Source organism: Onychostruthus taczanowskii, unplaced genomic scaffold (genome assembly GCF_017590055.1).
Source record: "Onychostruthus taczanowskii isolate IOZ18803 unplaced genomic scaffold, ASM1759005v1 scaffold77, whole genome shotgun sequence".
NCBI lineage: Eukaryota > Metazoa > Chordata > Aves > Passeriformes > Passeridae > Onychostruthus > Onychostruthus taczanowskii.
The window spans coordinates 4,991,790-5,063,878 of record NW_024505561.1 but is presented as its reverse complement, the minus strand read 5'-3'; the positions used below and the strand labels follow the sequence as shown (position 1 = coordinate 5,063,878).

General features: G+C 38.9%; 1 protein-coding gene across 1 annotated transcript; it reads left to right on the top strand.

Moving 5' to 3' along the window:
* Window positions 1-16,062: 16,062 nt before the first annotated feature.
* Window positions 16,063-70,096, top strand: TMTC4 (transmembrane O-mannosyltransferase targeting cadherins 4). Its single transcript, XM_041423371.1, has 18 exons — window positions 16,063-16,143; window positions 18,413-18,628; window positions 23,151-23,266; window positions 25,234-25,450; window positions 29,435-29,522; window positions 40,422-40,519; window positions 42,596-42,688; window positions 45,995-46,156; window positions 46,930-47,132; window positions 50,310-50,481; window positions 50,569-50,700; window positions 58,048-58,127; window positions 58,300-58,407; window positions 58,529-58,670; window positions 59,353-59,467; window positions 59,941-60,053; window positions 66,302-66,371; window positions 66,890-70,096. Exons 2-18 carry the CDS (start codon window positions 18,467-18,469, stop codon window positions 67,039-67,041), a joined length of 2,223 nt encoding a protein of 740 aa, XP_041279305.1. The 5' UTR covers window positions 16,063-16,143; window positions 18,413-18,466; the 3' UTR covers window positions 67,042-70,096.
* Window positions 70,097-72,089: the final 1,993 nt, after the last annotated feature.

The window sequence follows — 72,089 nt, the reverse complement described above, 5'->3', positions numbered from 1 at the left end:
CTGCAGATTATCTCAAGCAGTTCTTCATCTTTAAACTTGGGTAAATTAGATTCATCCAAAATAGGTTAACTACCTAATAACACTATTTTGGGTAAAATGTAAATTTTGACTTCAAACACCTAATCTCTCCTTTCCACTTGTTTTCATCTCTTGGTTATTATTGTAATAATAATTTTAATATATTTAATATTACTGAAGAAATTAATTCTTAATGTGCTATCTGTATTTCCTTCTTCTACATTATTGTATTGTATCATTTATTTAAGATTTTTAGTAAAAAATAAAAATATTTCTTACACTGAGAGACTTTCATCTCTCCTGGAATGCTCTTTGGAAGGATCACAAGGCCAAAAAATGGCTCACAGTTGCTACTGTCAAAGGAGACAGGCTTTGTTATATTATATTTTAGCTTCTGCCAATGCAAAATAAGATTGGAGATCTATGGGTGCTTTTTTTCTTCTTGTTGACTATAAAGAAGCCCAGAATGAGTAGCTCAGATGTAGGTAAAGAGCTACATGTGATCAGTTACACCAACCTCACTTCAAGTGATGTAAATTTACCTCAGTCTGTTGTCTAAAGGTCTTCTTAGAAGGGGAAATATAGATCATATCCAAAACTTTACTCCGCATCTTCAGGAGCAGTTCCAGCAGAGAGGAAGAGGAATGAACATTTTGTGTTCTGCAAGGGTTTGCAATTCTACCAGCCTGACAAGGTACTAACATTTTCAGAGTGACATTATTTCCCTTGAGAAATTGTGAATTCTGAGACAATTAGGGTAACATTTTTAAGCAGAAAATTCTTTAAGGGATGCAATCTTTGCCAAAGATAGGGCACATTAAAACAGACATTTCTCTACATAGCCTGTTGATAACCAGAAACCTCCCTGGAGCTTGAGAACAGGTACAAAAGGAATATCCAGCAGCTAACTGTGAAACAAAGAGTTTTCTTGGTAGTTAACCAAGAAAATAAATATTTGTCTCTAATGATGTGTAAGAACACTTGTGAGCACAATGTGTTCTGCCTTCCATTCAGTTACAGCGTACACAACAGCTTCCTGTGCTCGTGTGTCCCCAGGTGCGCTGATCAAGCACATGTGAGATAAAATGTAGGCTTTTAAATGATCTGCAGGGCATGTTCCACCAAGTTCACACCGACAGACTGGTCTGCCTGACTCATAAATTTAGTTTCGATAGTTAGCCCTCAAGTCATTGATTTGCTTCCAGTGCATCACTTGGACACACTTGATCATGATCTGAAAATGAGTGACTGTTCAAAGAGTTCTGCCTTGGCAGTGCTCTGCCTGCTGCAGAGAGAAAATCCCCAGCCTTTTTAGGGGTTGTGTGGAAACAAATGATTGTGACCCAAAGCTTTAGATCTAAATCAGACCCAAACTCAATAGCAAATCTACACCTTAGTCTCTTCTGAAACTTTCAGCATATTTAGTAGTGTGACTTGCTTAAGATGTTATACACTTCAGAGTCAGCAGCATAAATTTATCTGACGGGTCATTCAGAATACACAGTCTGGTTGAAAGTCCAACCCAGTACTTGTTTACTCAATGAAGTGGGCAGCATTGTCAAAAAGCACTTGTTCTTTTCTTTTCTTTTCTTTTCTTTTCTTTTCTTTTCTTTTCTTTTCTTTTCTTTTCTTTTCTTTTCTTTTCGAGAGCTGGGGTGCCTTAATCTTAAATTTAGCACAAGATAAAGGGCCTGAGCAACATTTACTAGATTGTTGTTAATGCAGAATGGAATTGAGGGCTATTTATAGCCTTTGTGACTTTAACCAGCCATTGTGATTGAAGCAGAGACCTTCTTAATTCATTCTTCATCATCCTATAGTTGTTTCTGTTTGATCTAATTATCTGTGACTGCAGGTGTCAGCCTTTCTTAATGTGCTTGAATTGTGTGCTAGGAAAAAACATCACAAGAGCTTTGAACATACGGATTCCCAGACAGACAATCTATAGAGCCTTTTATTTGCTTTCCCTGTGCATCACTGGTGGTTTAAAAACTAAACAAAGTAAAATAGACATTTTTTTCCCTCAAACTAGGTTATTTCTGGATAAGCTTGGTGCTATAAGGCCTGTAGCAGAAGATACTCTGTTAGCATCTATGGTTTAGCAAGGTATTTAAGAGGAAGAAATCACTAAGCAGAAAGACTGCAGCAGACTGAGTTTACAGCAGCTATTGTGCAATGCTGAAAGGATTCCACTAAAAAAAGAAGTGCCATTCTGTAAATCTGGGGTAAATAAAGGATTGCTACTCCAGCAAGAAGGTCAGGATGCACAATGTTACATAGCAATCATCCATAGTAAAGATGCAGCTTGCAACATGGGATCGAAGAAGGGAGGACAGCGCTCTACTCAGCACCCTATAATTGGGTAAGCAGTGAAATCACATCCAGCTCCACCCTTGCCAAAATATGCTGATGGTAGGAAGGTAATACCCAGCTTTTCTATCAGTCACTCACTGGAGAGATGAGGACTCAGGCTGCACTGTAAATACCTAAAGTGGAATCAAAAGAATCCTGCCCTGTTTGCTACAACCTCCCTGTTGCTTTTACCCTGTTCAATGTGCATTCTCTTCTTTCACTGTTAAACTCACTTATTCAATTAATCACTTGGTAGTGAGAAAGTACCATTCTCAGACAGCTTGCTTTTCCACACTTCTTGAAGTGATGATGAAATTTTGCATGTCTTATAAAATTTACTGAGGTCATTTCTACTGAACTAAAATCTGGGAGCCTTGAGCGAATATTTGGTTTAGGGTTAAGTACTTTCATGCACAATAGATTTTCTTATATTCATTTATTATGTATTCTATTCTTCCTGTAGATTATAGCAAAAAAACTTCCACCAGTACATCCTTCCCCTTAAACTGTTTGAGGCTGACTTGGCTTGTACTCAGTCTCTGCCAGTGGCTGCAGCAGCCAATCCTCACCAAATGAAGTAGCACATTCTCTGGCTCTCATGCTGTTTTGTTACACCTACCATGCAGGGCAGGTTTAGGGGAGGGTACCCTACTCAATTCTGGTGTTGAATTCTGCTGATCCCTTAGCAGTTCCACAGCTGTGTTCCCAAACATTCACGTCTGTCAGCGAGGTACAAACTAGCCCTTTGCAGATGATATGGAACATGGGAATCCTCCTGGGGGGGCTATCTCGTTTTTATAACAGGACATGCAATAGAAAAGATGCCTTCTGTGCTCTTCACCTCTCCAGAGTCAGATACTGATTCTTTCCTGCTCACTACTTCCCTTAACTTCACCGCCCCTATGGCAGCAGATGAGGAAGGTGGTGTTCTAGATGTACTGTGGATAATGCTTTCCGGGAAAGAGATGGTTTGGACTGGCTGCTGGTGGTTCTGCCTGTGTGCCTGTGGGGGCTCTTACCTCCCACTGCTGAAGGGAACTAATGAGATGCAGCACAGATCAGAGAGAGGGAAAGCACAGGCCGGCCCTTCAGCTGTCACACAGCCTTTGTTTTGATATTCTAACTCATCAGGATCACTATTCTGTCTTAGGAAAAAAAAACATTTGCTGTCACTTCTCTTTTGTTTTTCTGAACATATCAGTAGACTTTTGGAGCTCTATGAAACAGCTACCACTGGGAAATAATTCTTTTGCTGGAGTTATCTCAACAGTAGAGCTGTTTGTACCATTTAGCACCCCACACCCACACAGACACCAACTATTCTTTTTCTTGCAGCTCTGCAGCCTGGTTAACTGGGAAAATCTATTATCCCAGACCACCATTACAAAGACTTTCCTACTATCCAGCTAGATTTGCTCTAAGATCTACCTATGGGGGAGAATCTGGTGGCAGATCTGATTCTGCTGCTGAGAGGAAACTTCATACACTGCTGAACATACAATTTTACCTAACTATGCTCCTTGCCACCATCTAGTGGGTGGCTAGACATTTTGTTTATCCCAAAAAACATTACTGGGTTATCTTTTGGAGAAGGCGCGGAAATACTTTGGATATGTGCCATGCTTGAATGTGTTTGTCAAAAATAGCTTCTCTGCTAGCTGGTTCAATAATTACTGTATCTGTTGTATCTGCTACATGTTTTTGTCATAAGAATATGGCTAAAAGTCAAATATGGCAAGTCTTTGCTCTGTATTTAGTTCATCAAAGCTGTCTTTGAAAACCTCTGAAAGCCCTTAGGAATGTATGACTGTTCTCAGATGGAGCCACTACTTGCTTCGACTTTGCCTTTTTTAACAGAACATGCTGAATATGGACCAAATGTGTATATACAAAGAGAAACCAAGTCAAGATGACTTACTGAAATTTACTTCTGACCTCAGTCAGTTAAAACTATTATCTGGCTTTTCATACATACACTTGTGTATATGTTCCCCTCCAGCCCTTCAGACTCCTACTAAATTGAAAGCTTAACAAGAGAGAGGAAATATAGGTGGAGTTTTGAGAATGCACTTACTGTTCAAAAATGTGTTTTGCTGCGCTGTCCATCCACAGTCCCAACCTCCTGTTACACTAACAAACACTTTTCAGCTGGACTGAATTTATCAATACAAATTCAATTCTCTGAAATCACTGTCATTTGTTTAATAGACATTGAGTTTTGGGAGTCACAAAACTTCCATTCTGTTGCAATGAAGAAGCTTAAAACCTCTACTGCCAAAGTCACAAAAAACTGCTGTATACAACGGAAAAGAACAGCAGTATGGCAAATGCTCAAAAATAACAATAAAGTTTTTAGGAGATAGTTAAAAAGCTGCTCTTTTTCCCTTACGAGCATGTTTCCAGAGCTATTTTCAGCAGTCATTACAGTTAATTACATAGATAGATAGATAGATAGATAGATGAGTCTGTATATGCCTACATATACCTATGTCTACAAACATACATTTATTTTCCTGCACTTCACCTGTTGTGACTTACTGACGATTCCTTATCCGTTCTTATTCACAGTGGTAAGGATTTCCTCAAGTCTTCCAGTGGACCTTGATAGCCTTTCTCCAGAGACACACCATCACCAGCTTAAATGGCGCTTTGGGACCTGCTATGAGGACTTTTTTCTTGCTTACGTATGACTTAATTATTACTGGTTAAACAATACTGAATGAAGTTACAATCAGTATATTTTCTCATGTTTTAAAACATAATTCATAATTTGCTACAGTTTCAACAGGAAAAAAAAAAAAACCTTGGAAGAAGGGAATCTTGTTTCATCTTGAATCTTGAGAATTGTCAACAACCAAAATGAAGCTGGTGTACACCAGCTAAAGCAGGCAATTTTCATAGAATCACAGAATCATAAAATCATAGTCATAGAATGTTTTGAGTTGGAAGACACCTCAAAGACCATTTAGTTTCAACCCCATGGGCAGGGACACCTTCCACAAGACCAAGTTAAAGCCCCATCCAATCTGGTCTAGAAGACTTCCAGGAATGGGGCAGACAGAAGTCCTCTGTGCAACCTGCTCTGGTGCCTTACCACCCTCATACTGAAGAAATTCTTCCTAATACCAATTTAAACCTACCTTCTTCCAGTTTTAGGCCATTGCCTCTTGTCCTCTCACCACAGGCTCTCGCAAGAAGTCCCTGTCCAGCTCTTGTCAGCCCCATTTAGGTACTGGAAGGCTGTTCTAAGGTCTTCCTGGAGCCTTTTTGCCAGCTGAAGAACCCCAACTCTCTCAGCCTGCCTTCAAAGGAGAGGTGCTCTGGCCCCCTCCTCATCCTCATGGCTCTCCCCCGGGCTCCAGCAGGTCTACATCCTCCTTATCATGGGGGCCTCAGACCTGGACACAGCACTCCAGGTGGGGTTTTATGAGAGTGGAATAGAGGGAATTACCTTCCTTGACCTACTGGTCAAAATCCTTTTCATCAACCACAACTGCAGGATACAGTTTGTGGTTTTGATGCACTAGATGTCCCCTGAACCAAAACTTACATGAAGTGACAGCAGTGTCCCCTTGGGAATAGCCTAGAATGCCTAAAAGGACCACAGACGTGCCTACAAGATCTAGATTTACCTGTAGAAAGCAGGTCCTCAAGTAGCTGCTTTTCTAACAAACTATTAGTGCTGCTTCTGTGTTAAAAGAGCTAGAATAATGCTCATAACAATAACAATCATATGTGTTTGTTTTCTTTGCTGCTCATGAGAGAAAGAAGTATAAGAAACATTCAAGAACACTTTATATGGTAGCTGGTTTATTTAGGTAGTTAAATAACTTAAGCCAAAAGATAAAAAATAGCAGTTAGATGTGACACACAGGCAATATCCTTTCTTACAAGAAACACCTATTGAATTTGACAGATGGCTTAATGTGAGATCTCAGTATACCTTCAACAGCAAAATAAAAGAAATAAAGGTGGTAATAAAGGTGGTAATAAAAGCGGATGGCCTAAAGGTATGTTATTTACATGGGATTCAGAAAATTAGTTTTCAGTTTGTGGCAGGAATTTACAGTAGCCTAATAAGGTTAGTCTTATCAATCTCTACTGGTAACCAGCGGAGCCACACAAAGGAATTTAGAGCAAGGAGAAATTTAGCCATTAAAAAAAACCTTCTCCCTTCCCCACATGTTCCTTTTCATTTTCTCATTGGACAATCAAGATCTTAAGTGGGAAAGGCTAGTCCTGAACTGATAAAAATCAAGCTGAAATTGGCAAGGTTATTGCTCATGTCTCAGCTTTAAGCTGGAAGCAATGAAGTGTGAAGGTAGTGCACAAAAATGGTGCCAGAAGCTTCACTACCCAAGAAGCTGAAAGCCCTTTTTCAAAACTATTGAATATACAACAACATGGGCAGCCACTGAGATAAGTATATCACTATGTTTGGACCCCATCCAATCTCAATAAATAATTTTTTCACATCATTCCAAAGAAGACTGCAGCCTCTAAAAAAATATCTTAGAAAATCTCTCAAAGTTTCCTGGGGTTTTTTTTAATCTATGAACAAGTTCTACCATACTACTTAAAGGATGTGATACAGATCATGGTGCACCATTTCAGAATGAGACTTGGTGAAGCTAAACACAAAATAATGGCTCCTGAGGGAATAATAAAATCAACAACTAGAGCACAAATCAGTTGCAAAAAAATTTTTGCTATTATTGCAGTCAAGAGATATTAATCTTTTGCCACATATTTAAGGGAACACAACTGCATGAAAGCAAATGTTTAAAAATTCATGTTATAGAACTTTCTGGGACAACATAATTGGAATTATTGCCTGCTATAATTATTGCCTTAGGTCTTAATTTTTTCTCCTTCTTCTATTTTTCCCTTCTTTCTCATTCCACTAAATAGAAGAGATAAAATTCCTCTTCATGTATCAGTGCACCATTTCTTGAGTAATGCCCAGTATTTCAGACAATGTGATATGCTAAAAAACCACACAAATAAAGTATTTTATAATACACTTTAAGAATATAGAGTTCCAGTGTCAGTTCTCATGATATCCAGAATTTAAGAGTAGTAATACAGTTAAACCCAGGTCTTATTATTTTACATCTAATGGGGTTAGTGGTCTAGTACTACACTTTGCATTTAGTTCTGCTGTTAGTGAGCACCACAGTAGCCTTGCAGGAACAGAAGATTTCTCCTTTTGGATTAATTTGGTCCTTCATGAATGTTTGTTTGATAAAGCTACACAACTGTATTTCCTGACAGCTCCCTGTAGTGTAGTACCAAGGGATAATTTAGACAAGAGAGTACAGGACAAGACAAAATTTGTGCAGCTCGGAGTGCTGGCATTTGAGGTGAGGGACATGGCATCACCAGGACTTGATCCTGAACACAGCAAAATTCCTCAGAGGCAGCTGATATCTCTGATATCTTCCAAATTTTTTTCAAACTAAATGTGATTGGAAAAGGAACACTTAAAAGCTGATGTGAACGTCTGTAGATACCTGGGCTATGGTTCTGCCTGGCTCCAGCCTTCCCCACCCAAGAGTCGATGCTTTCATACAATTACCACCACTGAAGTCAACACACACACGTTAGGAGCACCTGGCACTTCTCAAACTGGGTCCTCAAGCAGATGCTGATAAAAACTGTAAGTGCTGCAAATGCATGTGGGTTGCCAAGGGTTCTTTAAAGCCATATATCTTTCATAAAAATAACTCATGCCTGGCCTATGTTTGATTGTGTTCCAGAGGCCACTGCATCTGTGGAACAATTTCTTGATACTTCTGACTCACTTGGGAGGGAATAAATACAAGACTAAGGAACATGAGTAGAAAAGCTCTTCCATCAAGATGCGGTCAAGAAATCTCTTATGTCTTTGAATTCTGCCTGAAGGTTTCTACACAAAGTTCAAAGAGACAGACTTGCTGAAAACTCTCCATATATTCGCCTCAAGGAGTGGGACTGGGGTGTATGGTTGATATTTTTACTTCCAGTTTTCAGACTGGAGGCATTTCTTCTTCTTTTTGACTTACTTTTTTATTTTTTTTTTAATTTATTCACTTTTCTTTTTTATGTGTTAAAAAATAGTGAGAAAATAGCCAGTAAGGCTTCTCTTTCTTTTTCTTTCTTAGTAAATCAAAGTAATAATTGCAAGGGATGTTTATAATTAATTGATTTGTCATGCACTGAGCAATCTATCTTTTGCTGTGGTTACAAGAACAACCTGCTATAGGTAAGCCAACCCATATATGTTCTTGTGGGGCATGAACTCTTTTGCAGTCACTGCCTACACACACACATTGCTACTCTGACATACCCCAGGGTAGATGCAAGCAAGTGCACCCTTCAGTGAAGTTATTTTTCCTTTATGATCCTATAGCAGAATCTCTCACAGCCCAACAATTCCACAATTGATTTGCTGGCAGCCGAGCCCTGAGGCTTGGAATGTAAATAAGACTCAGAATGAAAGTGATGTGCACTGCAGCAGCCAACACTGAGTGCAGGTACTTCATCAATTGACCTGATTTCTGGAAAATCTGCTTGAAATCTTGAAACTTGCTTGCAATTACAATTTTTGCAATAAAATATTAGTCTCCATGGTAATGAGAAGTGCTTTGCTAACTCATTTAGGAAAAAAAAAAAAAAAAACAGAAAGAGATGACAGTATCTCTGAGAAAATGAAATTTTCAACATTATTTCACAGTTGGACAGCTTCATGCAGACTTGTCAACAGATTAGTAGCATTCTTCCCATTTTATACACAGAAAATCAGAGTAATTAATAGGCCTCAGGCCTTCCTTGCAAAAAAGAGATTTAATGAGCTCTTCAGCATTATCAGAACAGAAGAGCACAGTTTGCCTCTGTCCATGCAAGGGAACACCACCAACAGAAGAATGGCCCTGCCTTACTCCTTACCAGATCTACTAAATGTTATTAGATAAATGCTGCTCTACCCATTTAAATGTTGCAAAATTCTGGCGCACAAATTATCTTTTTGGGGCAGGAATTCTGTTTTTGCCATGTTTTTTTGTAATATCTATCACTACAGGAGTCTCACCCACAGGCCTTCGTTAACTGGGGGGGGAAATGAGTAATTGCATTTCAGTAAGAACCAGAAGAACAAGAAAAAATGTTACAGGCTCTGTAGAAAGCTAGGTGCTCAACAGACCACGTGTTGTTCAGGCCAACTTATGAAACAGGGTCTCTTTTACAAGCTCCATACACAGGCTTACAAGGCTGGTTGTGAAGTCTTTCTGAATAACTTCCTCACAGGAGACAGTCAAAATAATGGGCAAAAATATTCACAACTGGGAGGCACAAAACTGAAGTCAGGGTGGGGAGAGAGAAAAGAATGATTCTTTTTCTCCCCTCTTAGAGGGTCAGAGACAGAGGCGCATAATTCAGTGCCTGGCAGCCTGGTCAGGGGTGTCCTATCAAATCCACTTTCCATCAACAAGAAGTCTTCTAGAAGACAATTGGGTAATTGAAAAACTCGGTCCCATTTCTCCTGAGATGGAGCTCTCTTGGATGGGTGGAAGAAGCAGAGTGCAGTTTGTGCCCTATGGAACTGTTGGGGTTTTAACATCCTTCTAGCTCAGCTTGTTTTTGTGAAACCTCAGAATTCCTCATTAGAAGGAAAACATTATGTTATGAACAGCTCTGTTGGGTTCTGTTTCTTGTTCTTGCCATTGAATTACTGTCAATCATGGAAAAGCAACTTTATCTCATTATTCTTCAGGTTTTCCATCTCTAAAGCAAGATGCTTTCCTTTGCCAAGCACTCTAGATGAAAACAATGATAGATTGTATAGATATAGATAAAGTATTCCTTCTTAAACTTGTTATATAGCCATAATTACCCCTGAGCAAGAAGGGAAAGAAAGAAAAATGTTATTTACAAATCACAGCTGGAAATTATCTAAAAGCAGCCACTCTAACTACACTCTCCACTAACTCATAGGTCTTAAATATCTCAGTGCTTTCTTGGGTAGACCCTAAAAATGCAAACATTACTGTATGATCTCATGCTTATAGCCACAATTATATGAAACAACATTAATTTAGTAAGAATAACAATTTGATTTCACAAACAAAAGCAACAAGAAAAGTTTAAAATAATTTCTGTGGTTTATGTCAGTGTCAGTCTGATATCCTGGCCCGCTGTCTGATGGTGTCTAATGGTTGCCTGTAGGATCATGCTGCTCTTCAGCTATACCTCAAACACGGATGCAGTTTTAAGATCTTTCGCTAAAGATTTCGACTTAGAAGTTATAAACTGGGTTCATATAAATCATGCACTATTAACTTCTCTTTTTTTCATTGTGTCATAGTATTTCATTGTATGTATTTCCCTAGAGTTCTCACTTTTAGAGATCAAAAATCCCTTTTTCCCTCCTACTTTTCAAATGTAGGCCTCGGTTATGGAGTCCTTCACATGCAGATGAACTTTCAGGATTTCATGGAACCCATTGTTAGGTAAGCTGCTGTGTGGAAATGAAATAAAAGACAAGGTTAGACTCATGGTTGAAAAGATAAAAATAGCAGTAAAAGGTAGAGGCCCCAATTCATTCTTTCTTCTACTTCACATCATCATAATGCCCTACTACTCAGTACAAAATGACATCATCTGACTGATTTACCATATTCAGCACTTTTTTGCTATGTGAGTGTAAAATGAAGGTCCAATGTGCTAACATTAGGTAATACAAGGAAAGGTAAATAATTTTTCTGGTGCCCTGACCAGGGTTTTGAATGCTTTTCAAGAGAAGCTTCTTTAGGTGCTGGAAGGTTTTTGCAGTCGATTGTAATTTTCCTAATCTTTTAATATATGGCCCAATGCAATTTTATAAAGTGTACGTTAAAGTTCTAATCAACTTTAAAATAGATACAGCATTCTTTAAAAGTGCCTATTTTTATTTATATTTGTGTATGTGTGTGTAGTTTAAACACTATTAAACTGGAGGACAAAATAATGAATTATAAATTGATTCTGACAGCAGAGATGCTTGTACAGCCTCTTGATTAGGACAATACAATTTCAAAATGTAAAACTTGGAAACATTATTAAATCATAACGTTAGCACATGCAATCATTCAGACTGCATCTCCAATCTTTTCCTCATACAGCTTGAAATAATTTTAGGAAGGAAATTTGAGAACCTTTGAAAATTATTTAAGAGTTCCACTTTCCATTTAAATTTTCTTTTTTTGTCTTCTGCTTCTTTGTGTCAAGAACAGATAGTTATTTTAATTTCAATGTCTGGCAAAGAGAGGTGTATTTTCTCTAACAAAAAGCTAGGCAGATGCACAGAGTGAAGTAGTTCAGTATTAATGGTGAATTTGTAACAAGCTGGCATAACCACATTGGTGCTTTCCTTGAAAGGTTTAGGTTGATTATTGATAGACAGTTCTCTATTTTTCCCACAAAAGCTGAAGTATAGCTTGTACTAAGTCTAAAGTACTACAATGAGAAGCAACGATGAGTGTTCTCATGGTTCAGAGAACAACAGAATAGTGGAGTCTTTGTTATCCACAAGTCTTTGACCTACTATGTTTCCATTTTCTATTGAAAAGAACACATTCCACAGAGCATAATTCTCATATTCAGAATTAACTGTTCTAAAAATACATTTCTTATCTACTTATTTAGGGGAAGGAGAATGTGTGATTAAGTATATACTTTTAACGCAATTTAATACCGTGAGCCATAATCCTTCAACTCTACCCTAAACATTTTAGTAGCAGCAAAACATAGTAGCAACAAGCCTTCAGTGGACCTGCTCATTCTCAAGCAGTGAGCAGGGATATGTCTACAGCAGCAGGACTAAAGGATTCAGGACTTCACTGGAAGGCTCAATTTAAAAGAAAATTAGAGTTGTAGGGTCTTTCTGTCAATTCTCTTCCAATAACTTCTGTTCCGTTTAATCCAGAGTTATCAAAGTACAGGAGCCTCAAGCATGTTCTGTTCCTGCATGTTCCATAAAAAAAGCTCATAATGGCTGTGTAAATGGTAGCAACCTGACAGGCACTTTCACAGAGAGACCCAGCTGCCACCAATTCTGTGTGGTGACTGCCCGGCCAGGAAGTCTGGGCAGGCTGCTCATCAGCAAACACACCCATAGCTGTGCTCAGTCACAGAATAAAGCCAGCCTGGAACAGCTGGCAAGCCAAAAAGCAAAGTGAGCAATACTGAGGGATCTTAATGAGGATGACTTACATGGGTCACGAGAGGAGCCACAGCTAGTAAAGCAAGGAGGTGTAGGAAGATAAGACACAGAAAAAACAGGAAACAAGACTCCATTCATTGCCACTCCTCTTGCAACAATCTCATTTAACTTCTGTTTCATTTCTATTTTGTTTTTATGACCTACAGTTGATCAACATTGCTACTGCACCAGGCATAGGAGTTTGCCTGTCTCTACACATGTATGTGTACTTACAGAAACACACATGTACAATACATGACATAACAAAACAAGCTGCATAAGACCTGCTACTTCAAATGCCTCGTTCAGTGTAATTAATTGGGACCAGCTGTTTAGAGGAAGAGACCATCGAAATGCTATCAACAACAGTAGAGAAAATATGCCTATTCTTTATGAAAATACTTGCATATAGAATGCCTGTGCATGCCCCAGCCATAGGGAACAGGTAGGGACCAGCTGGTTACCTGCAGGCACAAGCAGTGGCTCTCAATGGCCAAGGCCACATTTATGATGGCAAAATCCAGGCAGTGGAGAAGACACAGCTGATCCAAAAATGACTGTGGTAGCAACTGACAGCCTTTTTAAGCTTCTGAACTGTTTTGGTTGAATCCTGCATTACCACAGTCCCTGACTTTTTATTCCTTTGTTGGCAAAGTCACTGTGACTCTGTCAAGTGTTGATCCCTTGAAATACGACGGGTTTTGCACGCTCCTCTCTTACAAGAGCAAGGCTGGCCTTTGTGCAGATCTGCAATGGCAGGCTGCTAAAAATAAGGATGCAATAGCCACTTAGGCAGATCAATTTAGCATGCTGAGAAAACTACAGAGCGAGGAGATACTCACTTCATACACACAACCCTCCCAGAAACTGCAGATTAAAAAAAAAAAAAAAAAAGCGTGTTGTATTTAGGAACTGCTTCAAATTGAAATGCTATAATAACCCTCCAAAGAAGCAGACTGAAGATAAATTATGCAACTGTAGCTGATTTAAATCAGATTTTGAGGGAACTAGGGAACTCTCCAGAACAGGTATTTGCTCTGCAGTTCTTCATGTTAATTAAAGCAGAACAGAAGGTCATCATTAAAGCTGCCATATTATGAAAAGCAAAATAATAAAGCCCTAAGACAAAAAATGGTTATTTCTAAATGGAAAATAATGGGAAACAGAGCCTTCTGCCTCTGTTAACTAGTTTATACAGAAATGTTAATCACTGTTATTGTATTTACATAAATAGTGATGAGGTGATTTATACCATCTGTGCATCTGGCTGTGTGGAAATATATATATTTGACCAGAACTGATGATACCAGCAGACACACTGAACAAAAGAAATTCCAGTTATAAAGCACAGATCAAGGATGTGCAGACGTCCAAGAAATGTGAGCAAAGGAGCTACTAAGAAGAGTATGTGATTTGAATGGGCCATTAGTAGAAATAAATATATCAGCAAATGTGATATAGCCAAACTAGTTACGGAACAAAACACAGAAATGTAAAAGTGAGTCAAATAGTACAAGTCTGGCAATTGTCACAGTGAGTCTGCTGAAGCAAATCTCAACCTTGATTCACAGAACCTTACATATATTTACATATGCTTAAATTAAATTCTTACATATGGGAAAACTTAAGCATGAACTGAAATTTCATTTACTTCATTAAAAGTTATAGAAGATAAGATTGAATATATGATGCCTTTTCTAACTAAGGAATTTCTTTCTAAATTGGGCCCCTCTTCTGAGTAAGGGCCCTTCCATTAATAAACACTAATTAAAAATTCTACCCATACTGTAATCTCAGGAAGATTGTTGAATTTGAGAATTCTTGTTGACAAGAATTGGACTTAATAATACGTACGTGTGGTAGTTTGGGGGGTGGAAGCTGAAACAGTAAGGAAATGTCAGGAAACATCAACCAGCACTTCCTAATCATGAAATAATATGGCAAATCAGCTATTTTTAGGAAGTGATATAAATCTCAATGCTTTGGATTATAGAAGCAGAAACCTAGAAAACACACTGTTGATTAGCTTATGTTTTACCTTGCATTTATAAGGCAAAATGACCCAAAAGTCATAAAGACATCTTTCACTTTTACCATTTCACCACAGCAAATTATGAAACACAAACCTTCCTCATTGTGCCCCATTTAGATCACTAAGTCAGGGACAAAGCCAGAACAGACAAGCTCACTTTAAAGTAAAGGCCCAATTTAGTGGTTTGCAGGTCTATTTTAGCTCTTGTACCACAGGGACCAGAAGCCTGCAATCAGTTCACAGAGCTCTGCGTGCTTGATGACAGCAGGTCGCCGGCTTTGCACCGCTCCACCATCGAGAAGCACCTCAGACACTTCGTGGTAGCTGTATAACAGGCACAAGTTACAGACTTCCATCTTAAAAGCGGGAGCTCCACATATACAGCTGAATAATATACGAGCCTGGCAATTGTGCTGGCTCAGCTGCTGCCTCACACGCAGCCGAGCTGCCCGTGTTGCAGAGCAGATGTTCCAGGGCAGGTGTCAGCAGGCAGTTATGGGGGGCAACCACCAAAGCCCTCCCAAAGCAGCGTTTCCACTCGAGAGTTAAAGCCTCAAAGGAGACATGAAATAACCTTGTTAATTTGATGCTTGATAATGCAAACATCTTAAAAATCCCACTCCAAATTGTATGTCACTCCCTGGCACGCAGCCAGGAGTTCTCATCCAATTTCAGCATATTAAGGTTTTAATGGGGTTTTTTTAGAGAAGCTTCTGCCGAACATTTGGTGCTACCAGTTCAATGCTTAATTACACTTTCCTAGAAGGAAATCGCGGTGATGTTTAAACGTAGGAATTAACTGCACCTGATACAGCCTTTTTCTCCTTACAGTACCTGTCCTGCGGAGAGCATCCGCAACAACCCCAGCGGGAGGAGAGCCCCTTACAGAAAGGCTGGACGCTCTGCCAGCTCACCCCGCTACCCGTCCCAGGCGCCGAGACCCCGACACCCATCTCCGCCACCGCCCCACCGGCTCTGGATCCCCTTCCCGGGGGCATTCCGGCTCCGCCGCCGCAGGAACCTCGCCAGTGCGAGAGGAGCGGGGGGCGCGTGCTCGCGGTTCTGCCAGCCCCGTGCCTCAGCCGAGCCGCCCCCCACCCCGCGCCCAGCCAGATGCCGGGACTACGACCACCGCCGTGGCGGAGCGGGCGAGCGCGCACCGGGATCGCGGCGCGGGCGCTGCCAGGAGCGAGCCCGGCCCCGCCTGTGCGCGGGGTGCGGAATTCGGGATGAAGGGGAGCGACCCGCACGGCCCCGCGCCCACCGCGGGTGAGCGCCCGGCTCCGCCCACCCGGGCCCGCCCACTGCGCGTCAGCGCTGGCCCAGCCAATGGGCAGGCGGGGCTACCTCGGGGGGCGGTGCCACGGGGGGCGGGGAGGGGCGGCGGCCAATGGGCTGCGGGGATGTTCCCGGAGGCGCAGCCGCCGCGGCCCCTCCCCCGCCGGCCGCTCCGGCTCGGGGCTCGCCGGGCGGGAGAGTTTCGCTCCCGGGTGGGAGATGCCGCGCGGGCTCCGTGTCCTCGCAGGTAACGCCGCGCGGGGGAACGGGGGGCTCGCCAGCGCCCCGTCCGCTGGCGGGACCGGCCCCGGGGGGGGCGAGGGCCGGACGGGACGGGGCACCTCCTACGGCGGAGCCGTCACCGCCAGGACAAAAGGGGAGCGGCGAGCAGGGCAGGGCCACCGCCAAACTCCCGGCGGGGCTCGCCTGCCTCCCAGCCTCGACCCTTACCCCGAAGCCGCCACTGCCTTCCCGGGCGGGCTCCGGCTCCATCCCAGGGACCGCCCGCCGGGTGCCCGGGACGCCCCCAAGTTTGCGGGGCTCCGGGCACGGGCAGCGCCGCCCTGGGTGCGAGCCCCCGCGGCCCGGCGCTCTGGGGCGGGAGGCACCGTGCCCGCCCCGCCGCGGGGTGCCCGCGGTGTGCGCCGGGTGCTCTCCGCTCGGCTCGGGCTCGCCTTGCCCTGCAGAGGGCGGCGGGCAGGCGCCCTCCCGGTCCCCGGGCGGTGGCGTGCGGCGCTCCGGGGAGGTGGCGGTCCCTCGGGGTGCCCGCACCGCCCGTGCGGCCACCGCGCTGCCCGGGGAGGGGAACCCCCAAGGACCGGCCTCCTGGACCGCGGGAAACAGGGCTGGCTGTAGCTGTGCGCCGGATAAATGGAGCGAGCGTAATGGGAGAAACTTTCAGGGTGAAATAAATTTTGAGTAGATTAAGTATTTTAATTGCGTGTTGATGCTGTATCCGTGCCGTTGGGAGCAATGCCGTGCACTTCCCTCAGTTAACAGCCACGCTTTCTCTCTTTGTTTCCGTCAAACTACGAGCACAAGGGTGAACTACTCCGAGAAAAGGTTTTGCTCTTAAAGCAGCTGCTTTGCTCAGCCAGGGAGCTCCAGCCTCTCAGGTTGCACAGCTCCAGGTTACTGGCTTTACCTGAATTTGGGTGCCGCGCCATATGGTCTCCAAAGCGAGGAGGGGCACCGGTGTGGCAGGGAGTACTGCCTGTCCCTGTGCGCGTGTGTGTGCAGGAATTGGGAATATGCGGGGACCGGAATGAGGTACTGCAAAAAGCAAGGCAATTGCTGCAGCAGCTCCGATGGTCAGCTCTGCTCCAGAAGCTTGGAGATGTTTTCCTAGACCGTGCAAAGACGTTAAATGCTATGTTTGCAGAGGTGCACAAGAGCTGTTTTTCTAGATTATCTATTTTTCTGTATGATGGTATTAAGTGTAATATTTTCAGGAGTGCAACAGTTGATTTAATAAGCAAATAAATAATAAGAAACTTAAGACAGTCTACTATATGTGCCTATCATTCTTTGGGCTTACAAAATAAATTTTAAAAAATCCATATTCTGCCTAGCTTTTACTGCAGTTTTCCATTCATAGCTTCCTTTGCTTGCTGTTTATACCAGCACCTGATAATAAGACCACTGACAGCAGTGTCTGAGCACTCGAGAAGGGTGCTTCCTGACAGAAGGCTGGCTCTGGAGCATCCAGAGAGACCCATCCGAGTAAAGGTGGCTCATGGGTGTAAACCTCCAGCCTCAGTACCTCCACACCAACATATCACTCAGTGTGCTTGGATTGCAGGGTCTTTTTCATCTGCCTCAACAACCTCATGAGCCCATACAGCAGTGGAACTTCAACTGCAATTGAGTTGCACACTCAGCACACTGAGTGATCTCATGAACACCAGTCCCATCTCAATTCTATGGGGCTTGCTGTCTCATTGCATGAATTGTTGAGGTTTAGGGCCTAGTTCATTGACTGATACCTCCATATGTCTATCTGATGTTTGTATGAATTCCTTTCATGGGGGAATGTGTACGACTAGGTCCTTCAATCTGATTAGCTGAAGGGAGTTTAGCTCTTTTGGCAATTGACAGTGTTTGCTTTTCAAACAGGTAGGAAATGATAATGTTTATCATCTTCTACAGAGCTTTATAAATGTTTCACAGTTCCTCTGATGCATCTGTTTGTATTGCTTGAAAAGAACAGTAAGAAACAGAAAAACAGTGATTTGCTCTAGGTTTTAAAATTTGTCTGTGCCAAAGTTTTACCTTAACATCTTAGAATTTCTTGTATTTATCTCTGTGCTCCAACCATGATCAATTCTGCCTTTACTTCCTCATTTGAAGTGCAAAATTATGTTTAGGTGTGTTCCAGTAACTATGAGAGGCACTGAGAAAAAAAGTGTAAGGTTATATGAAACTTAATCTCCTCTCCAAAGCCAGCTTTCCTTTAAAATTCTTTTTTTTTTAGTGAATTAGATCTGTAACCATGCACTTGTTTGTGTTTCTTCCAGATTTTCAACCAACATAATGCTGAAGCTCCCAACTTGGAACCAGCATTTTGCACAATGGCACAAATGGAACCTAATCTGGACCATGATGTATCATGGTTCCTCCTTCCATCATACTGGGCTAAAATGGTTGTGGCATTAATTTCCTTCCTCTGTTTTGCTAACAGCTATGATGGAGATTTTGTCTTTGATGATTCTGAAGCCATCATCAATAATAAGGTTAGTCTCTCTTCTTTTCCTCACACCCTTTGGCATAAATGGTCATAGGAAAAGAAATAATGCAACAATTGATCTAAATAGGCCCAAAAAGTTTCAGCCTTGTAAAGAGCTTCCTTTGGGTATTACTTTTTTTTTTTAAACTTCATTTTTCTGTTTTGTTTTGTTGGGTGTTTTTTAAAGTTAAGCCTGTTTAAGGGTACCTGTACATCAAGGCTGCCAGTAGGTCTAACGTTATGCTCATTCCTAAGTAAGTGAGAGTGTACAGTAAAGTTTTCTGATACTCATGGATGTTAATAGCAGATTTTTTTCATTATCTTCACAGATCTTCTCTGGTCACAGAATCAGATCAGTGAATAAACTTTGTCTGGTTGCAGGTACACAAGGCATCATTAAGGCATCATGTAGGGTGCAGGGGGTTTTCAGGTGCAGTTTATACCATAAAAATGTTACAGGAGTAAGCAAAGCTCCCTTTTCCCTCCTTTCCCCCTTGAAGTTCCTGGGACAACAGTACTTTTTTTGAGATAGAGGTGGAGTATTCTTGTGTTCCCTTTTAAAGCTGACCATACATGCAATGAACAGACCTTGAAATGCTTAGAAATGAACATGTGATTCAAACACACCTCTAACTGAGATTCTTTTGGCTTTGAGCAGTGGAGTGTCTTCAGTTGCTGAGACACTTCTCAGGATCACATGTAGCAGTGAGTGAACCCATGCCCATGGATGGGATGAGTAGCTTTTATGCTGCTCTGGAAGGTACCTGTTCAGCATTTAGAAAGAAAAGCACAGGATAAAAATAATCACATTCATCTGTTGGTTCTGTCTTCCTGAAGCCATGGGTTACAAAGAGGATAATCTGGAGACTCATACTGCTAGAAGAACACAATTCACTTTTTTTTTTCCTTGCACAAGATATAGAGGCAACTTATCACAGTGTTCCTTTTAGAATCATGTAGAATTACTGTTTCCTTAGACAAACTTCTATTATGTGTGTGTAAGTCATCATATCTTCAGTTATAAATGTATGGGGGGAAAATACATCTGTCAAGATGGAAATAAATCTCAAAGCTTTCAAGAGAATACTGTAGACAAATTAAGAACCTACAGCATTGTTGTTTTGGGGTTTTTTAAAGTAGTATTGTATTTCAGATTGCACAGCTCCTGGTAATGTTTCATTCTTCAAAGTTTTATTTGGGATCTGTTTATAATATTTGCATTTCCTGAAAAAATGAACAATAGACTGATGTTGAAACAAAGCAGGTTGTTTTGGTAATGTGCAATTTCCACACTTGTAATCTTTCTCCATTTCTTTCAGTCTTTACTCCAAAAATGTTTCAATTTATCTATGCAACCCAACAATTTGCACCAGGATTCTAGCTGTTGGCAATGCTGAGAAATTCAACCAACTGCTTAAATAAATTAATTCATATGTAGTCTGTATGTTTGAAAAACTGGGAGGCTGTTTCTATTTCTCACATCAAAATCCTCTATTATTCTCTAGAAATTAAGTGAGGATTTTGTGGCAATATCATTTTAACACGGGGTGATATAGATATATGAAAATTCAAAATCCACAACAAAAATGCAGAGACAATGAGTTTACCAGTTTAATGGGGAGGGAGATTATCTAGCAATGGCACAGTTTATTGAACAAAGCATAGCATATTTTATTTCTATTTAATAGGAAAGACAGCAGTTGAAGTAATTTTTTAGATTTACTGAGCATTGCTACTGTAGTATTTTCTTGGGTACCCCTTTCTGTTAATTTACTAGCTGCCATCATCCCAATCTTTAATTTCTTTTATTTTTTTTTTTAGCAAAAGATACACATTTAATTGACCCCATCCCTATCCTATCATGGAGCATTCCATTATTAGATTTTATTGGAGTTAAAGGCTGCTTTCCAGATGCTTTCTTATCATTTTAAGCAGCATTTTAACTGGTACACAGCAGTGGCTTTTGTCTTTATTTAAATTATTTACTAGCTTGGCAAGACAAACAGTTGGATTAAGCAAAGCTTCAGACACAGTATGTCATTTCCATAAGCCTTTATACAGAAAAACTGACCTTTCTTCAAATCTTGAACTCTGCTCTCTGTAAGCTGCTGCTAATCAAATATTTAGAGATTATTTGATAGCTACTTTTGGTTTTTAAAGAGAAAATCATGTGTAGCTTTTAAACAGCTGTGTTTCTTGAAGAAAACCATTCCTATTTTAGGGTAAGTTCACTACGTAGGAAAATTGATGAGAGAAACTTTCTCACAGAACTTGGATACAAGGGCAAGATACATGATTGAAGATTTTTAGGTCATATGGAAGTGTAATCTAATCACTAAGTAATTCCATGCATTCAGCTTTTTCTGCCTTCTTCCGATGCAAGACAAAAGAAGGCTGATTATAGCAGAATGGGAAATCAAGCCTTGTGCATTTCCCATCTCAAGTTATTGAAGACCATCTGTGACATGGAAGGCATACTTTTCTTTTCCAGTACTAACATTTATAAAAGTATGTCTTTCATAGACCTTATGTACATAAAGAGCAGTGCTGCTGGTTGAAAAAACAGTCTGAGGGCCACATCACCCTCTGGCAACTGTCCCCTGCAGAGCACAAAGACTTCAGTAGATGCTGGTGTACATCCCTGTCCCAGCTTGCCCCAGAAAAAGCTGGCTTTGTCGATTTAGTAAGCTTCTGGTTGAGTGTGTTCCTGCTCTGAGAGTCAAATTATGACCTTTAGGGTTTGTGCATACCGATGAGGAATGGAACAGGAATTTAGATGCCTAAGGGTAAAATTACAGTTCTGGGAGAAGAAAGAAATTTCTAGCTATTACTTGGCAGTGAAAACATCTGTGAGAGCGTGAAGAAATTTTTCACCTTGGTAATTCTTAAGCCCAAGTAGCATCCCCTGTGAGTCTTGATTTCTTAAGAATTTCCCTGAGAGTGCCTTAATTGACAGCTGCAGTCTAGGTTCTTTCAGACTGCAGTTTTAGCCCTGCTCTCTTTTCTGTGCATTGATTAGTATCCTGTTAGAGAATACTTCCGTTCATTTGACTACTACTGGCCAAATTTGATCAAATTATAGAAAGAAATCTCTTCTTGGATTTCTTTTTTAATTTATATTTTTGGATGGGTGAATGTCAGAATATGTTAAGAATATTCTCTTTGAAGAAGCAACAAAAATTAGTTATTTTAAGTTCAGTTTAGCAGCAGCAGTCATCAGGGCCCAGCAATTTGGCTGTAATTTGGAAGTACATGCAAGCCAAAAATAAGGCATGGACTGAGGTTGAGATGGAAGGTACTGGAGACCACAGGAATGCTCAAGATACTGTAGAAGCAAGTGAGGTGGTAGCAGCATTGGAGAGGAACTGGAATTAATAAAACCAAGGGAATTGCAATATGGGAATATTGTAAGCAGATGGAGTTGTAGGAATAATAAGAGAGGGGCACCTGGGTTTGTAAGACCTTCCATGGGGTTAGCAAGCCTGTTTGTCTGCTTACTTGTGTTTGCAGTGTCTTGTTCACCTCCTTTGGTTCAATGGTCTCAAATAATTTCAAGACAGAAGGTGGGGGTAGAGTAACTTGTTGGTTGCAGGAGTAGTACTGACTAGTATAGTTTTGTACTTAGGCTCTGTCTCAAGTGTCTTTAACCTGCATGTACCTTGCTGTAGCATAAATTGGCATTTAATTGCACTAGGGAAGCAGAATAAGGGCAAGTGTATGTTAGTTTGAACTTCCAAGCTTGTCCTCATAAAAAACTGACGCAGATGCTAGCAAGATCCTTATTTTTCCTCCAAAGTGTATGCTTTCCATTTAATAGCCTACATTATTTGGATTTTTCATTATCAGCATGGTTTTGAAATAAAAAGAGAAGAGCAAGCAAGCAAGACTTTTTCTTTGCAATAGGTGCCCCCTATTGCACCCCAAATTAAAATAATTCATTACCTTTCTGTCTTTTAATCTTTCAGAGCAGTATATAGAGATGTTGATTCTTGATTTCATGTACTGAGTGTTAAAACAGCCTCAACTATTTGAATAGTCCTGTGCAAAGCAAGGCTTCAAAAAAACTTATTGTTGTTCCCTACCTTTAGTCTGCTTGATTTCATGCTTTCGTCAGTAGTTATGCTACTGCACTTGTAAAAAATGGCTATTCTGCGGCAGTTTGTAGTTGGCCTTCCTTGCAAGATAACCTACACCTAAACTCAATGGCTTTTTACAAAATTTTGAGGTAAGGAGGTTTATGTGTTTCATAACTCAGCTATTGATCAGATTATAAATTGATGTGAATATAGCTCTAAATTTCATGTAGTTATGCCTACTTACAGAATCCATGTAATGACATTTACAATGACAGGCATTCAAGATTCGACCTTCATTGCAAACTTAGGTACTGTGGGTCAGATGTCAGTAGTGAGCCAACAAAACTCCTGCTATGTCCATCTTAGTGTGAGTTTGTATTAGAACTTGTTTGTGGTTTAGCTGCTTTGAACAAAGGAAAAATTTTAAGAATCTGATAATTTGTTTTCTTTTAGGACCTCAGGGCAGAAACCCCACTTGGTGACCTGTGGTATCATGACTTTTGGGGTAGCAAACTCAGCAGCAATACCAGTCATAAGTCATATCGACCGCTAACTGTCCTAACTTTCAGGTGAGACTTGTATTTTTCCTTGAGGTCTGAATATTTTTAATCTGTATTGACTCAATTGAATTTAGGGGGGAGGCAACAAAAAAGGCAAGAACAAAGTAGCTGGAGGGTAGCTGGATACCTTTCCAGAATACGATTTTTGAGTTCACTACCTTAATCTCAAATGGTGTTTTAATTTTCCAATGGTTTCTTTCCCAAAGTATTCATTATTTTGACATTCTGTATTTATATCTACTTTTCAGAGATTTTGTCTTAATGGTCTTCTATACCTGGTACTAGGGGCAGTGTGGTTTAGTATGTCACATCATCAAGGTGCATGTTCCCTTCACTTAGCCATGCTGCCACTTGCGTTGCTATTGTAGTTTTTGTTCTCTGCTTTCCTGCTGACCTGTCAAATTTTGTTTATTTTATAAATAGCATCACAGTACTGTGGCCTTTTTCCATCAGCACACTGTATAGTCTTCCCACCTCTTCACTCCAATATTCTAACTCTAGTGTCTGAGAATCTAGTGAAATGTCTGCGTATATATAACTTGCAGGTTTTGTCAAATAACTAAAGGTTTAAAAGGATTACTTTTGTAGATGCTTAGCTCATGTTTTTTGCACAAATATTTGAGTAAACAGTAGACCATGTAAAAATCTGGTACAGCAATGCAGAGAATATTTGAGGACTCAGTCTTAATTTTTTTATTTTCCCCTTCTGACTCAATGGTGTCAATGGGGACTTAGTGCTTGTTCTGCCCATTCCAAGCCATGGACTAAGTGCAGAAGTGTTCCCACTCTTTAGTCCTCATATTGAAGCAAAAGCTTTGGCCCTTTAGGGCAGTGTCAGTGTTTTAAGTACCTATCACTGTACGTTTCACTGTCTATTGGGCTTTCCTCACATTTTCCTCAAGAAAAATAAGCAACTGAGTAGAGCGTGTCAGAGTCCTAAAACTATTAAAGCTTTCAGTGCATTACACAGAACATGCTTTCCTTTTTTTTCCTTTCTTTTCTCTGTGGTATATTCCATCTGGTTTGTTTAAAGAGTGAACTGGGATACAGTTATTACTATATCTGAAAGTATAGATGAGCCTGTGGAGATGGTCCATAAAATGCTATTTTCAAAGAAAGAAATGGATTTCCTTAATTTCCCTAAGGTCCAGCTTTTTATGTGCATCATATTTATAAAAGATTAAGTTTTTAAATAGGTTTCATTTATGCCAGATGCACATTGACCAAAAGAACTGTGTAAAATCCCCTACTCTACCTAAGTTTCTGTGTATCTTACCTACTGATAAAAGTACATTGATAATAGCACACTGTTTCCCCTTTTTCTTCTCAGCCTCCATTTTACTGCAGAGTTCCTGTCTTGAATAGGGATTTAGATTGTATTTTCACTTTTACACTTCCTTCTGATTCGAATACTTGTATAAAATGTCTCTCTAACCAGTCTCACAAATCAGTCACCGAGATGTGCTGACTGCTTCCTGGGTGGATGGTGATTGTACCCACATGCTAGGACCTCTTTCACAGAGAATGTCAGTGGAAATCATAGTCCCGGTGCATATTAGTTTCCGCACTGTGTGGATATAATTAACATAATTTCATGGAGTTGGCTGCTCTTAAGCCCAGGGGTATCCCTCAGTGGGCTGGGTTATTATCCCTGGGATACTCCTGTGTTGCAACACTGAAGTTACATTGTAGACCAGTTCTAAGTAACTATAAGAGTGATTAAAAGAATGGTACAAAGGTATGTGTTTGGAGAGGATAGATACTGTATCCATGTGATATTCCCTAGGAATACGTGGCCTAAAGACTGGGATATTGTTTCTATCTTCTTGTGCCTAAATGGTAACTCCTTCTGTACTGAGACTTCTGCTTTATTTTTGTGTGCACGGGTCTGTTATGGTTTTTTTTTTAGCGTTTCTATTTGTATTTTTCTAACCATTGTTGTAATTCCTAGCCTTAATATTTTTGTTTCTATATAGAATTAATTACCTTTTTGCTGGAGGCTTCTACCCAGTTGGCTTCCATGTCATCAACATAATACTGCATTGTACTATCTCAGTGTTGATGGTTGATGTGTTCTCCATATTATTGGGTGGATTGCAATTCAGCAATAAAGGAAGACGGCTAAACCTGGCTCCGAAGTCCTCTCTTCTTGCTGCTTTGCTCTTTGCTGTACATCCAGTGCACACCGAGTGTGTAAGTATTGAATAATTATCTCCAGAGATTTTTATTTTAGAAGTTCTTGACCATCTTGACTTATTAATTCTGGCACAGCTTTATACTCTACAGATTGCTTTTAGATATTCTTACCACTTCTCTTGGCACATGTCTTCATAGAACAATCAAGTATTATGGTTAGTACATACAAGGCTTGTAATTCCACCGAGATAGACCTTATTAAGGAACACAAATCATTCAAGTACAATAACTAAAGGAAGATAGCAGGATGCTACAGAGTTTCCTGACCTCCTGGATTTTTCTAATTACTTTTCATTTCCATTTGCATTTGTAAAAAAAGCAGAGTTTTAAAATTGGAGATGGGGCACTCTGTGAACTTTGTATGTGACTAGTACAGTACTGCATTCAGTTTTGCATCCATGCTGCAAAGACAGCACTGGAAAAATTGGAGCATGCTCAGAAAAGCCATGAAAGTGATTAAAGGGCTGGAAATCATCCTGTTTTGTGAGAGATCAAACTGGGTTTATATTTTTAATATGAAGGAGAAGATTAAAGAGGTTTTTTTTTTAATCGCAGTCTGTAATTATGTACATGGGGAACACAAATTTGACAGTAATTGCCTGCACTTTAATGGTGCAGGCAGAAGCAAAGATGTAAAGATGCAGAATAGAAGCATGGCACATGTATAGCAATCAGTTAAAATATCTGACCAAAACACAAAGTCCTTGTGTGGGGATTCTGTGAAGAGAAGATGGTGTTCTTAAAAAGCTCTTTTGTGCTTGCAGGTAAGAAAATCTCATAGCCTTATGGTAGTGGGCTTGTTGAATGTCATCACTGATCTCTTCACCTTGTGATAATTAATTAATCCAATATAAAATTATCACAATAAGGGAAATTTTTGGGGGATTTGTTAGAATTTGGAAGGTGTGAGCCACAGAAAAAGTATTAGCTGTAATTTTGATTTTGTCCTAACAATGAACAGTGAATCCTACAGTGCACATTCTACATATGTGAATATGATTTTTCACTTATTCACAATATGCCATGGTTTTGGCTTCTTGCATTTGCTCTGCACACAATTGGTGGGGGAAAAGTTATTGAAAGCTGTGCTCTCTCAGCTGACTGGAGACCTTGCATGTATTGAAGACCTAGAGATGGTGCAAAGTTATGCATTAGTAATCTGCCACCTTTCCTGGCAGTGTGGCTAAAACATCTTGACAGTCATTCTCTGGTGTTCACTCGCCTGCACAATAACTTCTTTGTGAGACTGCACTGTGTCAGAAGGGCCCCTCGTATTTGTTCTCCAAAACCAGTTTTAGATGTCAGAGTAAAGTAAAACAAGTCTTCAGTGCTTTTGATATTCTGACATATAAAGAGAAATCTCACTTGAGTCTTAACTTTAGAGTAGACCTACTATTGACCCTTTTATCAATATCCATAAATTTATTCTGCATTCCATTTGACTCTAAAAATGTATTTAAATCAGCATGAGAATATTAATAAGCCCTTTGTCATGTCAAATAAATTACAAGTGATGTGGTCTCCTTGCATATTTGAAAACTTGCAAATGTTTCAGGCAAACAGTGGAAGAAGAGGGGGAAAAAGTAGCATGCTTATATATCAGGCCTCTTCTAAAATTCAGGAGTGAACAAAAACCTCTAATCATTTACATGGTGAATAACAAATCTTGCTCCAGTGAAGAAGTCATTTATACTGCTACAGTTCTAGGATGAGTGTGTGTCTGGCAGCACCTCTCAGAAAGCATTCCTTATGATTTTAAACCTGTGAGTTCCAAGTATCCGACACCCTTATTTTGAAATGAGATGACATATTGTGACATAAAATTGTGAAGAATCCGTCTGTTTGCTGCTTTGAGTTTTTGGTTTATACAGTGAAACAAACTGTCATGTAAAACTGATATTGAAAGGTGTAATGCTTTCAGTACCTATGTAAGGAAAACACTATAATTTTTCTACCTACAAGTAAATACTCTTGTGCTATAGTTGTCTGCTCTAAAAATGGCCTACTCTTTGTAACACTTCAGTGATGAAATGCTAAATGAATCATGGATGTAAGAATATATCTGATACCAATTTAAAACTGGTTTGGTTTTTTTTCCTTTGTTTGCTTTCTTTCCAGAATCTATATGCCTTATCTTGCATTTTAGGTAACATTTTGCTGTTGGAGTCATCTGAGGCCATGTGCATTATTCGCCCCTTAATGTCTTTGCTGTAACAAGTGGACATTTATTTTCGAAATTGTGTCAGCTCACCTTAACTTTTATCTCATTAGGAAGAGCGGCTCCTGAAGCAGAATGACACTTCATTATTTTCACCTTTCAAAGCACTCCACAGCTATTGAGTTAATTCTCATAATTCCTTTGTATGATAGAAGAAGGAGCAGCAGAGAAGTTAGGTGCACAGCTGTAGAAAAATCAAGAAGTTCTTCTGAACTGAATTTAGGAGTCCAACAGTTTCTGTTTTCACAGTGCTTAAGTAAAGCTGAGGGTAAAAGTGGGAGAGAGTCTCTGCTGTGGAATCAGTCATCCTCTCATGCCTCTACACTTCTCTTTCTCTGATGTTATTTGGAAATAGTTGCTCCATCATGTTTCCCTGACACAAAAAACGCCCATTTCCTTTTTACTTTCCTCTTTCTGTTCCACACACAAAATGCGACAACTGGTATACTATAGGAGAACTGAAGTTTCTGCTTTTATCCCTGAAATATGATCACAAAAAATGAATTTAAAAAGAAAACTGTATCTGTTCTGCCCTGCTTCTGTACATCTCCTGAAAACATGGAACTCAGCACTCCAGGAAGCAGAGCTAGACTGAAAACTAGGGGGTATTTCTAAGATCCTTGCTGTGGGTGTATGTTCTATTGAGGTTCCAGCATCAGGGCTTATACAGTCCCCTACCAGCTCCATGTCATGATTTTCCCAAAAAATTTATGGTGTTATCCTGACACATGTGTAATTGAGAATTGAAGATCCAAAAGTGTCTTGCTCTGTCTCAGCAAGTTATTGTAAATACAGTTTAGGGGCTTGAAGCAAAGCTTACAGAGAGCCCTGAGATTGCACTTGATTTAAATAGCACAGATCTCGAGTACAGAGGTCCCAGGATGTGCTCCTCATTTTCTTTTGCATTAGTACAACCTTCTGTTTCAAGATGCAATTGCAGGTAGCTCTAATGCAGTCAGTTAATACAACACAAAAGACTGCCAGAGGGGGAATCTGGGGAATCTTTTTTTTTTTTCCCCTGAATCTGCAAGCTGGAAGGTATTTGTCCATTCTGAGTGCTCAGATTGAAATTTGAAGGCTGGCTTGTCTTCTGAAAGTGAACAGTTTTTGATTTGTGTTTCAGCAGAGCTGCCAATTAAATTGTGGTTCAGGTTGTTTGGCTTCCAAACCATGTAATAGCTTCAAATGGAAAGAGAGTAGATTTAGATTAGATATTAGGAGGAAATTCTTCAGTGTGAGGGTGGTGAGGCAGTGGCACAGCTTGCCCAGAGAAGCTGTAGATGCTCCATCCCTGAAGCGTTCATGGCCAGGTTGGATGGAACTCTGAGAAACCTGGTCTAGTGAAAGGCAGAGGGGTTGGAAGGAGATGATATTTAAAGTCGTTTCCAACCCAAACTGGTTTATATTTTGATGTTTTCTAAGTCTTCTAAAAAATGCAATTTGATCCAAAAAAACAGATGGAATTGTGTAGAGTCTAAATTTTATGCAGTGAAATCCTCCTTCATTTCTTAAAAAAAATTCCATAAACTAACATTTTCATAAACCAAAGCCAAGCCATTTATGTAGTTGATACTAAGCAATACCAAATAAAAAATAGGATGCATCTAAAAAAACTGGATATAACTAATCCACCACACCCAGTTAAATAAAAAAGTGATGCAGTTATATTCTCTTATATATTTCACTTAGTATGTGTTCCTTTACTTCAGGTTTTCTAAGAATAAAAATCTGATAATTTGAAACTACTTTTCTTTTTTATAAAGGTTGCTGGGATTGTTGGCAGAGCAGACCTCCTGTGTGCCCTGTTCTTTTTGTTGTCATTCCTTGGCTACTGTAAAGCATTTAAAGAAAGTAAGTATTCTGTTTGCCCCTTTAATTTCCTATTGTGTATATTTTCAGCATTTGTACATTTCAGTGAAGTATAGCAAAATTTAAAATGTCAGATTGATTTGTTTACCCTCACAAAATATATTTTTTTTAAAAACCTGCTTTAGCAGCTATTTATTGTTAGAAGTTCTGAAAATTTTGCTTTCCCTAATTCTTGTTAAACACTGAATTTAATTTAAGCAAAGCCCACTTTATGATAGGCTTATTTGCTAAATGTTTTATTGTTTAGAAGTTTAATGAAGTATTTTAATGAGTATTTTAGAAATAAATCAAACCTACAAATGTATATGTTGAAATATTTTACTACTCTTTATGCCATTGTCTTGGGATGTCTTAAATGGGAGTCAGTTTTTCGGAACACTATTTGTATTTTTAATGAATTGCAAAGAATTATTCCTATGACTAAGCCTTCTGGATTCCTGCAATATGCAACTGCTGGCATATAATGCTGAATATAGCATTACTCATAGTTTTTGTAAGACAGCTGTGTTTAACAGGAACAATTCCTTGGTAGATGTTGTTTCAAGTGAGCTTTCAGATCTCTGGTATTGTTTGATCTGCATGCAGGTTGGCAGTTCAAATACAGCTGTGGAGAAATATCTTGGGGGCTCTGTTAAACAAGCACACAAGAAAGCAGAAAGCACAAGTTCGTGACTGTGGAAGGCTTTGCTGCACATGCAGTCTGCTGCCTGAATGGCTCTGCCACGCAAAATACAGGAGTCATTGGTGAAGCCACAAGGAGCTGTGTTGGGAAGGGCTTGTCTGTTGTTCCACAGGCATGGCCTGTAATGATTAACCAGAGCTGGCAGGGTATTTCAGAGGTACCTGAGCTGACTTTGTGATCTGGCTTAACAGCATGGTTATGGCATCACAGAGACCTCAGTGTGGGCTGAGGGGGTGAGTTAGTCCACAGTGAGCTGTGAGACGCCATGAACAGCTCCTGCTGGTTCAGTTTAGGTTCTTTGGAACTACTGTACATATTTCCATTGCTGATATAATAAGTTTATCTTGCCATTTCAAATGTTACTTAGGATGATTCCTGTTTTACTTTGGATATATTTTTCTTCCCTTTGAGTAGGTTTAATTTCTTTCAACTGAGCTAATGATTTCTTGATGAAAATTGGCCTCGGGTTCTTGCTTGTTTGTTTATTCTTTTCTCACCTATTTTATTGGATGTGATTGTGCTTATGACGTTTCTTCTGTTAGTAGTAGAGTAAGATAGACCAATCAAAATATTGCCTTATCTGTTCTCCAGTGTCTCTCCTAGACAGGTAGGGTTATATGGCCGGGGCAATAATCTTTGCTTGAAGGACTCAAGAGCCAAATTCTTAGGATGACCACTGGAGACAATTAAATAGGACCCTCTAACTATTTTGGTATAGAGGACATCTTGAGAATGATTAAGGATGTGTATTCTGGTTAAGGATATTCTTCAACTTGTGAAGGCCAGTTGAACAGCTTTTAGAAATCAGTGTTAATGTGATCGTAATCTTGGACTGAAATTTGTGTCATTGATACAGAAGAAGGAAAATGTTGCAAAGACAAGATACTAAGCAGCCCTTACTGATTTTTATTGGGCTTTACATAACAATAGGAGAGCAGATGTCTTTTAAGCAATTTTGCCAAGGAAAATTACAGTCTGCCAGCATTGTCTTTCAGGTCAGTTTCCAATGTTTACTGTCACCTTCACTGCCTGCTTTTCCCTCAGCAACTTCTTGAAGAAATTTACACTTCCTCTGTACACAAGAATTTGTGTCCAAGATACATACTTGAATCTTTCACCTTGATTGCTGCAAAGGCGCACTACTGACTCATCAGCCAGGAGCTTATCACCCAGGCACTCCAGACCTTTTTCTGCAGAGCTGCTGCCCAGGCCTTAATCGTTGCATGGTGTTGTGTTTAATTTTTGTGAGGCCACTCCTTCCAGCTTATCACAGTCCCTCCAAACAGCAGTCCTCTTCACCATTGTATCCATCTAGCTGAACTCCATCAAAGACCACAAGCAGTTTTTCTTGCTGCCCTCATTATAATTTTTTTTTCCTTTGTGGAGGGGGGAGGTTTGTCCAGCCTGTAGCTGTTTGAACATGAGTGCTTTTGTAGGAAAGGGCCATGTCTGTGTTGGAAAGGGCAGCCACAAAGAGAAGGGAGGCTCTCTCTTCTCAAGGAGCTACATGATGAAGACAAGGGGCGGTGGGTGCAGTTGCACTGGGAAAGGTTTCACCCTGATGTAAGGAATCATTTTTTTACAGCAAGAACAATCAATCACTGCAACAGTCTCCCCAGAGATGTGGCAGAGTCCCCATGACTGGAGGTTTTCAAGATGTATTTGGATAGGGTTTTAGGTGATCTTGTCTAGGCTCCCTTTCCTGCAAAAATTGGACCTGGTGATCTCTGGAGGCCCCTTCCAAACTGAGCTGTTCCTGTGATTCTCTGTATGAAATGTTTTAGGAAAAGGTAACCAAATATTGGGAAGCGGCTGTGGTAGAATATGACTCTTCACTGGGTTTGCAAAGTGAATAAAAAGTTTTACCCTTGGTATGAATTTCCTTCTTTTGTGAACAGTTCTTCTAGGTACTCTCAAATGATAGGTTAAATAAGGAGTAAAGAACTTTTATCTGACTTAAGCTGAGTCTGAGTCTGCATAGATTGAGGGAGTGAATCCCAAATGGAAGCTAGTCTCACTGTGAATATAAGAACGTGCATTTTAAAAATATGCACATATAATTTAAAAAGCAGACTTAGACAATGTCTCCTAAGCAGCAAAGAAAAAGTACTTTTTCTTCTGTTAGAATGTTGTCCTTCTGATGTCAAATCCTCAAGATCCGGAATGTCTGTGATATTGCTAATGCATGTTGCTAGTTCTAGAGCAAGTTAAGAGCTGTTATTGCATCATTTTCTAGGTCAGGCCAAGAAGGTAATATGTCTTTGTATGTGAGAAAGAGAGGGGGTAAAAAACAACCAAAAACCCCTCAGGGGTTTTTAGTAAAACAACCAAAAAAAACCCCTCAGGTATCAGGTTTATGTTCCTAGTCAAACAGAGATGCTTTATGGTGATCCTACACAAAAGTGGATTGTACCAGCATCCCTTTTCCTTTTGTCCCGCTGGGCTTTTTGTGTATTAAAGGCAAGCGTGGCCCTAAACTGCAGGTCAGCTGTGAGTGTCTTTGTTCCTGGATTTGGCTGTCACATTTATATAGAGCTTAGCTCCCCAAATTTTTACAAAGAGTGGGAGAAGAATTATCAAAGGTTGATTTTTTTTTTTAATTGTTACAAATAGACACATTGTAGTGTGACTCTTTTGGACCTCTTAAAAGAGTGTAGAACTCTTAAGACCATCAAGATTTGTAGACTGCATTTGCATTGTCTTTTGAATATGGTTACCAAAACATGTTGATGCCAGTTTGTTTTTGTTTTGTGAACTTTAAGTGAGCATCCAAGTAAAAACAAACACTGAAAAGCCTGATGTGATGCTACTGATATGGTTGGGTCAGTAACATATATTGTTTGGCTACCAGCAGCATCCCAATGCTGTTGGCAGACAGGTTATCCAAGCTTTTAATAAAGAACCTGGCTATTCTTTCAGCAAGGCAATGTGAAATTTGTGTATGACTGAATTGAAAAAATCTGTATATGTTTCAATAGTTTAGACACAGTTAATGAATTGTCATTCTTTAAAGAAAAGGGGTCAAAAATCATATGTGGGAGACTGGTTGGTGCTTCTTTTCACTTGAGAAAATGAATTTAAAGATTCATAATTTTTTTTTTTTTTTTTTTTTTTTTTTTTGCGTGGGTGTAGGAACTCATGAAATGTCTGAGGAGGATTTGGAAGTACTATGGGGAAAGTATATGTAATAGTGAAAACAGTCAGGAGATCAGAAAAATATCAGTGTCAGGCTGGAAAACTTCCAAAGGAAAATAATGGTTTTTGTAAAGCCCAAGATATACTGCAGCTTGTTTACCTGATTTATTTGTGGTTTCAGTGGATTTTTGGGTAGACAGTTTATTTTAGCTAGAATCAGAAGCTTTCTTTTTTTTTTTTTTTTAAGTATAGGCATTTAATTATGGGGGCTATAATTATGTCTTGCTGAAGTTCTACAATTCTGTTACTTTTTCCCAGTGTATTGTTTTTGAAGTTAGCATCTTTGAAAGGATAACATTTATAATTGCAAGGAACTAATCTGTTGTTCTCATTCTGTCCTGCTGTTTTAAACACAACTGTGGGGACAAATCCACTGCATAGGCTTTGGAGACAGCAAGAGCTGACAACTGTTTAGGTATGTTCTGAAGGGAATTGTGGGTTATTAACTTTGTTGAATTTTAATGCAGCTTCTCTGGGAATTCATAAGGCAATTTAAAACTGCTGTAGTGTTCATTTTTTGCCTTCCTTTGTCTTCAGTTTTGACAGTGATCCAGTTGCGTGTATTTGCCATCTGCATTGGCAGTCTCTGAATGAGGCAAAACAAGGAGTTCATGACTGGGTCCCTGTGAATAATATTGGTGCAGATATTAAATATGGGATCAGCTCTTTGCTCATATGCTGTGACATCTAAAAACTGGCTGTGTGTTTCTATTTTGTTTTGTTCTGTGTAGATGTCAATCAATCATCTACTAGTTCATTGCTAATTTAATAAAGCACGCAAAGTAGCAATGAGTTTTGTGAATCTTGGAGGTTTATATTATGGAAATTTTCCTACAGATTGGAAACATTTAAGTCTCTTGTGTGAAAGAGATCATTGCTAAGATATGGGGAATTTGTTAGCTATTGTGCAATTGGTCAAGAGGTATTTACTATTGTTAAACATCTGAGCCCTGATTTTTTTAACTATGTGCCCTAGCACTCATATTTGAACATACTGGGAGGGAATAGTAAGTGAAAAACCTAACAATTTTATGATTTTAGTTGGCTGAGGAAACACAATGACCTTTTTTCTGGTAGAATTAATGCTAACTTTCACTTCTCCAAGATGTTGTAATTGAGGGGATAGATGCTTCCTTCATTGTGGCCTCTAGGTAATGAGTTTGAGATGGCTGGATATGTTTAGGAATGGCATTTCCTACTGTAATGTCATTATTAAGTGAAACACTGAGCTGAACTGCAGTAATATGTACATTTGGAGATACACGAGGAGATCTTTGGCTTAATTTAATTCTAACAGTGGATTCGTATGTGATCTTTTAAGACTAGATAATTCTTCCTCCTTTGCTTAACAATTCATGAGCAGGGAACTCTTAGAGCTTGAATAGAAGAATATTTGTAGCAGTTTAGTTGGAAGACACCATCCCCACAGACAAGGCCCTTTAATGGAATATATGAGTGTTTGTGATCCATTTCATTTAAAAATTAAAACCTCTGAAGGAGCTCAACATAACTTACTTTGCTTCAACCTTCAGAGGAGTAGGTGCTTTCACAGAATCAGTTGCTGGGTTTCACCTGAAGATGGTGACTCCATAAACTGCTCCAAGCTGTCACCTGGCTGACTCTTAAGTTGCTCAGCTGGGCTGAAAGAAGGAAATGCTGAATGCCAAAGTGCCTGAATTGATAGTAATTGCTTTGGATATTGTTAGTTTGGCTTTACAATAAAACTAAGCTTGGTAGTTTAAATGTAGCATTTTCATTACATGCTTCACTTCTAAGGAGTTTGTTGTCATTGACCTGTGGAATTAAGACACTAGAAAATGAGATCTCTTGAAATAGGATTAGTATTTAAGTCCACTGTCAATGTGTTGCTCGTAAATTTAGGATCAGTCAATTCGACTCTATACAACACTTTGTGTATGCATCCTTGCCCTAGAAATGCTTATACTCAAGTCTAGCAGTCTAAATGGAGGAGCTCTCATGGCTTGTTTATGGTTTACTTAGGTATTTTATTGAATCCACTCAACTTTCAGTTTTCATGTACTCCTAAAGAGGGACCATCTGAGCAACGCTTTTTGGGTTTGTGTAGAAACACTATATTTTTTCCAGCTTAAAAGAAAAATAAGCAAGTACTCTATTTCTTTGGCATGCTTACAATTTTGTCCATCTGTTAGAGTGGCAAAATGCCCACTCACAATATGGTGTACCAGTTTCAACCAGGCACAGGTGCCAATGAGAGATCGGTTTCGTTTTCTGACACAAGATTTTTCTGGTGGGAAGCAGCGCCATATTAGGGGAATATGCTTTGTTAGACTGATTACTTCTGTTGGCATGTGTATATCTCATAACAAGCACTTATGCAGTGCTTTACATTTTCAACTCACTGTTACAAAAAAGATAAAATTGAAGGCATTGCTGAATGGTGGTCTTTTGTATCTATTTTGCCAGCCTAGTTTGCTGAGATTTCTGCAGTTGAGATGGGGGTGGTGGGGATGGAGGGGTGTTGTGCATATTGACCCAGGAACAAGCATGAAATAAAATGTTTCTTAATTAAAATTCTTTCTTTTTGAAGTTTAATCACTGATGAATTTTGATAATATTACAATTCTGTGTATAACTGTTGATTTTTTTGAGCCCGCAAAAGAAAACAAAGGAACAGAGATTGTGCTTTTCAGGAGATCTGTGGTTCTCTTTACAGAACCACAGAGTGTTTGAAGTTGGAGGGGTCTTGAGGTCACCTGACCTGACCTGCCCACACAGGGTCACCTAGAGCCCATTGTCCAGGAGGCTTTACTGCAGGATTTTGCAGTTCCCCTCATTAAACTATATGAGATTCCTGCCAGACCATTTCTCCAGCCTGACAAGGTCCTTCTGTATGGTATCCCTCATTAAACCTGCCAGACCATTTCTCCAGCCTGACAAGGTCCTTCTGTATGGTAGCACAACCCTCTGGTGTATCAGCCACTCCTCCCAGCTTGGTGTCCTCAACAAATGTGTACCTGAGGGTGCCCTCTGCCCCATCATCCAAGTCATTAATGGAGATGCTGAATAGGACTGGACCCAGTATTGACCCCTGAGTACACTGGCCTTTGGTTAGACTTTGTGCCACTGACCCCCCCCCTCTGGACAAGCCATTCTGATAGCTTTCAGTCCACCTCACTGTCTGCACATCCAGCCTGTTCAGCAACAGCTTCTCTGTGAGGATCTTATGGGAGACTGTGTCAAAGGCCTTACTGAAGGTGTTTGATGCTCAATATTTAGGACCTTCATTATTTCTCTTTCACTGTGTTTTCATCATCTTTGCAAGTCTATGCTTAAGCTTGACTTTGCTGGGCAGGCTGAAATATTTCTTGCATCTGAGACTTGGGATGTTCACACAAAGACAAACTTGTTTATGCACAACTTCGAGTATGTGCCTGTTGAATGGCTTCTGTTTTCTTTTATTTGGCTGGACCATTTCTCCAGGCCAGACTGGATGGCACTCTGAGCAACCTGGTCTAGTGGAAGATGCCCCTACCCATGGCAGCGTGTTTGGAATCAGATGACCCATAAGGTCCCTTTGAAACCAAGCTATGATATGATTCTGTGTTTTTTCCAGTTTGTCAATGGAATTCTGACTTCTCCTTTGTATGACTCCTGGCCGTTGCAGCCTGGCAGTATTTCTGGTCTTAGTAAGCATATTTCTTATTCCAGCATCCAAATGGAGTAAGGACAAAGGAAGAATCCAGTACAGAATGTTATCTTTACTTTTTTTCACAGCAAGCTGGTATCTTACCGTAGTTTTCCAGCTGTTATTTGTACCCATTCTGTAACAACTTCATGCAGCCCTTCTTTTTTGTGCCATATTTCACATTACTTCCAGTGTTATTCTCATGCCTTTGCAAAATCAAGGTATAGGATGTTTACAGATTTCCTTTTGTCAGGAAGACTTTTTTTTTCTGTCCAAGTCAAAAGTTATACTTAGTTCTATATAAATGACTAAAATATTTGGCAAACAATTAATCATATTCTTTTATGTTTTAGTGTGTCACCTAGATAATTTTGTCTAGGTGTATATTTTGTCTAGGTGTAATGATTTTTTTATAATTTTGATCAGTCAGCTTAGCTTTAGATCTGTAGTCTATCCTTTTGTATTTTTGTTCCTTTTCAAAAGTAGGTATGTAGGCACTGTTTTATTTTATTTGACATTCCTGGATTCTCGTGTATTTTTCATTATTTCTGAGAGGTAACAGTTGAGTTTACTCTGGGTTGTATAGGACCTGTTGAGAGAGTGTAACCAATCGTAATTTAAAACAGATTAACTTCTCTATGAATTCTGTCTTGTAGTTCACTATTTTTGCTTTTGTCCTTCCTCCCTTTCTGCTGATGCTGTACTTGCCATCTGATTGCAACTGACCTTTTTGGGAAAAAAAAGAAGGAAAAAAGCACAGAATACTTCGGTTTTCTTGGCACTGTCCATTTTATTTCTTAATGAATATTGGAATAACTCCTTCCTCACTACTCTTGTTACTAATATATCTGTGGAATTGTGGGGATTTGTTCTCTACATGCATTACCTTTTCTTATTTTGCAATGTGACCTTTCTGTGTTAGATTTTCTGTATGAATGTGCTGCTTTTACATTTGTCCTTGATAATTTGACCTAGTTCCCTTTTTACTATTACTCTTATATTTTGAATCATCAAAGCATTTCTGAATTGCCAGCTGGTCTCTTACTATATATATTTTCTACAATCCCTTGTGTTAATATAATTTGTATTTGTGTACTGAATTTGTATTTGTGTACTGCTTCTCTGAGAAGTGCTTAGTTGTCCTGACTCCTTCCCACTAGAATTTGATTCTGAGAAGAAGAAACCTCTCAGTGGAAGAAAGTCTGCTTCCATAAACACAGTAAAAGTCCATTGGCTGTCTTCACTATTTTCCTTTTTACACTTACTAGGGATGACTGACAGTCATTTTGTGAACACAGTCAATTACTTTGCCTTCTATCCTTCCATTCTCTGTGCTAGCTGATTTCTACATTAAAAAAAAAAAAAAAAAAAAAAAAAAAAAAAAAAAAGACAAAAATGCCAAAACAAACAAAAAACCACCAAATCTGGTTTTCAAGAACTGGCTGAACAGTCTGTTGTACTGCAAAGTATGAAAAGCTCCTTGAAGGGATGTATTTCGACAGAATTCTTTCTGTCTAGCAGTACTCATAGAAGGAATGTTGAAGCTCTTTTCTCCATGAGTTACAACCCTCAGCTGTTCCCCTGTATAATTGATGTGGGCTGGAGTTTCCCATTGCATTTTAATTTTTCTACTTCCAATGTCTTTTTAGTTATTATGTATTTTGTATTTTCTTGCCTTTTTTTTTTCATTATTCAGATGTGTATGACTTATTTCCTAAAAGAAGACTTTCTTTTACCTTTATAATATTTGCACCTCTAATGTTAAGTTTTACCTCACTTTTGGAGACATAATTTGGAGTGGAGGGAGGAGGATCAAATGCCCTCTATGTATTGCAACTGTGAATCTCAAACATTTTTGTATTCACTCTGTTGAAGTTTTAGAAGTCTTAGGTAAGAAAGGGGTTTTTTAGGTTAGAAGTAACTCAAAACCTGTTTTTGACATATTTGTATTAAAAGTTTGGAGCTCTCTGTTACAAAAGAAGTAGCCTGGTTCAAAATGAAAGAGGAGGCCAATGTCAACAGATCCTTTTCACACATGGTTATGATTTGTATCTGACCCCAACAACATTTGAGGTAGTGTACTGGTTTCCCTGTATCATCAGTGCAGAGTTACATCTCTGAAGGGTGTTCAGCTGCATTTAATTAGGTAACTTAATCCCTAAAAGTGTCCTCTTCTCATGGACAGTTACAAAGGGAGCCTAGTGCACTAGTTTAGGTGTAGGTTTCTACTTCTGGTGAAATATCTTAATCTTGCCATTTACCCTTTCCACAGACCATTACTGCAGTTCTCTTTAAGCACTGAGGGTCAAACCTGCATTAGCAGTAGAGAAGAACTGCTCTAGAGGTCAAGGAAAGTAAGAAAGGGATTCAGTCAATGAATGCAGAGTTCAACTTTGTTTTTGCAGACGCCAAGTCCAGGATTGATTCTTGTGATGCCTGTACAGCCCCTGTTACTGGAATCAAGAAACTGCCTCTGAATGAGCAGAGTGCTTTCCTCTGTTGCTTGCTCCTATGGAGTAGAGGTTGTGACAGATACGTTTTTTTGTGAAGTACCTGTGTATTGTGTGTGATAGTACCTTGGCTGAAGTAGGGTTGATTGTTACATTCATCTCAGATATGCCTGCTTGTAGTACCCAAAATCAGCTACGTGGTACAGTCTTTAAAGACCTTTTCTTTGAGTAGAAGCTGTAGTGGCTCTTGATCTCTTAACCCCAGAGTTCCTCACCCTGCTGTAAAACTGCTTCCTGAGTGCAAGGACTAACTGCTGTTAGTCTGCTGACATTTTTGAGCTCCATGGCATTCTATTGCAGTGATAATAAAATTACATGAGGCACTTGCTAAATGCAGCAGCTCTGGAGAAGGAGCTCGTTGTGCCTTTGTAGACTAGACTGCAGATAAAACAGTTTGTGTGTGTGACACTTCATGAGTAACTATTGTAAAGAATTTCTTGTTCTTATGGTAGCTTGGAAGAGAGTGGCCATTAATGACAGGGCTCTAGCTAAGGATGATAAATGTCTCTAAATATTGGGAATTAACCTTTTCAGATGACAAATTGTGAAAATTATGTGAAGCTTCTGCCATTCTAATTAATCTGGCTAAAACATCGAGCAAATAGGGACATTTCTAATGTCTCCAAGACCAGAAAATGACTGCAATAAAGGGACAAATGCCAGCATATTGCAGGAGGTGCCCTATGCTTTTTAGGTCTGTGTGTCCAGATCTTGACTGGTAGAAAAGACTGCGATACTAAATGCTGTCTATTTTTTTACTTTTTTTATTTTAATTTACCTTTAAATGTATAAAATGCCTAAAGATATGGCATTCTGTATTTTAACAGATAAGGAAGGACATACGTTTTCTGTATTCTGGGTGCTGATGAGTGTTGTCCTAGGTGCAATAGCCATGCTGTGCAAAGAACAAGGAATTACAATACTGGTAAGAATTCTCTTATAAACTGAATTTTCACCTCAACATCTGTCAGGTATAGTTGCAGAGTCTACAGAAATTAATCTTCTCCACAGCTAATGACATGCACACCTTTATATTCTATTCAGAAAATTAATTAATGTTGACAAAAAGCAGTGTTCTTGTAGATCTGTCTTAACTGTATCTTTGCCAATCTGTTAGAGTTTTTCACTTTAACTTTTGTAAGCAGGTTGCATATATTTTTGCAAAGTTTAAAGGTTTTACATCATTAGTTTCACTTTTGTTGCCCTTGTTTTTGAATTAAATTCTTGAGATAGCAGGACTACAAACTTCTTTTGAAGAGAAGTTCAAAGCTTATGAAGAAAGATATAACTGGAGGAGAGCATTTTTAAAAGCTCCATTCCCTTGCTTTTGTGAACAGTGTAATTATAATTAGGGCCATTGTTTATGGCCCTAATTATAATTATATTGTGGCCTAATTAGCACTTCTAGTACTGCATCTCTTCCTTTTGTTCCTTATTTGAGGGTCTGTCTGTGGAAACAGATGTAGTTATTGTTCGTGTTTATTGTGGTCTGGCTTTTTATAACTTCAGTGAAGGCAATGCTTTTTTGGGTGAGCAAACTGGCCACCTGAAATGCTGTATCTGTGATTTTTACTTTTTATATAGATATAGATCTTTAGTAATAAATCCAGTGTATAGCTTTAGGTGACACAGATAAGCAACAGAATCAGAAAATTCTTCGCAACAATGGCCCTCTTGTCCTTGCTAGAGGAAAAGGGAAAAGAAATTACAGAAAACTTCTTGATTTGGGACTTTTTTTTTTTTTGATAGATGTTTGTAGAGTGATGTGTTTTTCAAAGATGTCTGTAAGGAATTGTCTTAAAATGTTAAATTATTTACTCTAGCAGTATGAAGTAACTATTTGAGCTATCAGATGCAGAACTATTATTGTATTTGGGATTTTATTTGTTTGCTGTTGCACTGCTAGGATGATTACATTTATTGTGCTAAGGGGCACAGGTCAGAGGGATAAAGGGCTAAATCACCCATTAAAAAGATTACTTGGAGGCTAAATGTGATTTTCAGTAGAATTCTTGCCTTCCTATTTCCATCTGAGTGAGCCAAAAGCCTTTTAATTGCCAAGTGGCCTTTCTACATGGAACCAAGCCACACTCTAACCCATCTTCTGTCCCTTCCCTTGGACTCTTCGTGAGGGGCTTGTGGCGTCCCAGTGTACCAGCCCTTTGCTTCACCTGGAACCAGTTTTACTGGGTTTTTTTTCTATTTAGTCATCAGAACAGTGAGGTAATTTCTGAAAATATTAGAATATAGGATAAATACTCAAGAATTACCATGATGATATGCTGAAACTTTGAAGCAGAAATGCTAAGGTTTGATTTTGCCGGTAACCTCAGTAGAATTACTCCTGGACACCTTTATACATTTTGTCTGCCTGCTTGGATGTAGTTATGTGCAAGTGTAGCCCAGCAAAGCACTGAATATGTTCTAGTTTTGGGTAGTGGCTGATGTCATATAGAACTATTCTTTTTTTTTTCCCCCAGCAACTTGCACTGTGTTTATTGCTGTTAATGCAAGAAAAACAAGTCTGATACCTCTGTTAAATCTTTCTCATCCTTTGTCTGTACCGTTTAGAAACAGTATTTCTGAAACCTGGAAGTCCACAGATACCATACAACAAAAAATAAGTAGAAGGCTTTAAGAAACTCCACCTTACTGACAGAAGCCTTACCTTTTGACTGCAGCATTTACACTGCAGAACATTTGGGGAAGAAGATGGAGAGCAGAATTCTGTTGTGACCATGCATATGTTATCTGGCTTTCTGGTGCATGGTATTCCCTGAACGGTTATTCCCTGTAGCAGGAGAATTTCCATTACAGTAAAATTTTATTCTACTAATCTGAGCTCCATTTACCATTCTGCCATCATTACTACCAATGTATCTCTCTAATTGTTTGGAATCAGAATTAAGATGTACAGTAAGTCGATTCAAGATGTATTTAAAAGAAAATATTTGTGTTTAGCTGCTTCATCTTATGCTGTTGTTTTCTATTGGTTCCTTAGGGTTTGAATGCAGTGTTTGATGCACTGGTGATTAACAAGATAAATCTTTTGGAGCTCATTCGAAAGTTACTGTATAAGGACAAGTCATTGGAGGTGAGTCCTTGGATGTTTTGTCCATTCTTACAGATTTTGTTCATTCTGGCCATTCAGACAGTTATGGCCTAAATGACAAAGATTCAGCTTCTGGCAGTTTTGTTGTTATTGAGAATTAGGAAAAGAAAAACAAACCAACCAACCAACTAAAAAAGGAATTGTTAGTCAGCCTAGTAAGGCATCTTTGCAGCAATACGAGCCGTAATGGGGTATTGCTAGAATTGCATTGAATAGTGAAACCCCTTCCACAATTTTCTCAACAATATGTTAAAAATGTTGTATGGAACAGCTGAATGCTTGATGCAACGAGCTCTCCAGGGTCAGTAACTATACACCTGAAATGGTACTTGGAATGGTTTGGTCAGAATAAAGAGGGGGAGAGATTTATTCAGGTTCTCAATGACATAATTAGACAAGTACATTAAAAACACATTATGTTACCGGGTCCTAGTAGCTTTGTAGTTTAAAATAAAAAGTTAGGTAAGCACTGAGAGCTGCTAGGGATTGATTTTTCTGACTCATTGGTGTCAATGTATTTGGTATCGTCTCAAGTGGAGTCTGGCACCTAGTATTGGCACTGGCAAGCAAGTAACGGAAACAATCGGCCTCAGATCAATGAAGGATGGCAGCCAAATAGACCTACAGCCTACTAGAGCATCACTGCTGTTGAACAGCTAAGATTCTCATCCAACAAGAATATTCCTTGTACTTTGCTTCAGTCTGGTTTCACGGCAGAGGTGTCTCACTAATATTTCTGAGTGGCACAAGTCCTGTGGGGCTTTTAAATTCCTTTGCAAGGAGTGAAATGAAGAGCTGCAGGGGAAAACAGGGGAAGTATGTTCTCTAGAAATGAAATTATAGCTTTGACCAAGAAGGGCTAAGTGAGGACTACAGGAGTGTTTCAGGCACCAAATAGGAATGCTGGGAAGTTTTGCTGTATAAGGAGATTAATATGACAAGAGAAGCATCTGGAGCTGTAGGGATCTACTGCAGAGCTAGCTGAGAATTAAGTGCTGGAAACAAAAGGTAATAAGTACAACCTCAGGAATAAGTGGTCAGTCAAGCCTCACATCAGTGCCTGGTAAGATCATGGAACAGATCCTCCTGGAAGTTATGTCAAAACATGCGAATGACAGGGAGGTGACTGGAGACAGCCAACCCAGCTTCAGCATGTGCAGATTGTGCTCGACTAATCCAGTGGCCTTCTGGAACGGAGAAGAGAAGGCTCCAGGGAGACCACCTCTCTAGGAAGCTTAGTTTGTTCCAGTGTTTGACCAGTAATAAATTCTGTACAATGAGGGTGGTGAGGCACTGGAATAAGTTACTCAGAGAAGTTGTGGATACCCCATCCCTGGAAGTGTTCTGGGCCAGACTTGACAGGGCTTTGAGCAAACTGATCTAGCAAAAGATATCCATGGCATCCCTTCCAGCCCAAACCATTCTACGATTCTAGAAAATGTCAGAGTAAAAGCTTTTTGGAGAGTTATTCTTTAAGCATGAAGAGCTCAGAGTATGGTGCTTCTGTTTAAAAGAACTTTTAAATGGTTCTGTTTCAGTGAAGAAAATATCAGATGTGCCTTTTCCCTCTTATTCTTTTGGTAGAAGTAATTAATTTTAGCTCCTGTTACCTGCAAAAATCTGTTCTACTCTTTTCAAGAAAGTGTGTCTAAAATTGTTTTGCTTTGTTGAAAGGCAGATCCTAAAAACTCTTCAAGTAAGAACCTTTTTTTTCCTTCATGATTGAGACAAGTTTCAGTTTCATGCCAGATTTCAATTAGTTCTGATCAGAGAGGATACAATAACACTTCTTCCACTTTCACGTTCTGCCTACTGAGAGATTTTGTGGCAATTGTGAAATCTGGCCTTTAAGAGAATGCATGTACTGTTAAATGAAATGAAGCCCTGGGCTAAGAGATATTGTTGTTAATCTGTCATAAAGCAGTTATAAATATTCGCTACATGTGGGGTTTTTTCATAGTACAGTTTTCTCCAAAAGCTATTTTATAGGAAAACCATTCCTAAATCCTCCTTGTAGTAACTTTGGTTACTGAGATGTCCAGGTTGGAAGCAATCATTTGAGCACAAAGGCTAGCTTACGTAAAATCAAAATTACAGACTGCTTTATCCTTAAGTATTCAACTAAGTATTTTATCATGACTCCATTGTCAATTACAAATACGAAAAAGCAATCTAAAAATTGTTTTTTACTTTAACTTTTCCATCCTTTTAGAAAATAAGTATCTTCAGCCAGTGCACTGATGGCTGTCTTTGTTCAGGAAGCCTACCTTTTTTTTAAAAAAAAAAGTTCAGACATAGCTGATCTTGATATCCTAAACAATTATGGTGGTCCTTGCTAAAGAGCATATTCCACTAAGAGGTAATCATAATTATTGTGCCATCTTAAAGCTTTGACTGGTATATTGTTATACTTACTGATGATTCTGTTTCCAGTCTCCACAGGTGAAACTTGAAGAATATCTACAGTGTACACTTTTTTGGTCTTTTTGTTTGGGTTTGTTTTTTGTTTTTTGGTTTTTGTGTGCTTGGAGAAAAGTATATAAAAGTCTGTCAGATTTACTGTCTACATCATCACTTCTTTATGTTTTATGTGACTTGCCTTCTTTACAGCCTAGAGGGTATATTATAAAATGCATGATGTAAACCGAGTTAATATATACCAAACACAATTTTATACTTTTTCTGATCTTGGGTCATTTACCCTGAAGTAAGTGATTTGGGTGCCTCTCTGTCATTACCTTTTTAATCAAGTTTTTGAGTGTGAAAATTTTAATTCAGTTTCTAATTCCTCCCAGTTCCTAACTGTGCAGTTTTCTTGGTATATACCTGTAATTTTACCTCTGAAGATACCTAAGTGGACAAAATTTGTCCATGACAAGCAGACAGCTGAAAATAGCTATTTAAAACAAAGTCCCCAAAGTACTCATCCTCCATTTTAGAAAGAAAAGATAAATTAATTTAATATGCTGTATACTAAAGGCTGTATTCTGCTCAAATTCCCTGTCAGAAATTGCCATGGAAAACTACATCAGCTAAAGAATTACAGAGGATTTGTAGAAGAGAGTATTCTTGAAGTAACAACTTTTGTTTACTGATTGAGAAGGAAATTAAATTTTTTGCAAAAAATACTTTCCCATTAAAAAGTCAACTCTAATAGCAAAAATACACAGGAATAGGTTTTTCTTTCTGAGATAGAGGTGAAAAGGATGTGAATGTGTTGGGTAAGAGAACAAATACTGTTTCTATATGAGGTGGGTTTTTTGTTTTTTCCTTCTTTCTTTCCTGTAGAATGCTGGGCTGTTAAGGAAGGGGCTGCTTTTCAGGATAACTCTTTTGATGTGTGGAGGGGCCGGAATACTGTATATCCGCTGGAGGATTATGGGCACAGGACCACCAGCGTTCACTGAAGTAGACAACCCAGCTTCATTCGCTGACAGTCTGTTTGTAAGAGTAAGTTACAAAGTTTCTTTTTTCTGGCCAGCTCAGAACTTTGTCTTTTGTCATAAAATTAAGTTTTCTGTGCTTCTAAGAAACAATAAAATGGGCAGTTTTTACGTTTCGAGATATGTGTGATAAGTCACCTTCGCCTGTGCTGCTGTGATGATTCTCTGCAAATTTTTTTTAATAGTATACTGTGTATATTCTTTGCATTCAATTTAGCATGCACTGTACACATTGAAGTACTTTTCCATTTACTCTATATTTTCCCCATGCATACAAGAAATTAGCTTTTGCTGATTTTCATCCCTTTTCCACATACTATGCTTGACTTTTCACCTTCTTTCACAACTAAAGAAAATAGCACGAAGTTCTAGTCTGGTGTATTTGGAGTGTGTCTTAGCTATGTACCTCTGGTGGCATTAAGGATCTTTCTGGAGATGGAGAATGAAAGATGAAGACAGTGGATGATTACTTTTGATGTTTTCTCCTGTTGTACAAGATTGTTCTTTTTATGTGTGAGTATTGGTTGGACAGCACAGAATTGCATTTCCCTGCTCTGAACTACAGAGCCACCTAGCTATGTTTAAAAGAAAATTAAAAATTAATTTCACAGCTGTAATTGTAATGGATATAAATAGTAAACAATTGTAGTCTAACAGTATTCATATCCTCTATTGTGTTATAAGAGAAATGAGGGAAGAGAAATGGAATAAAGTTGCCCCCTTCTCTCCCCCACCCAAGTTTAGTATCAAATAAATGTTTGTTTTCTTTTTGACTGACAGGCTATAAACTATAATTACTACTATTCACTGAATGCATGGTTGCTGTTGTGTCCCTGGTGGCTGTGTTTTGATTGGTCAATGGGCTGCATACCCCTCATTAAATCCGTCAGCGACTGGAGGATAATTGCACTAGCAGCACTTTGGTTCTGCCTAATTGGTCTGATATGCCAAGCTCTGTGCTCAGAAGACAGCCATAAGAGAAGGTAAGAGACAGTGATGAATTTTAAATGCCTGGCCAACTTGACTACAGTATTATTTTGTTAAATCCACTACTGATAATTCTAACAATTCAGTAGAACCAGTGTCTAGCAAATGCAGTTCAAATAAATATTTATAGCTGTCATTACAGTTTTATCCCAATTTGAGTCCATCACTGTACACCAGCTAGTAGGAAACAGAGTTGGAGGAGGAGACATGGATGGCTGCTTTATTTTTTCTTCTGAAATGGTGTTTTGAAATCCTTAACACTGTAGGTGGTAAAAAGAAATATGTGCTCAAAACGCAGTTGGAAATTGTTTGTTGCTACCCGTACTCCTTACAAGTCATCATTTCCTTTAATTTCCTCCTAATAATGGAAGAGAGGAGATGTGCTTTGAAATCAGGTAGAAATACTGGCCATGGTCATACAGTTAAAAAGTAAAATGCTTGACCCATAGTATGTACCCAGAAAACAACTTGTACTTTACCCAAAGGAACTAAAAAGTTTATTGTAAACTGTTCTTTCTCACTAAGGGCTTCTGTTTAACTTCATAGGTTCTGTTACCATGGATTTTATGTAGACTTAATTTCTCAGTTCCTTAAAAATTTCCAACTGCTCAGTCATAGACTGGAACTAACTGACTTTAAAGTCAGGTAGTTCCAGTCCCCCTGCCACAGGCAGGGACACCTTTCATGAGAACAGGTTTCTCAAAGACCTGTTTATCCTGGACTTGAACACTTCTAGGAATGGGGCACTGTCACTACGTGTCCTTTTGAAAAGCCCATCTCCAGCTCTCTTGTTGCCCTCTTTAGGTACTGGAAGGTTTCTAGAAGATCTCCCTGGAGGCTTCTCTTCTCCAGGATGCACAACTCCACCTCTCAGCTTGTATTCATAGGAGACGTGCTGCAGCCTTCTCCTCATCTTCATGGCCCACCTCTGGACTCACTCCAACGGGTCCATGTCCTCTTTATCTTGGGGGCCCTAGAGCTGGATGCAGCAGTGCAGCTAGGATCTCAGCAGAGCAGAGTAGGATGTGCAGGACCACCTCCCTGGCCCTGCTGGCCATGCTACTTTGATGCAAGCCAGGATATGGTTGGCTTTCTGCACTGCAAGTGCACATTGCTGGGTCGTGTTCAGCTTCTCATCACTGAACTCCCCCAAGTCCTTCTCAGGGCTACTCTCATGCCATTTTCTTTGTTCTTGGGATTATTCTTTGTTCTTGCCAGCTTTGTTCTTGGGATTGCCCTGACCCAAGTACCAGACCTTGCACTGAGGTTTGCATCAGCCCACCTGTTCTGTCCATGTCCCCCTGGATGGCATCCTTTCCCTCCACTGCACAGCTGGGTGTCATGGGCAAACCTGCTGAGGGTGCACTCAGTCCCACCGTCCTTGTCACCAGCAAAGATGTTAAATAGTGCCAGTCCCAGTACCAGCCCTTGAGGAACACCACTTGTCACTGGACTCTGGACACTGAGCCATTGACTGCATCTCTTTGCATGTAACCATCCAGCCACTTTCTTAGCCACCAAGAGGGCCAGCTGTCAAATCCATGTCTCCACTTTAGAGACAAGGATGTCACATTGGACAGTGCCAAATGCTTTGCACAAGTCCAGGTAGATGATATCACTTGTTCTTCCTTTATCCAGCAATGCTCTAACTCCATTGTAGAAGGCTATAAAATTTGTCAGGCACATTTTTCCCTTAGTGAAGCCAGATTGGCTTTCACCAGTCACCTCCTTATTTTCCAGGTGCTTTAGCATATTTTCCAGGAGGATCTGCTCCATGATCTTGCCAGGCACAGAGATGACCTACTGACCTAGTTTCCTGAGTCTGCCTTTTTCCCTGTTTGAAACATGAGCATTTCCCCTTTTCTAGTCAATGGGAACTTCTGCAGACTCTCATGACTTCTCAAGTATGATGGGTAGGAGCTCAGCACTATCTTAGCAATTTCATCCATCAGTTCCCTTGGGATCTGCAAGTGCACCTTACCAGATCCCATGGAGTTGTGCACCTTAGGTGTTCTTGAACCTGACCTTTTTCTACAGCAGGCAGTTCTTCGTTCTCCCAGTCTCTGCTTTTGCCTTATGTGACTTGAGCAGTGTGGTTGGAGCACTTGCTGGTGAAGTCTGAGACAAAAAAGTTACTGAATACCTCAGCTTTCTCCATGTCCTGGGTAGCCAGGCTTCCCAAATGCTTCCACATTTTCCATAGTCTTCCTTTTATCACCACAAATGTAATTCTATTGCTCAGAGTGCAAAATCTTATTCTTCTCTTCCTTCTCATTCCTTCAAATATTAACAGTGCACCCGCCTGCCTTTCTGCTGTTCCCATACTTATTTGCATAGATAAGTAATTTTGGAGAGGGGGTGCTGCTAGTGATGTCATACTTTTTAGTAAAAATGCACTCGCTAAGCCTTTATTCCTAAATAGGTTTTTAGTAAAAAGTAAAGACAAAATGTGAAGGCCTAGGACTTGTGGGGATGAGAAAAGGTAGGATGCATCTACCTTACAGTGTAGAGATTTATTTGTAATAAATTAGAGCAGAAAATTACCATGCCCGTGGCCATTGTAGGAAACACCTGACATGGACCTGAGGTCCTTATTCCCTTCTGTCAGCTCTGTAAAATGAGGTACCTAGACTCTTTTGTCTGAGCTCTGTATAGTCAATAAAGAGCTACCTGCTGAGGATGCTAACATTGGTGCCAAAAAAAAGGAAGACAAACTGCTCTCAAAAACTGCGTGTCTCTTCTGTCAGTAGAAAGAGAGTAGATGACTAACTTTCTAGTAGTTAACCACAATGGATTCTACTATTGATGTGTTTGTTAGGAGAAAAACCACCCTCTCGGTTGAATGTGCACCTAAGTTTCTTCTTTAGCAGTGACTTATGGTTTTGCCCCCATTACTGTCTTACTAGGTCCAAAAATAGACAGGTAGCTTTTACCATTACTTTTCCTGCCTGTGTATTTTAAATAGGAGTTATAGAATTAATATGTAATGGGGCTATTTTCTGGCCTGGAATCATGAATATTTCTTTTCTGGAAATTATAGCAATGATTTTTTAAGTGCCTCCCTGTCCTATATGCACATCCTTCTACAATGTTTAAATAAATTTTATATGTTAAGTGGAAAAGGTTCTTTAGTTAAGATTTGTAGTTAACCTGAGAATGTTTCTTGTTTGCAGAATCCTTACACTGGGACTTGGATTTCTTATTATCCCTTTTCTTCCTGCAAGTAATCTCTTCTTCCGAGTAGGATTTGTTGTTGCAGAGAGAGTCATCTACCTCCCCAGTATTGGATATTGTATTCTCTTTACATATGGATTTAGTCTCTTGAGTAAGCAAGCCAAGAAAAAGGTACCATCAAAATAATCAGTAGAGTTGTTGATGATGAAGCAGTTCAATTGGATGATTTGTTTCTTAACTTGGCTCTCTTTCCTTAAGAAAATTCTTGCTGTGGCAGTACTTGGAATCTTGTTGATAAATGTAATGCGCTGTGCACTCCGCAGCAGTCAGTGGAGGTCAGAAGAGCAGCTCTTTAGGAGTGCATTGTCTGTGTGCCCTCTGAATGCAAAAGTAAGTCACTCATTGACTTCTATTCTTTTTTTATTTTTCTTTTATTTTTAAGTGTTTTGAAACGTGGGGTCAAGGAGGTATTATGCATAGTTAATATATTGTGCTACAGTGTTATTCACAGTCTTGCTGGGTTCAGAAATGACATTGACATGTCAGACATCTAAATTACAGTGGCAGCATAGTCAAAATACCAGAAAGTGCAAATTACAATATTGTAATTCAGAACTTGGAGGTGGGAGTGGAGAGGTGAGAGAGAGGGGAGAATGCACTTCAAGAAAGGCATCAAGTCAAATTGGATGTACTGCTAATAAAATCTATTTAGAAGAATTGTGTGTATAATTGCAAGTTATTGCAACAAAAATATCAAAACAAGGTTAGTAAGTTGTAGCGATGTATTGAACTGAAAAATGTCTATGCTGTTTTTAGAATCCTTTCGGTGCACCTTCCAGTGGTATATAAAGCCAGCACAGCTGAGGGACAAAGCAGCATATCATCAATGCAATTGCGGGATGTGGGAGTAAAATCTTGCTCCCACTTCTGCTTTTTTACAGCAGCTGAGCGGGCTAGACTCTTCAGACATGGGCACTGAGGAAAGCTGCAATTTTCCCTGCAGGCTTAGTGGGGAACAAGTAAGATGGTGGGGCTGGATAGGATGTTTCACTGAGCTGAGCAGCAGTGTTCAGCACTGGAGACTGCTGCAGCCTCCAACAGAGGTGACCTCCACAGCAGTCCTTCGACAGCCAAGAGTGTGATCTGTTGGAGCACACCACTGAGCACTGATGTTGTCTGAATTTTAGTAAAGAGACTCTTTGAAAACCTGGGAGTAGGAATGTGCAGCTTGTCAATAAAAATACATGATGTTTTAAAAGATGAGGTTCCTGTAATCTAGAGTGGTGTCTAGAAAATGCCAATCAAGACACAGGGTTTAAAAAGGAACCTGTGAATGCTCAGCTTCACAAAGAGAATGATAAATTTAGCAATTACTGGAATACAAATATGCAACAATGAGCTGTAAAAAACATTTATGGCCAGCATTTGCAACACGGCGGCATCTTTCAGTAGTCTGAGATTTTAATACATAGGAAAGAGCTGTTGTATTTTATTGTGTGGCAGTGGTAGGCAACCATCTTCTTTTTAATCGATGACCTCAGTGCATCTTGTCTTCTGGATGACAAGCACATACTATAAATGGAGCAAATGCAATCTGTTTTCTTTGTGTGTAACTCCATCCATCTGCCATGGTGAGAGTGCTTTAGACAGATCCGCACTCTTTGCCTGTGCTCCAAGCTCCTTGGCCTCCAGCCACGGCTGGCTGGGAAGCTGGAGCTGCGCTCCCGCAGTGCCGCGCTGGAGCCGATGAGCTGCGCACAAGCTACTGAACTCATACAGCTGGTTTAAAGCCAATGAATGTACAGGCAAAATGAGCTTGTGTTTGTCAACACTGGGCAATGTAGACATGCCTGAGCTGTATTTCTCCTGGTGACAGCTTGTGCAAGTGGAAAGCATGGGGATGTGAACCAGGAAAGGATTGTAGGCTCACATCCCCATTTTGCTGAAGGATGTAGCTTTGAAATCACAATAGACAGAAAATTTTCTAAGCAGGAACATCAGAGAGTCCATGTATGAGAGCCTATGTCTTGTCTTCTTTATGAACTCAGCTATATTTATTTAATTTTGACAAAGGTAAATGTGAAAATTTGAACCAGGTTTTGTTTTGATCTTCAGTTGTCTTGAAATTGCAGGTTTCCTTTAAAAATGACTCCACAGGACTTTCTTTCAGTGACCCATTTATTTCAGTGGGAGGCTGCTGCAGACCAAAGAATGGCACACAGATAATAGCTTTTTCTTGTTGTTCTTGGAACATATTAAATATGTGTAATGTGGTCATGCTTTGCTTCCATTATGTATCAGGATCTCAAAATCTCAAATCCTCAGTAGCAGAAAAAGCTGTTCATGTTTTGTTGTACAGCTCTTTTCAATTCCAAATTGTCTGTGTGGGAAGTACAGAGTAAACTTACCCTAATTCTAAATAACAAGTTGTAACAGCATTGCCTTGTCTAATTTCAAGACTCATTTCTTTAAACATATCCTTTAGATAAAAACGTGGAAACTGCATTAAATGAGATTGTGTGGCACAGTAGTGAATCTGGTGCTTTGACACATCTGACTCAAGAGGATGACATCTAAGATCAAGTTTAATATACATTTCCCAGTGATTTTAAAATTTATTGGAAATAATCAGGTACCATAATGAAGGTATAAATATTTTGACCTCTGAAAAAGTTCCCAATACAGATATTAAAACGTTTTGAATATTTTAAATGTTATTTATTTACAGTATTTTAAAATATATATGTTTTTTATATATATGTTATATGTGTGTATATATATATATATATATAAAACGTGGTGGGTGGATGGGTAGGGTTTTTTAAGAGAGAGAAACAAGTATGTTACAGATCTTGGTTAAACATGTCCAGGAGCATGTCACACATTTGAACTTGTGTGACCCTGCACTCATGTTGGTTTCAAAGGCCATAAGACTGAAACAGTACACATTTTTAATATATATGGCAGTATTTTCCTTAGCTAAACAGGAGGTGCCTCTGTATTCATTCCATTTTTCCTACCACCTTTTTTCATACTGTATGGATTGGATTCTTCTCATTGGGAGAAAAGAAAGCTGTTTCTTTTAGCATTTAGTTCCTCTCCTTGGACTAAATGAGAGACATAAGTCAGAAGGACTGTATCCTAGATTTGTCTTTCTCTCCACTGATGATAAGAGAAGTCTTGACAACTACAGCAGATGTGGATATGTGAGATTTTGACCCTCTCCTATGCTGTTCACTATTTATAGACATTGCTGGATTGCTTCTCACCTTCTGAAGTCATTACACATTGGGGTTTTTTTAATTTTAAAGATTATTCCCAAAAATGCTCATCTTGCTGCCTTTTTTTTTTTTTTTTTTCTGTTGGAAATGTTTGCATTGTTGGAAGAGCTGAGTTATTTTTTGTCATCTTTTAGAAAAGCCATAGCAGTTAAGAATCCAGAGATGGTCTTTATTCCTGGATGACCTCCTCTCATTGATTATCTAAATAAATAATTGCAGTTACATTGTTACACACATAGCCAGCATTTTTCTTTTCCTGGATTTGAAATAACTGAATTTAAATTACTGTAAATTATTGTGATTTTCTACATAATCTCTACATTCTCCTTGCTACTGGCTTTTCTTTAAAGGATAGAAATTAATAAACATAATTTTTGAAAACTTTTCTGCAATAATAAGCAAGGAAGTTAAAATACTCCCAACATAATGTTACTATCTGCCTTGACATACCAGAGTAAGTAACTTTGAAATTTATGCTTTATGCAAACTGCAATCATTATAGATACAAGTTTGTCAGAGAAGAGCTATGCTAATACTGAAAAGGTACAATTAGTTTGTGAGGTTGGTTTCTATACTTTTGTAAAAGGTCCTGTAAAACCTCTTTGTTACAGAACAAGATTTAATGCTGTCTGAGGATCTGGTCTTTGATCCTTAAGGAAGCTGATCTAGAGGGCATTTCCTTTAGATATTGAGATTTTTTTTCTTTATGCTCTATATTAAAAAGGGATTATCTTCTCAGGAATTTACCTAAAGTGCTGTGGGATGTGTTTATATGGGCTATTTGCAGTGTTTTGCCACCATTTTAAATGTCAATTTTTGTGTATACAAGCACAGTCATGCAGAAGAATCTTTAGACAACATTAGATACACAAACAACATGTGAATACCAAAAAAAGCTTTATTATTATTTAGAAAACAGAATTTTAGTAGTAGAAAGAAGAGAAGATTGATGACACAAGCTGGCATTGAACAGAGGCATCTGCATGTTCTTGGAGAAATTTTGACATCTGTGCTTTGCTTTCATCCTTTTCAGTAAATGTTCATATTTGCTGAAAAAGAGATTATCAGCAGCCAGGAAGAGAGAGTAAAATTTGTGATAATAGTAATGCTCCAACTGAGGGGGTGTACCTCCTAGAAGGTGCTATTACATTTCAATTTCTTCCTGTTCTGCTTCGAGGGAAAACAAAAGCAAAAATTCAGTCTGGCAATAATTTCATTTTTGTACAGGAAAATATTTTTTTTCCTCTCCTTGTTTAAATTTAACATTTGAATAAGAGTTCAAGTACTATGTATATCTGGCACAGAATAATATGCAGCGCTTTTTCTGTTTTATACTGGCTTCTTAGGTTGGTTGAGGTATTGAACAGACAAATACATAGAGCCTATTCCTTGGCTAGGCTCTGGTGCTATGGTTATGTTAAACAACACATGCCTGTTGAGAGAAAGTGGGTTCTACCCTAGAGTATTTTTACCTGATCTCTTAGATTTCTGAGAATACTGTGTTGTTATGCATCCCTGAAAAATGTTCCTTTTAGAGCTATTACTGTAAAGTAATTGCCTGTTTAAGATTGATAAAGGATCATCTGAGTATAATGTAATACGTCACTTCCAGTTAATATTTAATCGTTTAATAACGAAGGGCTCTTAAATGTTTAACCAGGAAAGTAAAATCTTCCCTCCCAGACTGGCATGCACAATATCTGTCAAAAACAGAAGAACCACACCTCTAGAGATGAAATTTTAAACAACTCACTGGCCTCTCATCATTAAAGACCAGATTCCTCCCACCCACTGGTACACAGAAAGCACCTGAGTCCCCGTGCTGTGCAAGGGAGTCACAGCCCTGTGCTCAGCGGACAGCTCTGCAGGCCTGCCTTCAGTGAGCTAAAGGCTGACCTTGGCATCTCTCTGCCGTGGCACTGAAGTGAGAGACACAGCTGGATGGCAAAGTACCTCTCAGATGACTGGATGTGCCTGGAAACCCTTTGGTGCTTCTGCTCTTAAGGGCAGGATGTTGCCGCATCTTGTAACGCATTGCAGAACTGGCTTTGTCATTGGATGTTTATAGTAGGCTGGGCATTTCTTTTGATATGTTTGGTTTTGGACTTTTTTGCTCTTCCTTTCTTTGTCATCACCATATTAAAAGGAGCTAAAGCTAAAATTTCACTTGAAGGGAAATTAGAAAACTTACATACAGCAAGGAGCCCTTCATTTTTGGGGGTATTGTATAGAAACATCATTTCCTTTCACACAGGAGCTATAGCTGAGGGCAAAAGAAATATACCATTTGAAAGGATAATAGTTTATTTAAATAGTTGTGCAATCAGTTCTAGTAGACTATAGTACATCTTTTTAGTTCAGTTCACAAAATGTACATGTGCACTTAATATTTCATTTGATGTTTTGACTTGAGAGAATTGTTATCTCTCAGTTTTCTTCAGACTGCACAGTTCTGTTTACATGAGAAAAATATTCTTGCTGCTGGTACTTTTGGAAAAAAAATGGATGTGAAGATACTACATGTTTAAAAAAAACCTGTGAAAAATAGAAAGTGAAGTGCTGTTTCCTAACACAAGGCAGCTGACATGTGAAAGACTGAGTGGTTGGTGTACACCAAGATTTTTCTCATCTGCTCTGTCCTGGTCTTTAGTCAAATTTCATTTTGTAAAGCTTCTTAAAGAATGAAATTGAATCAAGTTAAATATAATTTTGTTTGCTGATACTGAAGTGTAAAGTTACGTACTTCAAGGGCTAACATCCAGTATTTGGTAAAATCTTTAAGTATTTCTTTTGTGTTGCCACAATTTATCTTTTATCTGGGTAAAATTTGAATATGTGAACTTCAACATATATAATCAGAGCAATCCAATTTGGTAAGAATCTTAGTGTTCTGAATAATTTCTGGAAGAGATATATAAATAGAATTCAGTCCTGAGAAACATCTTTCAGGGTATTTCATTTTACTTTAATGACTCCTGGGAAAATGCTGCTCTATCTCCTTGTATTTTTTGACACTGTCAATAGAACTTCATTTGGTTGTTTCTTGATGTAAATGTACCTTTCTGTTGCTTCTTTGCCATGGGCCTTGTCACATTTTTATGAATGTACAGCACAGTGCCAGGATGTTTTTCTTTGTGGAAGCTGTGCTAGAACTGCTTTTATGGGATGCTGAATTTGTGTGCTATTTTATATCTTACAGTGTGAGGAGCTGCCTTTGTGTGTGCTTAGTAAGATTTATGGCATCTCTGTTCTCCCTAAAACCAGTGAAAATACTTTTTCACCTATTGGAGGAAGCATGGGAAATGTCCTTAACTTTATTTGGTGGTGGTATGTTACTGCATAGTTACCATCATATAGAGATGAAATTCAACAACTAAATTCCATAACAACTAGGCTCCAACACTCATGTGTGCTGGGTCAGTAGGTCCCAGATACTGTGCCAACTGCAATTAGGGTTTTGCAGTTAATGGACATGTCAGATAAAATCCTTTTTTGAATACAGAAGGTGAATTAGACTTATCTAAGTGCATTATGAGTCGATCTTTTTGGAATTCAATCTGAAGTTATTCCTGTATACCATTTTGAAATTAGATTTTCAAAGTTTGGAAAAAATTACCATATGTGTTTGTTTTAGATGAAGTATATACAATTCAATTTCAAATAGTGAAGTTATCTAAATAATGAGTCCTGATCTGGGTGCTGAGAAATCTCTTTTCAAGAGTCAGTACTCACAGTAATTTTCAGCCAGGTAACATAGTCTTCTGAGATTAGTCTTAAAATGGGATTTGAGATGTCTTCCAACTCAGATTTGTCCTGATATGTATTTATTCCTATTTACTCTTGCCATAAATTAGAATGATGCATCTTCTCCCTGTAGTCTGAAAACTCTAGATCCTTCCTTCATCATTGCCTGTTTTTAACAGGCAAAGTCTTCAATATGTTGCTACATATATTATTTCAGAAATGCTCTTTGATACATTTTTATCCTTAGATAATAATTGTTCCTGTCTGTTACCTTTTGTTTGGGTTTTTTGTGAATGTTGAGTTTCTTCTAGTTTATGCTGTAATGAAAACAAAGTTTGACACATTGCTGTAGTGTTCCTTCTGCTATGATAGATTTGATTTGAGTCAAACTTTCTCTTATCTGGTAAACAAACAAAATTAAGAGCAGGAGGTCTCCATACCAAGTGTCTTGTGAAAGGTGTGGTGACCTCATTTATAAAACTAGGAAATTAATAATCTTTCTTAAATAGCTGGAATAGGTAAGCTGATGTGTACCTCAGATTTTGTCTTACTGTCTTCATTGTATGAATTACCCAATCCTAAGTATCAACCTACGCCAAAAGCCAGCAATGAATGACACAAGTGCTGACTGTTTCTTTTTAGAGAAAGAATTTTTAGCTGCTTGATTCCACAAAATATCTGACTGTGGTGGAATATCCATCTGTGTTTTCAGGTGCACTACAATGTTGGCAAAAACCTGGCTGACAAAGGAAATCAAAGTGCTGCAATCAAATACTACAGAGAAGCTGTAAGGTATTAGAAATTTTACTGCTTTAATGATCTTTCCTAAAATTGCTTTCTTGTTTAACATGAAGAAAATGCTTAGGTATTCATTTTCATGTTCTGCAGTGTTGCAGAGCTAGCAATTTGCATATATTAATACATGTCCATACATAATAATAATCTCTTAAATTTTAAATTTTAGGTTGAATCCAAAATATGTGCATGCCATGAACAACCTTGGAAATATTCTGAAAGAAAGAAATGAGCTCCATGAAGCAGAGGAGTTGCTGTCCTTAGCTGTACAAATACAGTATGTTTAGACCAATGCTAAGCAGTGTTTTGCACCAATTGAGCCAAAATGATACAATAAGATCTTGTGCTTCAGATGCTTAATTGTCTTCTCTCTTGGTGTTTTTTCCCAATTTTCCCAGACCTGATTTTGCTGCTGCATGGATGAATCTAGGAATAGTGCAGAACAGTTTAAGAAGGTTTGAAGAGGCAGAGCAAAGCTACTGGACAGCAATTAAACACAGAAAAAAATATCCAGATTGTTACTACAATTTAGGGCGGTTGGTAAGTGCTTTTGAATAAATTATAGCAATGACTGGAATCTGTGTGTCTTTCTGTATGTATATATATAGATAGATTTATATAATTCTGCTGTAATATTAGAAGCTGATAGTTATCCCACTTTGCTTATATTGTATTTTAGGGTGATTTCATGCTTTTGGTAGCTTTTGCTATTGCTTTCCCAATATACTTCCTTCCATACAACATTTGGTAATCCTACTTTATCATATAAAGAAGTAGAAACAAAATTACAGATTCTAATTTTTTTTTCCAAAAGATACTATTGATTATTTCCTGATGTTTTGCATTCTTTAGAATATTGTTAGCTAGTAGAACTATGCTGAAAAATTCAAATTAGATTTTTGAAAATATGTACATTAAATATTTACTAAATCTCTTGTGTAGATTTCCAAATTGTATGCTGTTTCTTCTCCTTATTCTATTGGTACATGCATATTTGAAGACAAGCCTCACTTCCAGAGGAAAGGAAAGGAAAATTAGTATATAGCATTCTTATCTTCCATACTACAAGAGTATTTCTTTTATGTTTATTATGTTTATTTTTTCTGTAAAAAGAAATCTTACTAGAAAGGACAAGACATTAACAACTTTTTAGTGTCTTTAGTGAATGATGGGAAAGTAACGCAAGTAATAGCAAAATTACTGGATTTTTCTTTTGTTTTAGTATGCAGATTTGAATCGCCATATAGATGCATTGAATGCATGGAGGAATGCTACAGTCCTGAAACCAGAGCACAGTTTGGCCTGGAACAATATGATAATATTGCTTGATAACACAGGTAAAAGTCTATTTGAATGTTTTAATGAATAATTCAGTGTCTAGAAAAACCTAAACCTTTACCTGTTTTTATCTAAAAGGATCTGTACCTCTTCTCTGGCTACCCAGACACCCTCTAATAATAGAAGAATGCCTTCTGACTTGGTGATTTTAAAGCATCACTTGAAATCCAACCCACAAATTGAATTTCTGATACTTACTTAAAATGCCATCACTGTGCAAGCATGTTTGTATTATAAATTCCAGAACTCTTTAATCTCTGCTTTCTTGTTCTTCTGAAGGTGTTCTCTGTTGGAAACAAAATGAAGATACTCTGTTGCACTAGTCTGCAGCATTTTACACTTGTGTGTGTGTGATACCTGGTTTTCTCTACAAAATTATGCAGTCAGCTATTTGTAAAATATGTGTGCTTGCAGCATGAACTAAGGCTGTGTTGAAACATGCCTTCTCTTTTTCTGCCACCTGGGCTTCCAGGCAATCTAGCTCAAGCAGAAGCAGTTGGAAGAGAAGCCCTGGAATTAATACCTAATGATCATTCCCTTATGTTTTCCTTGGCTAATGTACTGGGGAAATCACAAAAATATAAGGTAGGTAACTAGAGCTTTTTGACTTTAGGGCTTTGGGTTTGTTTAGTTGGGATTTTTGCCTTAATTTAACTCCATCGACTTTTTTTGTAGAAACCATTTGAGGAGATCATTGTGGACTATGACTTAGATAATCTGTTTAAAACGTTTCAGTGCCCCTTTCTACCACAGTATTGGTGTGTGCTTCTGTCTTTAGCTTATCCCTCCTTATTTTAGATGCCTGGGTTACAAATGTTGCTGCCCTACACTATGTCAGTGGTCAGTGGAGAGAAATAGGCTCTTAAGCACACTAGAGGGCAGTTAGGGTTTTGTGTTGCTTCACTGCCGAGGAGGAGAGCCTGCATTGAATTAGAGACCTTATTTCAGGAACTCAAATTAGATGGGACAGGCTAATCCTTGTGCTTTTGCTATGTATTCTGTGAATGTGTACATATATAGATAAGACTTCTAGCCTTTTTGCCTCAGACACAATCTAAAATATAGTAACACAAGTTTGTTCATCCCAGACTGAGGATGGGATACCTGGGTGATCTTCAGAATGCTATGAGAGAAAGTACATGCATTGCTCAATGTATTGAACTTCCTCTTGGATACAGTGGACCAGCCTGTGAGTGGTACCTCAGCATTAGCTCCCTTTATTTGCAAGTAGTAAATGTAATGAAACTGATGAGGATGACTTGTTTTCCAAAGGGAATTGTATCAGATGATAAGCTTATATGACAGAGAATAAATCATACACATTTAATATAGTTAGTTGTTTAAATTGACTCTATAATCAGTGATTTATGTATGTGATAGGGACAAATTAATAATCAAGTCCTTGGTGTTCCTTAGGAAAACATAATTTACTGAACCTTTTTTCAGTTTTTTTAGGCTTTTAAGGGGTTTGATGTCTTTTTGATAGTGATAATGTTAACAGCACTGCAGGAACATCCTCATTTACATACAAAGTAAGAAGATTGTACAATATGAAACTTGTCAGGAGGAAATTGCCTAAGTTGCACCAGGAAAGGTTTAGATTAGATATCAGGAATTTTTTTTTCACAAAAGGGGTTGTAAAACATTGGACCAGATTGCCCAGGGAAGTGGTGGAGTCACTATCCCTGGAAGTGATAGTGATAGTGATAGTGAAGTTCAAAAAAATGTATGGATGTGGCACTTGAGGACACGGTTTAATGGTGAACATGCTGGTGGTGTGGGGTTTACAGTTAGGCCTTGTGATCTTAAAGGTCTTTTCCAACTTTAATAAGTCCATGATTCTCCAAACAGATACATCTGTCCAGTAGTTACTGTGACCACTTATATTTTTACAGTACTGACCAGCTGTGCAGTCCTGACCTGCTCACATGTGAGGCCAGGACCTGTGACAACCCAGCACTGGCTTTTGTTTGTGTTAGTGATGCTGTTGAGCACCCTGTTACTGTTTTTCTAGACTGGCTGGACACTAATTCTTTTCTCTCTCCACCTGAGACTGTTATAAATACATATTTTAGGTTGCTTTAACAAAGTTCCAGAATGATACAAATTAACATCCAGAATGCATAAGATATGAGATTATGGAGGAGGTAATTGCTAGAATTATTTTGGTGAGTCAGGCCTGTGGAAGAATAGAGGATTTTATAGTCATTCATCAGGGAGAATATGTAGCATGACAGAATACAGAGAATTTATAATGAAATAAAGTTGAAAAAACAAGTTGAAAACAAGTTGAAAATGAGCTAGAAATTTTTTCCAGGTGTAGGAGAGACAAGTCTGTCTTAGTGGATTTAAAAAATAAAAAAGAAGATAGTGGTTTTGATTGCCAGCTCTGAAAGGTTATTATGCTACAGGAGAAAGTGTTGGAGACAATGTAGAAATAAGAGTAGGGGAAAGTGCAGCTTTTAAGTCCACAGTCTGAAAAAAGCAAAAGGAATAGTGGAGCCCAGGAAAAAAAAAAAAAAAGCAGGGTGCCAGTGAGTGTTTTAATAGTTTAATATGGAGTAGTAGTTTTGTGCTTAACTAGTCACTAAAAACTGATGAGTTATAACAGGGAGAGCAAATTAAGGGAATTGGAAAGAGGACTCACAAAGGTTATGCTCTCAGCAGCTGTATTTGGCATTGGCTGGCAAGAGGAGATACAGATTTGTTTGTAATGGGAGAATGCTTACTGACAAAAAAAAAGCATGAAAAATTCAGATTTCTTGTCCACCTCCTCACCATGTAAAAATAGAGAAGTGGATGGCTCTTCAAGGATTTTTATTGAATGGAATTGGAGGGGAGGAACGGGGGATGGAGACTGTCAAGGTGATGGAGGTAATTTTCAGAGTGCTGCCGGGCTGTGTCTGATGTGTTGTATAACCTCAGGCATTTAATTTATTAGGTTACTCATTATGTGTCTGTATAAAAGTTGCTACTATGTTGGCTCTGTTGTTGCACAGGAAGATTTGTTCTGAGGTTTTTTGTTATCTCTTATTTTAAAAGACATGGAGTAAAAAAGGTTTTATTATGTTGTGGGAGATTTCCTTCCAATAAGCACGCAAAATTCTCCTCCTTCCAATAAGCACACAACATTCTCCTTCAGTTTCAAATGCACATTGATTTTCAGCAGAAAATAGGTTTCCTACATCACAAAAAATAAAAAAGATAGCCCTTTATTTTATGTTTGTATCTAGTGATGAATGATTTATTGTTCCAGAGAGAAAAGCACATAAAGGATGAGCTGTTCTGTGGTTTTGTTTGGGTTTTTCAATTAACATCTGTTACACCAACAGAATGCTTGTTCTTATCTCAATTGATGAAGAACCAAGCTATCTTTAGTTCTTTGAAAAAGATGTGTGCTATATTTTTGTTACATATATATCTATGCTTTTTCTGTAAAAAGTGCAATAAATTGAAACCATTCAGCATTTTTTGTATTTGAAATAAAGCCAGACTACAATTTTGTGGCCTTGGCAGCAGATGGAATGCAGTGTGCTTACCCCAAGCCTTTGCTATATGCAAGCTGCAAGTTTCTTGGCAACACTTGAAGATTTGGCAAGATGCAGCGATTTGAAATACCACTGATGTACTGGAAGGGATATTTACTCCATATATCCACAGTAATATGAATATGATGCGCCTTAAATAGCCTTTAAACAACCACTATGCTTCTACTAGCTGCTGAGCAAAGTAGTGGTGATAAAAATATTCTCAGTATGGAGCTGAAGATGCATGATAATGGCAGCCAGCTCTTGAATATCTATTTCAGTAAGTTACCTGGAAGCACATTGCACGTGTTATCCCATTGTCCTTCAGCAGTGAAAGGATGCAAGTCTGTACATTAGGTGCTCCTCTGTGTAGGTGGCAACTTTTAGGCATAAGGCTGATTTAAGTGGTCAGTATATCTTTCATTTTGATTGCTGTTAACCTGCCCAGTGAGGAAAAAAGAGATTTACTAGACCAAAATACTAAACTTTGTGGGACTTGAAATTACTGCATGCTTTCAAATGCCAATCCACTGTTGATTTTTAGGATTTGAGAGTTGTATGAAAAGAGGAGGTTATCTTGCACCACTTGCCAAATTTTTGAGTCTCAGTATGTTTCTCAGGTGACTGAGAAACATGGAAATCATGGAATAATTTTGCCTGGAAATGACAGCCAGAGGTCATCTAGTCCAACCCCTAACCCAAACCAGTGCCAGTTCCAATTGAATCCTGAATATCTCTGTCAATAGAGATTCTATAACCTCTCTCAACAGCATCTTTCAATGCTTGACCAACTTTATGATTAAAAAAATTGATGTTTCCTTTAATTGGAATTTCTTGTATGCCAGTTTGCATCCATTATGTCTCATCCCATCTCACAGACATGTGAGAAGAGTCTGTTTCCCTCTTCTCTGTATTATCTCATCGGGTAGTTATAGGCAGCCACCTTCATCTTCTCTCCCGAAGGCTGAAAAGATACAGTTCTCTCAGCTGGTCTTTGCACATCTTGTGCTCCAGCCCTGTACCATTTTGGTGGCTTTCTGCAAGACTCACTGGAGTATGTTTGTGTCTTTCTTGTAATGGAGACCCCCAGCCTGAACACATACTACAGGTGTGGTCTCAGAAGTGCTTATAAAAATCACATGGCCACCAAAGGTCCATTCCAGCCTCAACCATTCTGTGATTCCTGCTAGTCTGTTTCTCTGTCCTGCCCAAGTCCCTCAAAATAGCTGTTCTCCCTTCCAATGTATTTCTCACTCCCTCCTGTTAGGTGCTATCTGTAAAGTTTTGAAATTGCATTCAGTCCCATCATCCAAAATACGAATGAAATCACTAAACAGTATGGGTTTCAAAAAGACCAGTGCATCCAGGGACTTTAATAGTGTGGATACGAGAATGCTGGAGCAACTGCTCATGCCATAGGAAAGCAATGCTAAAACTTGCACTATCAAAGTAAATTTGCAGGTATCTGGTTCCCCTTGTTAACTCCTGTCCAAATATTCCTTGTCCTGAAACAATATCAGAATCACAGAATAGTTGTGGTTGGAAGGGACCTCTGGAGATGGTCTCATCCAACCTCCTGCTAGAGCAGGTTCACCTAGAGCAGGTTGCACAGAATTGCACCCAAGCAAGTTTTGAATACCTCCAGGGAAGGACACGGCACAACTTCTCTGGTCAGTCTCCTCCTGTGGTCTGTCACCTGAACAGTAAAGAAGTTCTTCCTCATGTTCAGGTGGAACTTCCCGTGCATCAGTTGCTGCTCGTTGCCTCTTGTGCTGTTGCATGGCATGAATGAGAAGAGCCTGGATCCATCCTTTTGGCACCCTCCCTTCAGATACTTAGACACTGACAAGGTCCCCTCTCAGTCATCTCTTCTTGAGGCTGAGCAGGCCCAGCTCCTTCTGCCTTTCCTCGTGAAAGATGCTCTAGTCCCCTCATCATCTTCATAGATTGGCCTAGCTCAGAGAACCCTGGGGTTTGTAATTCCTTGATCTGTGGCGATGAAGGCACTTTCTGCATGAGTCTCTCCTGGATTGAGAATGGCAGCCTCAGCTGTGCTCAGCAATGCTTTTAGTTTGGGTTTGAATTTGGACATATGGGGAGGCTCTTAAGTCACTCAGAACTGAGTGACTCAATCTTGACATCAGAAATTTCTTTTCCCCTGAAGGGACCCTTACAGAGAGTTATTTCATGCTTGACATGAGAAGATGGTGGAACCAAAAATCTGGCTGACAGGCTTTCTTTTTCAGTAGAGCCTGTGATTTATTTTAAGCAGTGAAAGCTTAGCACAAAGGAAAGGACTTTTCTCCATGTTACTGTTCTCACATACCTCAGACAGCAAGTATGTGCATTCAGATGGAAGCCTACCACTTTGAGGTAATTTTATCTTTAGGTCATTTGCATTGAAACTGAATGAACAACTTTCCCTAAAGCACAGCACAGCATAGAAATCTATGTAAAATTTGCTCTCAAGTATCTAAACTTGCATGTCAGCGAGTAAATATGCTCCATTTGTATTGGCCAGGATGTGAGTTTTTAAATTTCTGCAGGAAATATGCTCTGGGAAAAAAGTATCAATATTAGCAGCTAGTTTGGAAAAACAGAATTGTTTTAATTAGAGAATAAATTTAGCAGTAAATTATTCTCTGAATATTAGGTGAAGGACCTGAGGTTTTCTAAGAGGAACTCAGATATCAAGTCTTAAGAGTACATGTTGTAAAACACTAATAGAGAGAAGATAACTGGTGAGGAAAATGTGAAGGATGTTGCGTGGCATGATAAGATTTGGCATGCTTTTTTAAGTAAAAGATACTCAGCTACTCTTCATTGGGAACCACACTGAAACATCTGTTTGAAAGAGATTTACTGGAATGCCCCTATTTTTAATGTTAAAACTATTGTAAAAGGAACAAGTGTCTATAAGCAGTTTGCTTAGATACCAAATTACATTTCCTTAATTTGATTGCGTAAGTAGGGAAAACTTCAGCAGGTAATGTTTGAAAATACTATAACAAATAAAAAAAGGTACTTTAGGTAAAGAGCAAAGTTCACTAGTACTTAATAAATTTCTGCTAAAATAAGAGCAGCCTGTGAAAACACGACACTTATTTACAGTATTATTTTTGGTTTCATGGGGGCTGTAGCCACCTGAGCTACAGATCAGGCAGGTTTAGGATATTTGTATGGTGGTATCGTATAGATATGGCATAGTTTTGGAAGGTTTGTAATCACAGTGGTGGGTAAATTTGGCATTGTTTTATATATATGAGAATGGAGTTCCCTGATGACTTGTTATTTTAAATTATTCAGGAATCTGAAGCTTTGTTCCTCAAGGCAATTAAAGCCAATCCAAATGCTGCCAGCTATCACGGTAATTTGGGTAAGAGCCTTTCTAAATCTTATCAGCTGTATTGTTTATTTGCTTCAAATTCATTGTGTTTAAAAAGAAAAAGCAATCTTTTGCGCCTTCTTTCTGCTGGGCAGATTTCTATTTTACTTTCTAGAAGAACTGCCAGCCAGAAGAACAAGGCACTAAAGCCAGAAAAGCTGTCACACGATATGACAGATCAAGAGGGCTGCAAAATCCAGCCCAGAGGTAGCTGCACTTTAGTGTCTGCAAATTGGTTCATTTATGCTGTGCTTGTAACCCGCAATGAGCTCACCAGATAAGAGCTGCCATTTATGGCTCCATTGTAATTCATTCCTTCATCATTCCCATGCCAGTTCTGCTCCCAGGCTTTGCTCCTGCATTTGGCAACAGAACAAGCAGCTACTGTGCCACCAGCCAGTGACAGACCCTCTCTGGAAACAAATACCTCAATGTTGTTCTCCAAGTGATTGGCAAGATTGTACATTATTCAACAATATTGCTAACGAAATTCCCCATTGATGTTCCAGCTGTGCTTTATCATCGCTGGGGAAACCTTGACTTGGCGAAGAAGCACTATGAAGTCTCTCTGAAGCTTGATCCCATGGCACCAGGAACTAAGGAAAACTACAACCTCTTAAGAAGAAAACTGGAGCAGTTGCAAAAGAAAGGCGGTGCCTGATGTTCCTTTTCAGGTTGCCCGTGCATGTTGTTTACAACTGCTGTTACATGGGTACTTTTGACCATGTACAGGCTTCAGTCATCATTTCTCAAAAACAACGCCACCAGCACCGCACACTTGAATGTCCAGTTTTGCCCTCCTACAGATCCTAACATTTCAGCTTGAGGGATCATTTTATTTTTACTTGAACTGCTTTTAAATTCCATTAGAACATTTTATAGGTATATGAAAGCAATGCAGATGGAATTTCACAGCATACATGTGTAATTTGATATCTTCATCTGACTTTTTAGTAGCGGGATGAATAGCAGGAGGCAGTTTTATTTATGAAAGTGATACTTAAAAGTGCAATTTCCTGTTTAAATCCTGATCTTTTCAAGTATGAAGAATATCTGTCCACTTCAGTTTTATTACTGCCCTCCAGTGCCAGTCCTGCAGAGCCAGTGGAAGAATGAATTCTCTCCAGCACATCAGTCTACTCATATAATTTGGGTTAAGCCCTTATGCTCATTTCTCTCTCCAGCCTGTGAAGTGTCAGATTTGTACAGGAGTAAATAAGGGCAAGGATTTGACCATAAATGTCTGTCAGCCAGTATACTGCTCAGGTATGCTTGAGTGTAGAAAATACTGTTGGATGAAGATAGAGATTTTAGCAAGCAGCTAATGAAAAAAAGGTGAAGCAACAGAGTCAGGTAGAGTTTCTGGTCTCGCAGGCAGCCTCATCAACCACAGACAACATGGACAAGAAGTCAGAATTGCTTTAGCTCCTGTGGCAGGTCAGTGGTTTAAGTACAGTATACTGTCTGTAGGAGCTAATTGCTGTATTCTCAGGCAATTCAGTGCTTTCTGGTTAAGGACATTACACCTTTGAGCTGCTATATTGCTGGGGAATAAAGAGAGAACTTCTGTGGAACAGTAACTGTGCAGAAGACCTGACCTTGGCTGTTGATCTGTTACCTGAAAGAACTTGGCTTCACCTTTGTCTCCCATGGCTCATGTGTTTGCTGAAGGGGCAGATAAATAAGCATAGCTGTTAATGCATAAACTGAGCACATCAATGTCGGATGATTCAGAGGTGGTTTATGTTGATACCATGTTACCTCTCAAAAGGGGCTATGCTTTAATACACATTTGAACTCTGGCTGTCCAGAGTTGTTTGTCATGTACTATATATTTACATTCCTGCTTTAGGAAGTAGTCACACGTCTGTTTATTTGCTGGTGGTTGGTTTTTCCAGTTTCTTTGGGGTTTTTTGAGATGTTTAGTTTTGTTTGTTTAAGACTGGAAGTTTGCTATTGGATATGAAAGCTAGGGAACTTCACCTGTCTTTTCATACTCCTTTATTCTTGCCATCCATGTCCCCTGGGAGAAATTGATCAGCACAGTATGATCAAAGCTAGCTCGGGTACTATAAGTCATGCAGACACTTCAGTGCATTATTTTTGCCACACTAACTGCAGAACTAGCCAGCAAGGCTGTGGCAGTGTGGTGCTGTCCACAAATTTGGCTTTGAACAAATGAACATGGCTACATACTGCTTTTAGTTGTGGTGCCAGAGGCATGTATGTGTGCTCCTCTCCTACAGGTATAGCCTGTTTCTCAGTGGGACTAATTAATTTTCATAGGATACAAAGCCGTGGCAGTTGTTTCCATTTCTTCTGCTTTCTGGACAAAATTTTCAGAAGTTTTTTTCTGAATATGATCCAAGCATGCTCTTTGATAAGTATCTGGTAAGCGGAGCACTGCACCAGTATGGCTAATCATCTTGCAATGACCAGCCTAGCTTAGTACCAACTTTTGTATCTGAAAGGTGCTTAAATAGATACACCCTTCAGTACAAGCAGCAGGTTCTTAAGGCTTTCCATACAGAGCCTACTATTCATCACATAGAGAGAACACATAGCTTCTTCAGTCATGAGGAATTAAAGAGTAGGGATCTGGCTGGATGAGCTAATTTATAGCAGAAGATAAATATGTTTACTATAATCATGTATTTTCTGTATATTTGGAATATGACATCCTGAGTTTAAATTATTATTCTCATCATAAAGTCCACAATGTGTAGTTTTCCCTGTTGCTTTCCATATCAGCTTTAAAGACATCCACTAGATCAATATTATGTATGAGGGACAAACTTTTTCTCGGTCATTATAAACCAAAGTTGTAGAAATTCCTCTGTGGAAGTCCTTCTATTCAAGAGTCTTAAGACAGAAGAGACTGACAAACAATTTGGATGTTTTGTTAGTGTTTGAAAATAGTGTTTACTTTTCAGTACAGACAACATAATTTTTCTGGCTACCTGTATATGTTTTTGTGAGGGTTTATTTGTTTTATATAATATTTACTGCTATAGAAATTCAATGTGATTATTTGTATGATGGTAATATGAAGCATACCCATATGTCTGAGTTTAATGTTGAGGCAGAATTGTGTTTGGAAGAAGCCACAAAGATGACTGCTTTTGTAATAAAAACTTCCTTAAGACTTTTAAGAATACAAAATATTTTTTTACGTTATTTTCAGAAATATTTTGAAAGTGCAAACAGTGCAGTGGTTTTTATTAAAATGGTTATAATGTTAACCTTTTTATTGTTTTTCATACCTCATAACTGACTCCTGGAACAGTGCAGAACACTTCAAAGAGAAAAAGATTAAGAAAAAGTGGGCTTGTACATAGCTGTAATTACAAATATTGCCTATCTTTCCAGCATGCTGGATTTTTTTCCCATTGCTAATTCTAGAAGATTAAAGTTTTCTTATCAGTTGGCTTGTTGATTCTCTAGGGAAATTACAAAGCCTTTTTTTTTTTTTTTTAACGATTACTTGCTCAAATACAGTTCTGAGAAGATAAAACAGAATGATTTAATGCACAGACTGGAGTCAAGAAAATAGTCACAATGACTGCTATGGATGTTAGTCTCTTTTCACCAAAATCTTCCAGTGGAGTTCCCTGATTGTATGTCTTTATTGTTTTTAGACCAATGACATGTACATGAAGTTTCCTGTTATTTAATTTCATAGTATTTAAACTTTAGAGATGTGGGTTGTGTGTGTGTTTATGGGCACTAAGAAATAAAAATCTATAATACTTTTGAATGGTTTGTTAAAAATATTTGGCCTATTCATGGGGAACCTTTTCCTTCATATTTGAGATACCTGTATCTAAACTATTCATCCTAGTTTCTCTTTATAGTCACTGGAGAAAAAAAAAAAAATCTTTAGGATGTGAGAAGTCATACTTGAAGGAGATATTCGTATTCACTAACTTCAAAGGGTAGCTAAGGTGATCAGCTCATATACATGAGGAAAAATCTCACTGCTGCTTTCAGTTGAAGTAATCTGGTCCCATACACAAAGTAATCTGGCCCCTCTAGCATTCTCATACATTACTGACACCAAGAATGTTAAAAGACTGGCATTGAATCAAACTGGCAGATACTTGCCTTGAGAGACAGAGAGTAGCTGGATGAGGGAGTAGGAGAAAACAATTTTGATAAATTTACATGACTGATAAAACATTGAACAACAAACCCCTGCGTATGAAAACAGAACATTCACATCCAATTTGATTCATTGCTACCTTGTTTATGTTTCTGTAATGAACAGTAACAACTTCTTATTGAATTTTGGTGTCCTTCACTCCTATTTTAAAAAGCAATTCTAAAGCAACTGTTCCAACAGTGAGATTTACATTTTTTCCTTAAATTCACAACAGTGAGATTTGTATTTTTTCCCTTAAGTTCCAGTTGCTGTTTCAAGCTGTAGGTGTTAGAATGTTAAATGTGATAGCACTGTGTGTTTCAGTATGGTGAGGTTTTTTTGTTTTGATATCTTTTGATACTTATTTGCTGGTTCCTGCCTGTGTCCCATATTTCACATGAGTATTGGTACATTCACATACCTGTCATTACATGTAGATTCCCATGTGCTTCTCAACTTGGCCCTTTCACTGAACAGTGCTCCCTTCCACAGCTCTTGGTGTGTTTCTACCAAATGTGTGTTAATGAGGGCACATTTAACTGGAAAAGACTAAATTATGCTGGGAGCAAAACTGAGATCACATGGCTGGATTTCTGTGACATAAAAGCTGAGGGAGCCAAATTTGTGTCATGGAACACCATAAGAAGCAGGTGCCACTAGTAAAGGGCACTTCAGACTGTGCTGGGCTCCACAGTAACGTGAAGTGGTTGTACATAGGTGTAATGTTATGAACACAGCAACTTGCACTCTGTGCTTTAAAGAAAAAGGACTATATATCCCTCCAAGGAAGAGGATGGTCACAGCTGCATGGACTATTGAGCATTGGAGGACTGATTACCTTGTGTTAGAAAGTTGCACTGCTGTGTTGTGGCATGGGTGTTCAGTGTGTGTCAGTGATGATACATGTCAAGTGGTTCAGGGCTTTTTAAAGTAAGTATTTTTGTTAGGAAAAATCCCTACAGGTACTGAAACTGGTAGCTTGTGATTTCTGAACTGAACTTTTTTATGTAATATTAAGCATTTAGACTGCCAATGGTATGTTCCAATTTATTTTCAGCTGAGCAGGAAGTAAATACATTTGTAATGAAGCCATGAAATAAATCTGCATTTTTCTTTTTTTTTTTTTTTTTTTGCATAGATTTTAATTGTGACAGTGGTGTTTATTTTTGTAGTAAGTTTTTGATTCAGGGTTCTGCTACAAGCTAGGAAGAAAACCTAATGGCCTGGCAGACTACGACTGGGACAGTCTTCCTCTTAGAGTAACAGTTCAAAATCTTGATTCAGCATGAGTCTATTGATGTTAAATGTGTGTGCCTAAACAAACAAACAAGAAGCGGCACCTGAAGAAAGCAATGGAACACTTAAATAATGAATTCAGTCTCTAAAATGATAACATATAGAAAGCAGGAGCTACTGCCTCAAATGCTGAGCAACCTCCTCTGCCAAAATCGGATTTTTTACCAGTGTGCAACAAGTCAATAATGACACACTTAAGAGAGACATTGATTATTTATTTCAGAGTTGCACAATCAGTGGTATTGCACAAATTACACAATAAGAACTTTTAC

Excerpts from the sequence above, each read along its gene's own strand:
- TMTC4 (XM_041423371.1), top strand. The coding sequence starts at position 18,467 with ATGGCACAAATGGAACCTAATCTGGACCATGATGTATCATGGTTCCTC. Across the intron at positions 46,157-46,929 it reads CTGACAGTCTGTTTGTAAGA|GCTATAAACTATAATTACTA; the intron begins GTAAGTTACAAA and ends TTTGACTGACAG. Across the intron at positions 50,482-50,568 it reads GTAAGCAAGCCAAGAAAAAG|AAAATTCTTGCTGTGGCAGT; the intron begins GTACCATCAAAA and ends TCTTTCCTTAAG.